Source organism: Pristiophorus japonicus, chromosome 8, assembly GCF_044704955.1.
Source record: "Pristiophorus japonicus isolate sPriJap1 chromosome 8, sPriJap1.hap1, whole genome shotgun sequence".
Taxonomy (NCBI): domain Eukaryota; kingdom Metazoa; phylum Chordata; class Chondrichthyes; family Pristiophoridae; genus Pristiophorus; species Pristiophorus japonicus.
Window position 1 is genome coordinate 47,870,625 of NC_091984.1, and position 72,089 is coordinate 47,942,713.

The 72,089-nt window shown below is 45.5% G+C and overlaps 1 protein-coding gene across 1 annotated transcript; it reads left to right on the forward strand.

The window, feature by feature from the left end:
• The first annotated feature begins 41,272 nt into the window (after positions 1-41,272).
• LOC139269122 (putative nuclease HARBI1) lies at positions 41,273-48,617 on the forward strand. The gene is made up of 2 exons (XM_070888224.1): positions 41,273-42,148; positions 48,384-48,617. The coding sequence occupies exons 1-2, from the start codon at positions 41,273-41,275 to the stop codon at positions 48,615-48,617; spliced, it is 1,110 nt and encodes a 369-aa protein (XP_070744325.1).
• The last annotated feature ends 23,472 nt before the right edge of the window (positions 48,618-72,089 follow it).

Consider the following 72,089-nt stretch of genomic DNA (forward strand, 5'->3'; position numbering starts at 1 on the left):
ATTTTGGTTCTGTCTTCACTAAGGAAGACAGGAATAACCTCCCGAAAATAATAGGGGACCGAGGGTAGGTGAGAAGGAAGAACTGAAGGAAATCCTTATTAGTCAGGAAATTGTGTTTGGGAAATTGATGGGATTGAAGGCCGATAAATCCCCAGGGCCTGCTAGTCTGCATCCCAGAGTACTTAAGGAAGTGGCCCTAGACATAGTGGATGCATTGATAGTCATTTTCCAACATTCTATAGACTCTGGATCAGTTCCTATGGATTGGAGGGTAGCTAAACTTTTTTAAAAAAGGAGGGAGAGAGAAAAAAGGGAATTATAAACTGGTTAGCCTGACATCGGTACTGGGGAAAATGTTGGAATCAATTATTAAAAATGCAATAGCAGCGCATTTGGAAAGCAGTGACAGGATCGGTCCAAATCAGCATGGATTTATGAAAGGGAAATCATGCTTGACAAATCTTCTAGAATTTTTTGAGGATGTAACTGGTAGAGTGGACAAGGGAGAACCAGTGGACATAGTGTATTTGCACTTTCAAAAGGCTTTTGACAAGGTCCCACGCAAGAGATTAATGTGCAAAATTAAAGCACATGGTATTGGAGGTAATGTATTGACGTGGATAGAGAACTGGTTGGCAGACAGGAAGCAAAGAGTAGGAATAAATGGTTCCTTTTTAGAATGGCAGGCAGTGACTAGTGGGGCGCCGCAGGGTTCAGTGTTGGGACCCGAGCTATTCACAATATACATTAATGATTTAGACGAAGGAATTGAATGTAATATCTGCAAGTTTGCAGATGACACTAAGCTCGGTGGCAGTGTGAGCTGTGAGGAGATCGCTAAGAGGCTGCAGGGTGATTTGGACAGGTTAGGTGAGTGGGCAAATGCATGGCAGATGCAGTATAATGTGGATAAATGTGAGGTTATCCACTTTGGTGGCAAAAACAGGAAGGCAGAATATTATCTGAATGGTGACAGATTCGGAAAAGGGGAGGTGCAATGAGACCTGGGTGTCATGGTACATCAGTCATTGAAAGTTGGCATGCAGGTACAGCAGGCGATGAAGAAGGCAAATGGCATTTTGGCCTTCATAGCGAGAGGATTTGAGTATAGGAGCAGGGAGGTCTTACTGCAGTTATACAGGGCCTTGGTGAGGTCACACCTTGAATATTGTGTACAGTTTTGGTCTCCTAATCTGAGGAAGGACATGCTTGCTATTGAGGGAGTGCAGCGAAGGTTCACCAGACTGATTCCCGGGATGGCAGGGCTGACATATGAAGAAAGACTGGATCGACTAGACTTATATTCACTGGAATTTAGAAGAATGAGAGGGGATTTCATAGAAACATATAAAATTCTGTATGGATTGGACAGGTTAGATGCAGGAAGAATGTTCCCGATGTTGGGGAAGTCCAGAACCAGGGGTCACAGTAAGCATAAGAGGTAAGCCATGTAGGACCGAGATGAGGAGAAACTTCTTCACTCAGAGAATTATGAACCTGTGGAATTCTCTACCACAGAAAGTTGTTGAGGCCAGTTCATTAGATACATTCAAAAGGGAGTTAGATGTGACCCTTACGGCTAAAGCGATCAAGGGATATGGAGAGAAAGCAGGAATGGGGTACTGAAGTTGCATGATCAGCCATGATCATATTGAATGGTGGTGCAGGCTCGAAGGGCCGAATGGCCTACTCCTGCACCTATTTTCTATGTTTCTATGTTTCTATGTTTCTATATCATACCTGCCACAAAGGATGATGGTTGTGGTTGTTGGGCCAATTATCTCTACCGCAGGCCATCGTTGCAGGAGTTCATCAGGGCAGCGTCCTAGGTCAAACTATCTTCACCTGGTTCATCAATGACCTGTCCTTCTTTAAAAGATCAGAAGTGGGTCTGTCACTGATGATCCTACATGAATGTGACCATGGTACATGATCCCTCCTCATTCTTCTCGACCTGTCTGCAGCCTTCGATACAGTTGACCACACCATTCACCTCCGGCACCTCCTCTGTTGTCCAACTGAGTAGGAATGCCCCTAGCTGGTTCCACTCTTACCTCTTCAGTCATAACCAGAGAATTGCCTGCATTGACTTCTCTTCCTGCTCCCGCACCATTACCTGTGGAGTCCCCCAAGGTTCTATCTTTTGCCCCATCCACAACGTCAAGTTTAACATGTATTCTGATGATACCCTGTTCTACCTCACTACCACTTCACCCAACCCTCTACTACCTCTGTGTTACCAGACTATTTGTCTGACATCCAGTCCTGAATGAGCCAAAATTTCCAAAAGATTAAACACTGGGAAGACCAAGCCATTGTCTTCAGTTTCCACCACAAACTCCATTCCTTAGCCGCTGATTCCACCCCCCTCCCTGGCCACTGTTTCAGGCTGAACCAGACAGTTCGCAACCTCAGCATCCTATTTGACCCTGAGCTGAGCTACCGACCCCATAACCTCTCCTTCACAACGACCGCCTACTTCCACCTCCATACCATCCCTGTCTCAGCCCATTGCTGCTGCAACCCTCATTCATGCTTTTGTTACCTCTAGACGTGGTTATTCCAATGCTCCTAGCCGGCCTGCCTTCTTTCTTGACCGGCCTCCCATTTTGCACCCTTCGTAAACTTGAGCTCATCCAAAGCTATCCTAACTTGCACCAAGTACCATTCACCCAACATCCCTGTGCTCGCTGAACTACTTTGGCTCCCGGTCCACCAACCCCTTGATATTAAAACTTGAATCCTCATGTTCAAATCCCTCCCTATCTCTGTAAGCTCCTCCAGCCGCACAACCCTGTATGAACTCTACGCTCCTCCAATTCCTCGCCACTTGCGTATCCCCCACTTGCTTCGCCCCACCACTGGCAGCTGCATTTTCAGCCGTCATTCCTTAAACTCTAGAATTTCCTCTCCTCTCAGCCCCTCTACCTCTCTCCTCTACTTTAAGACTGCTTAAAACCTAGCTCTCTGAATAAATGTTTGGTCATCAGTCTTAATGTCGCCTTCTTTGGCTCAGTCTCGATCTTTGTCTGATTACGCTCCTTTGATGTGCCGTGGGGCGTTTTATTACGTTAAAGGTGCTTTTTAAATGCAAGTTGTTATTGTAGTGTGGAGGGAAATAGGTGTTGAGGATGCATTTTTTTGCCCAGATACAGGATAAAAGCAAGGAGCTTTATCTCCTGGAATCAACAATAATTCCAACTGTATAAAATTATTTTCAAAATGAGGAGGAAAGTCAAAAGAACGAAGAAGAAATGGAACAGTGTTGAAATAAGCAAAATTTACAGGGCAAGTGTATAGATGGTGCGATTTGATGGATCAAACTGAGATGGAGTATTGCCATCTGGTGGTTAGAAAGTAATAGCAATTTATAATCATGGCTGATCTGATCATGGACTCATTTCCACTTCCCTGCCCACTCCCCATAAACCTTTGCTCCCTTATCGCTCAAAAATCTTAAATATATTCAATCTCCACCTCCACAGCTCTCTTGGGCATAGAATTCCATAGATTTACAATCCTCTGAGAGTAGAAATTCCTCCTCATCTCAGTTTTTAATGCGCAGCCCCTTATTCTGAGACTATGTCCCCTAGTTTTAGTTTCCCCTATGAATGGAAATATCCTCTCTGCATCCACCTTGTCGAGGCCCCTCGTTATCTTATATGTTTCGATAAGATCACCTCTCGTTCTTAACATCAATGTGTATAGTCCCAACCTACTCAACCTATCTTCATAAGTCAACCCCCTCAGCTCCGGAATCAACCTAGTGAACCTTCTTTGAACAGCCGCCAATGCAAGTATATCCTTCCTTAAACACGGAGACCAAAACTGTACGCAGTACTCCAGGTGTGGCCTCACCAATAGCCTGTACAGTTGTAACAGGACTTCTCTGCTTTAATACTCTATCCCCCTTGCAATAAAGGCAAACAGTCCATTTGCCTTCCTGACTACTTGCTGTACTTGAATACTAACTTTATGTGTTTCATGCACAAGGACCCCCAGGTCCCTCTGTACTGCAGCACTTTACAATTTTTCTCCATTTAAATTATAATTTGCTTTTCTATTTTTTCTGCCAAAGTGGACAACCTCACATTTTTCCACATTATACTCCATCTGCCAAATTTTTACCCACCCACTTAGCCTGTCTATATCCCTTTGCAGATTTTTTGTGTCCTCCTCACAATTTGCTTTCCCACCCATCTTTGTATCATCAGCAAACTTGGCTACATTACACTCGGTCCCTTCATCCAAGTCATTAATATAGATTGTAAATAGTTGAGGACCCAGCACCAATCCCTGCGGCACCCCACTAGTCACTGTTTGCCAACCGGAAAGTTACCCATTTATCCCGACTCTCTGTTTTCTGTTCTTTAGCCAATCCTTTATCCATACTAATATATTACCCCCAACCCCGTGAACTTTTATCTTGTGCAGTAACCTTTTATGTGTCATTTTATCGAATGTCTTCTGAAATTCCAAATACACCACATCCACTGGTTCCCCCTTACCACCCTGCTCGTTACATCCTCAAAGAACTCCAGCAAATTTGTCAAACACGATTTCCCTTTCATAAAACCATGCTGACTCTACTTGCTTGTATTATGCTTTTCCAAATATCCTGCTACTGCTTCCTTAATAATGGACTCCAGTATTTTCCCAACGACAGATGTTAGGCTAATTGGTCTATACTTTCCTGCTTCTTGTCTGCCTCCATTTTTAAATAGGAGCATTACATTTGCGGTTTTCCAATCCGCTGGGACCGCCCCAGAATCCACTATCTCTGCAGCCACTTCTTTTAAGACCCTAGGATGTAAGCCATCAGGTCCAGGGGACCTGTCTGCCTTTAGTCCCATTATTTTACCAATACTACTTCATTAGTGATAGTGATTGTATTAAGTTCCTCCCTCTCTATAGTCCTTTGATTATCCACTATTAGAATGTTTTTAGTGTCTTCTACCGTGAAGACCGATACAAAATATTTATTCAATGTCTCTGCCATTTCCCTGTTCTCCATTATTAATTCCCCCAGTCCCATCCTCTAGGGGATCAGCATTTACTTTAGCCACTCTTTTCCTTTTTATGTACCTGTAGATACTCTTACTTTCTGTTTTTATATTTCGTACTAATTTACTTTCATAATCTATCTTCCCTCTCTATCACTTTTTTAGTCATTCTTTGCTGGCTTTTAAAAGTTTCCCAATCCTCTGGCCTCCCACTCGTCTTGGCCACATTGTATGCCCTTGCTCTCAATTTGATGCCATCCCTTATTTCCTTAGTTAGCCACGGATGGTTATCCCTTCTCTTATAGTCTTTCCTTCTCATTGGGATATATTTTTGTTGCGAGTTATGAAATATCTCCTTAAATATCTGCCACTGCTCCTCAACCATCCCACAACTTAATCGATTTCCCCAGTCCACTTTCGCCAACTTTGCCCTCATACCTTTGTAGTCTCTTTTATTTAAGCTTAGGACCCTGGTTTGAGAACCAACTTTCTCACCCTCCAACTGAATTTGAAATTCAACCATATTATGGTCACTCATTTTACTAGGAGATTGTTTATTAATCCTGTCTCATTACACAGTACCAGATCTAAGATAGCCTGCCCCCTGGTTGGTTCCACAACGTATTGTTCAAGGAAACTATCCCGGATACACTCTATGAACTCTTCCTCAAGGCTACCCTGGCAAATTTGCTTCATCCCATTAATATGAAGGTTAAAATCACCCATGATTATTGCCATTCCTTTATTACAAGCCTCCTTTATTATGACTGAGCCATTACAGCAAAGATAGCAGTGAGAAAGACATTGGAGAGTCCAAGACGTGACTCAGTCCAAAAGCTCTTTGTTGAGGTGATAAAGCAACTTTGAGGGGCAGTATAGTGTTGGAACTCCCGCCCTCACCCCTTTTAATCAGATAATAATGTTCTTATGTGTTGCCTCTTGAGCCAATCAGACATTTATACCTGCACTACTGACTCTCTCCCAGTAGATGGCAGTGTCATACTTTATAAACTGCTTTATATGACTTGTTAAATGCAAAGATTTGTGTGCTTACAGAAATAACTTTTGAAATATTTTTGTATTTCACTTTCAAAGCCCTTTCCATTTATTTCCCTCCCATTAATGCCTTTTTCTGTTTTGTGATTCCTTCCCTCCTCCCCCCAATAACTTCTTTGCTTACTTCCAAACATGCTCTGTTCACCTGTTAAGCAGATAGTCTGGCAATCTGCATCAGGATCTCTTCCAGTTCTGCTCTGTAACTGGTGTCTAGGACACATGCAACTGCACCCCCCCCCCCCCCGCATCTCTCTCAGGTGATTCTGCTGTTGGTTCCCCCCCACTTCAGTCTGTGGGGGGGGGGGAGAAAGGCCAGACCTGACCCTGCAGTCCCTGACAACCTGCCTGAATTGCAGAAATGACTCTCAGGCCTACATCCTGTCACTCCAGCAGCACATGCAATCAGAATACCTTTACCTCCAGCTTTAAATAACAACAACATACATTTGGATACTGCCTTTACCTTAAAAGAACATCACGAGGTGTTTGAGAGAGGAGCAAAGGAGCAGATTCTGAACCTTTGTGGAAGGATTATTAAAGGTGACCAAAAACGTGGTCAAAGAGCTAGGTTTTGAGGAGGCTTTTGAAGCTGGGGAGGTGGAGAGGTCCAACTGTCAGATGGAGAACACATTTAATATAAATTGTATCTCAGTTGATAGAAACATTAAATATTAGAAGAATGACAATGGACCTGCTCAGATTCCGATTGGCAGTATGTCAATGAGGACCAAGGGTGGATCGTTGGGGAACTGGAAGGGTACCAGTTAAATAGATAAACCTTGAGAGTTGCTTCCTTGCCCCCTCTCCCCATTTTATTTTTTTAAGCAAATTCCTTCCCTCTCTTGCTTTTAGGTGGTCTTGTAACCAGTGCATCAGTCTATTACGCATGCTCTACCAATCTCATTCTGTAACTGTCCACTCTAATGGCTGAACCGAGGAAGTAAATTCAGCTTGTGGGTCTCGGCCTCAGCGGACTTTGTCACATTCATGTGCTGAGCGACTGGATTGGATTTGACCTTTGCAGAGAGTGCATGTTACACCATCTTGTGGTGAGATTGAGCTATTACATTTAAAACATTCTAGTCATTCTGGGCGGTAACTTCAATTGCATCATCAATGCGGCTGGATGATCCAGCAGAGCCGAAAGCAAACTGGGCGCCACGTCCAGACTCCTGATGGACGCAGTAAAAGATGCCAAGCTGTGCAACGTCTTCAGCAACCCTGCAGACGGAGCACCGCGCAGATACACCTGGTCGAGACCAGACGGGTCCGTCCGTTCCAGAATAGACTTTCTGTTTGTGTCCCACACGCTCAAGGTCAGATCCACCGACGTCATGTCGGTGTTCTTCTCTGACCACTGCCTCCTACTGGCCGACTGTTGCCCACAGGAAAACCAGAAAGTTGGCAGAGGGATATGGAAGCTGAACGTGAAACTGTTGACTCTGGAAAATGTTGAAGAACTCAAGAGGGATTACAAAGGTTGGAGAACCATAAAACCCCTCTGCGATTCCCCGATGCACTGGTGGGAAACAATCAAGACAAACATCAAGAGGTTCTTCATCCTCAAAGGTCTTCAGGAGGCGAGAGGGAGACAGAGGGAATTGGCCCAACTCCAGAAGAGTATGCAAAACCTGGTCCTGCTGCAGTCGATGGGGGTCGATGTCGCGGAGGAACTCGAAGAGGTGAAGGGCCAGCAAGCCTCACTCTTTGCCTCAGAGTCCTCAAATCATTTTCCGCTCCAGAGTCCGCTCCGTCGAGCAGGATGAGATGTGTTCGCGTTTCTTCTTCCAAAAGGTACACAGAGGGAGTTCTGTGATCACCAGCCTAAAGGAAGAAGATGGTTCTGTGACGTCTTCACAGTCTGACATGCTGAGGATCAGCAAATCCTTCAATGCCGGGCTGTATGACGTCAAGCCCACAGACCGCGCGGCCTCCCAGTCGTTCCTGTCGTCTATCTCGGAGGTCTTAGACGACAGCAAGCGGGAGAGTCTGGACCACCCGTTAACTCTGGATGAGATGACAAAGGCTGTCCGGTCCTTCAATTCGAATAAAACTCCCGGAAGCGACGGCTTACCGGTGGAGTTGTATTCGGCTCTGTGGGACTGGATGGGCTCAGACATGCTGGAAGTGTACGAGGGTATGCTTCTGGCCGGCAGCATGTCAGAATCGATGAGGAAAGGCATCATCATCCTCATGTACAAGCAAAAGGGGGAGAGGGAGGAAATCAAAAACTGGCAGCCCATTTCGCTGCTCAATGTGGACTACAAGATCCTGTCAAAGGTCATTGCCAACAGGGTCAAGTCTGCTCTTGAGCTGGTGATTCACCCGGACCAGACCTGCGCTATCCCCGGCAGGAAAATCTCTGATAGCCTCGCGCTACTCAGGGATACGATCGCCTGGGGGGGGGGGGGGGGGGTGGGGGTGGTGGACACCTGCTTAATCAGCTTGGACCAGGAGAAGGCCTTTGACAGGATATCGCACACGTACCTGATGGACGTGCTCTCCAAAATGGGGTTTGGGGAGGGTATCCGCAATTGGATCCAACTGCTCTACACAGACATCAGTAGCGCAGTTCTAATCAACGGGTGGGAAACTGAAAGCTTTCCGATCAGACCTGGAGTCAGGCAAGGCTGTCCTCTCTCCTCTGTCTTGTTTATGTGCTGTATCGAGCCCTTTGCCGAGTCCATCAGGAAGGATGCAGGCATTAGAGGGGTGATGATCCCAGGCAGCAGAGGCGCTCAGGTCAAGACCTCCCTGTACATGGACGACGTCGCCATCTTTTGCTCGGATCCGCAGTTGGTTTGAACTGGCCTCGGGAGCGAAGGTCAATCGCAGCAAAAGCGAGGCCATGTTCTTTGGCAACTTGGCCGACCGATCCTTTATTCCCTTCACCGTTAAGCCAGATTACCTGAAGGTGTTGGGAATATGGTTCGGAGCGGACGGGGCGTGTGCCAAAAACTTGGAAGAGCTGATCGCCAAAGTGAAGCAAAAACTGGGATGGTGGAAGCTGCGCTCCCTCTCCATTGCAGGAAAGAACCTGGTCATCAGGAGTGAGGTGCTCTCGGTGTTGTTGTACGTGGCGCAGGTCTGGCCCATCTCTCGCTCCTGTGCCGTGGTAGTCACCCGGGCCGTCTTCCACTTTGTCTGGAGGTCCAAAATGGACCGTGTCTGCAGAGACACGATGTACAAATCTCTGGACAGTGGAGGAAAGGATGTTCTATACGTGGCCCTGATCCTGATGGCCACCTTTGTGTGCGGCTGCATCAAGCTGGGCACCGACTCCCGGTACGCAAACACCAAGTGTCACTACCGCGAAACGGCCCCACCAGTTGGACCACGCCTGTCCACCTGTCCTTCGTGGAAAAGTTTTTCAGAAAAAACCCCTTTGACCACAAGGCCATAAAGCAGTGGTCGGCACATAAGGTCCTGGACGCCCTACGAAAGGAGAGGGTGGACCCTGTCGGGTGGTTCCCCGAGCAGACTGTCGAACTCATTTGGCAGAACGTCTCATCGCCAGAACTTTCACACAAGCACCAAGACGTAGCTTGGTTGGCGGTGAGGAGGGCCCTACCCGTCAGATCCTTCATGCACAGCCGGCGTCTCAACAGCACGGCACGGTGCCCCCCGAGTTGGCTGTTGTGCGGACGAGACTGTCACTCATCTCCTTCAGGATTGCGCCTTTGCAAGGCAGGTCTGGAAAGTGATGCAGTGGTTGCTGTCGAGGTTCATCCCGAGCAGCTCCGTAACACAGGACTCTGTGCTCTACGGGCTGTTCCCAGAGACACACACCGAGACAGACATCACCTGTTGCTGGAGGGCCATCAACTCGGTGAAAGACGCACTTTGGTCTTGCCAAAAGTTGCTGGTCTTCCAGAGCAAGGAGATATCCACGTCTGTGTGTTGCAGACTGGAGCAATCCAAGATCCAGGACTACGTGCTGAGGGATGCACTAAAAATTGGTGCAGTTGCCGGAAAGGCACGGTGGGGAAGAGCTGCAGTTTAAAGCCCTTCCGCCATGATAAACCCAGGGGCTGGAATCAGTATAAAACTCCCCTCGGGCTGTACTTGTAAACTTTCTGTATACATAGAGCACCGTGATCTGAAAAAACCTATGTACTGCCATGTATAATGCAAGTTCTGTTTAGTAATGTATGTTGCAAAGAAATGTAACTGTACTCTCACCCATTCCGTGTACTGTGCAGTGCCACATTTAACGTAATTTGATGACTGTATTACAATGTATCTTGGATTGTACTGAATTGTACCTTGAAATGTAAAGCAAGCAAATGTATTGAACGGAACTGCCGTCAGCATCCAAATGTATTGCATGGAATTGCTGACCGCATCCAAATGTACTGAACTGCTTTCCAATGTATTGTGCAAATTTTTATATGAATAAAGTATATTTTGAAATTTTTAAAAATTTAAAACTCAGATTATGGCCTCGTGCTGGAACTTGCAAGGGTGGATTTTCTGATTGGTTATGCTCGATTAATGAGTGTAAAGTGAGTGGAACTGATTGAAAAAATGTGTGGGGATTCATTGTGTCAGGTTTCTGCCAATTTAGTGTCCTGTCTCATTTTCTGTTTGGCTTGATATGAGAAATGCTTTGCCAGTTTGCAGTTAATTGTTTTTAAATTAGTCCCTGACAATGTCAATTAAGTGTCCACACAATTCCCTAGTGTAGCATAAATGGGTGTCCAGAGCCGCTGTTTGCAGAGGTGCATTTAAAGAGCCTTGTAGTACGATTTTTAAGCACCATTTTGAGGCTGTTACTGAATGTATTTTCTTACTTTTTTGTGTCTTTTCCGTTTCCATTTAGTAGCTCAGGTGGCTCTGTGCCAAGTGTTCTGGCACTGCCATTTTTCAGATTGCCATTTTTCACGGTATTGGAATAATGTGTCTCCCAACTGGAATTCTTTTGAAACAAGGAGAGGAGGAGCAATGGAGAGAAGCCAGGCAGGTCTGGCTGTACCTTGGGCAGACTAAGCGGACCCGCTGGTCCCCGCCCACCACATTAACAGGCAGTGTCTCTACAAAACTGGTTAGTCAGTCTCCGGGTCAGCAAACAACCAGATGCAGATCTGTGCCATCTGCTGGAAGGGTACCTGTAGCTAACATATATCATACGACTGGTACTGCCAGTGCAGTGCTGGTCAGCTGTGCCCTCAAGACCTCTTCTTGTGACTCCTTCCAGACATGCTGCAATACCTACTGATCAGCAGTGTTGCCTGGATTGGCAATCAGGACCACACTCCTTGCTGCCATCGCAATCTGCATCGACTCCTCTTAACCAACCATTTATGGCCACAGACTCAGTTTCCTGCCGCAGTTAAAGAGTGATGAGGAATATGTTCAGGATTGAATTTGACCCTTGTGTGGAGCTTTCAAAGGTGGGGAAGGTAGTCGAGAGGCTTAAAGTAGATATTTCAAAAAGCTAGGTCGAGCTTTTGCAGCCGAAGGCACAGAAGGCAAGAATCAAAGGATTGGAGGGGGCGTTAGGCTGGAGGAAGTTGCAGAGTTGGATAGAGCGAGGCCAGGGAGAGATTTGTAGATGATGCCGAGGATTTTAAATTCAATCTGCTGGGGCACATGGAGCCAATGAAGGTCAGCAAGGGGGGTTGGGATGGAGTGTGGGGGAGGGGGCGGCAGAACTTCATGCAGGTGGAATTTATGGAAGGTAGGGAATGGGAAGTTGACAAGAAGGATTTTGGAAAAATTGAGTCGACAGACGATGAAGATTTTGGCGGCAGTAAGGATATGGTAATGCAGTTGTGGGAGTAAGCAGTTCTAGTGGTGAATAAGATAAGGGTTTGAAGCTCAATTCTGGGTTGACTAGACGCTGCGGTTGCATGCAGCATGCAGCCTGGTTTAGCCTGAGCAAGAAGACAGGGAGAGGTATGAAAAGTTGATGGCAAGGATGTGCTCAAGATGATGGCATCAGTCCCCGATGTTCAATTGTAGGAAGTTTAGATTCACCCACGGGCAACCAGTGTGGGTGAACCCGAATGTCCCACATGGCTGGTTGTGTGGCCGAGGTAGATCGGATGCCATCTGCATATGTGTGGAGGTTGGCCTTGTGTCTACGAATGAGGTTACGAGTAGCAGTATGTCGAGGAAGGCCAAGGGTGGATTGTTGGGGAACTGGAAGTGTACCGGAGAGATAGATAAATCTTAAGGGTTGCTTCCTTCCCCCTTTCTACACTTTATTTTTTTAAGCAGATTTTTTCCCTCTCTGGCTTTTAGGTGGTCCTGTGACCAGTGCACCAGTCTATAATGGATGATCTATCTCGTCCTCTACCAATCTCATTCTGTAACTGTCCACTCTAATGGCTGAACTGAGAAAGTAAATTCAGCTTGTGGGTCTCTGCCTCTGCAGAATTTGTCACATTAATATGCTGAGCAACTGGACCGCCAAAGACCTGGAAACACATATTTTTAGGCCAAAACTACACAATTCATTAACCCGTTCCCTCCACTTACGCCAAGTTCAGTGTCAGCGTGGCTCATTGGTAGAACTCTTGCCTTGGGTCAGAAGTTGTGGTTTCTGTGATATATTCTTTATGATGTTACAAACACACAGACTACAAGATGGCTCGACAGGAACTTGTCATGTGACCTTGTCGCATGATTCTTTTATTATACTTACTTACATCAGCAGTTGCATTGCCACAGTAATCCACTAGGTGGAGCAGCACGGGAACTCTACACCACAGTTTCAAGCCCGACTGCAGTGCTTGAGCATGTAATACTGAGGGAGTGCTGCAATGTCAGAAGTGCCGTTTTTGGATGCAACATTGAACCTAGGATCTATATGCCTGCTCAGATCAATGAAAAAAAAGTCCCATGGCGCTATTCAAAAAAGGGGAGGGAATTGTTCAAGTGTCCTGGCCAATATTTATCCTATAACATCATCAAAACATTTTATTTGGTCCTTTACCTCATTGCTGTTTGTGGACTATGCTTGAACAAACTGGCTGCTTTGTTTGATTAAAAAACAACTTCAAAAGTACTTAATTGGCTGTGAAGCACTTTGGGACGTCCTGAGGATGTGAAAAGTGCTATATAAATGCAAGTTATTAATGTTTCTTAACCGTTGACCCATAGAAGCCAGACTGTAAAATTGTGTAACCGAGGTGTCCATAGGGCAGGACACCACCGAGGGTAACAGTGCAAAGAGAACACGAGGTGGCTCAGGAAGTTTAGTGATACTATTCTTGTATTTTAAATTCCTGAACATTGTCAGGGGAAGGAAAACATGAGGGGCAACAGCAAGGAGTTCTACAGTTTAGAGAATGAGTTCATGGATTTCAATTTTAATGCACGTGAAGATGAAGGTAAAAGGCAGAGTGTGCAGGATGGCAAGAGAAAGATTATAAGAATGGGACAAGGCGATAGATGGGAAGAGAAGATAAGTAAGAGTAAGATAAGGTCTGGCCAGCACTCTAGAATATTGAGCCATCCTGTCCTTGGCGAGGGGTGGGCAGTTGACTATGGTACTACCTTTTGTGAATGGCTTTAATTCTATGATGTCATCAACTGCTCTACGTGACTAAACAATTACAGTTGCTATGGTAATGGAATGTTAAGACATCAATTGATGCATTTAAGGGAAAGCTAGATAAACACATGCAGGAGAAATAAATAGAAGGTTATGTTGATGGGGTGAGATGAAATAGGGTGGGAGCAAGCTCGTGTGGAGCATAAACACCGGCACGGACTAGCTGGGCTGAGTGGTCTGTTTCTGTACTGTAAATTCTACATAATTGCCCTACAATTGAACAATCAGAATATTTCTTCATTCAGTTGCACAGCTGACAAAAGAGCCTGCAAGTTCCTGAGAGTGTGGTTTAATACAGCAATCATCTGAGTTGAAGGTAGCAATTTTTTTTCACTTTTTCAATAATGACATTTTTCAAAATCTCTCCTCCTTGTTGGATATCAAGAGATACCCTTCTACATACACTAGACAAAGTACTCCTACACCTTCTATCACAAAGACTACATGAACGACAAAAAGAACTAGAACTAAACTAAGGACTGAAAGCTCAGAACTGATCTTTCTCAAAGGGTCAATTTTAACCCATCGGGAACTGTGCAGGAGGGGAGCGGGAGAAGATTGTACCCCATTACCAATGTGTTTCTGCCTCCCCCCCCCCACCCCCTGCACCTCCCGCCGCCACCATCTTAACTCATCTTAGATCGGGCACGGGAGGACTGCATAGCACAAGCAGGTGGGGGAGTACTGTACGTGGAAAAGTCACAGCCTGATAATGCTACGACCTCACTTTAACTAAAACACCTCGAGAGGCCTGCACACCAACAAACCCGACAAGACCTGGCGGGAGACAGCAGCGTGGCTGGAAGAGGCCAAGGTAAGTATAAAAAAATGTTTACTGTTCCAAGGAACCTTTGTGGGTCAAGAAGAGCAGGAGTGGTCCCCACAAGAAGTCCCTGAGCACAGAAATTGAGGCTGACATTGCAGTGAAGTACTGAGGGAGTACTATAATGGCAGAGGTGCTGTCTTTCGAATGAGACATTAAACCAAGAGGACGTAAAAGATCCTATGGCACTATTTTGAAGAAGAGCAGGGGAGTTATCCCTGGTGTTCTGGCCAATATTTATCCCTCAATCAACATCACTAAAAACGGATCCTCTGGTCATTGTCACATTGCTGTTTGTGGGAGCTTGCTGTGCAAATTTGCTGCTGCATTTCCCACATTACAACAGTGGCTCCACTCCAAAAGTACTTCATTGGCTGTAAAGCGCTTTGAGACATCTGGAAGTCATGAAAGGCGCTATATAAATGCAAGTCTTTTTATTTGTAATTTAGTCTGACTACTGGCTTTATTTTGCGGACACATTTAAGGCTATTTTTAGGGCGTTTCTTCTATGCTACATTATAAGGGCCATGTGGCTGGCATCTCTGTGCTATTAGAGCTGTGAGGCTAGTGTCTCCACGTTATCTGGTTCAGAGGTTAGCACCTCTGCATTATCAGGGCTGTATGGCTAGGTTCACCATTTTTTCAGGGTCAGGAGACTAGTGTCTCTGTATTATCAGGGTCATGAAGCTGGAGTCTCTATTATCAAATTGGCTTTGCAGCATCTCTTGCAAAATGCTAACCAGGTCAAAAACAACACATTCTTCAAAAATACTTTGTATGTTGCTCAAGAATGATCCAGTTCTTTTTGAATAAATGTATCTATTGGGTCAATTGATCTACCAACAGGTACGGAACTTTAAAATGTGCCTGAAAGCAAAATGCACTTTAAAAAAAAATCAATGCAGTAAACCTTTATTCGCTTTGATAATGAGGTCCGAGGTCCAGAATCCTGGGCTTCTCGGATCTTCCCATTTGAGCTGGCTGTTAGGACCCTGCGGATAAGGCGCCCAAAAATCCTGTGTTATCAGGGTTGAGGGTAGTGTCTCTGGGGGAGAAATTCACTGGGGTAGAAATTGTAATTTCCCGCCCGATAGGGGGCGCTCCCACCCCATTTCGATGGTTTTTACCGCAGCTGTGGTTCAGGTCGCCTCTTGAGCGACATTCGGCTCTGTATTTTTTTCCTTGGCTCCGGGAGGTGGGTGACAACACTTGAGGGGAAGATACGTGGTGATGGCGACACCTGAGGGGCGGAAGTTGGGGGCGGTGAGGAGTGACGCTGCAATGACACGGCACCCCATCACCACAGCTCTCCACTCCACATAAAAGGGACAGCCTCCGTGATTTTGAAACTTCGGCCCACTGGGCCACCAAGGGGGGTTTCAGCCAGACCAGCGACCTGGCAAACAAGAGTGGGTGCCAGGCTGCCTGCTGAAGGCCCGGCCACACCCGGGGACCTAACTGTCGGGCCGACATGGCAGTCAGCTGACCCAATAAAACATGGCAGCAGCGGCAATGTGTCCTCTCCCTTAAGGGAAGCCACAGCCTCACTGCACCACCGGGAGAAAAACAGGTTTTGCCACCGCCGGGCGGGCTGCAAAATTTTCAGAGCGGAATTTTGTCGTCGTTGGCGGGGAAGGTAGACCGACGGTGTGCACGGTGATGATGCACTTAAGACGGATCGGCAGCAGCGGAACGGTCGGTGGGGGATCAGGGGCAATTGGGCTAGCAGCGGAAATTCCACAAAAAGTCAGCAGCCACTCCACTCCACAGCATGGCCACCGATTTGCAGTGGTAAAGGGCCTTAAGGAAAGGGACACTTTAGGCTCCACTATCTCCCCGTATGGGGTGATAATTTTTAAAAGTTTGAAAATTAGTGGCAGGCGCTAACGATTTCAAGCTGTTAAAAAAATTTGCCGCTTGTTGGAGCGCTAACGGCAGCAGGCAGGGTGGAGCCTTCAGCAGCGCTCACACTGGGCCATGCAGCACTGCCGCGCTCAATAGCTCCTTCCCTCCCTTAAAGGGAAGGGCCATCGCTGCAGGCCCTGCTATATAAAAGGCACCTACCTGGACCACCAAGGCTGTGGCTATGCCGTGCGATCAGTCAGGCTCTCCAGCAGAGTGCCAGGCTGAACGATCGCGGGCAGGAACCCGTGAAAAATACGGCAACGAGATAAGTAAGGGTGTTTTTTTTTACTTACCGTGGCCACCTCGCCTTTAATCATCACCCCGGTAGCGGCCGGCCACCCCGTTCCACGCCTTCAGCAACTGCCGGTGTTTTCACCCGGTGCTGCTCCAAGGGGCGGACGTCAATTTCAGGTCCGGGGCGCTAACTGGGCGTTGCGCATGTCAATGACATCACGATCTCTGGGTGTAGGAGATTGGGGCGCATCGCCATAGCATCGCCGCAAAACTCCCACCGAGTATGGCGGGGTCAATGTCAGTGCCGCACCCGATCGCAAAGCCATTTGCGTCCCGTTAGCATCCCTGGGGGCTAACGCAAGGCCCAATTTCTCCCCCTTTGTAGTAATAGCAGCTCTGTGTTAACTTTAGCACAAACCTGAACGGGTAAGTGACAAATAAATTCTCTGAGATTTGAAGCCGGAATATCTAACAATTGATGTCTGATGTTTAGTTGAATAACTGGTTTCCAAGATTTCCCACACCATGTCAACTGTTGTTTTTGTTCTGTTGGCAACTAATATCTTAACAATTATTTCGTAGAACTTAGTAAATCCGCAAATCACAGGGACTAAATAAAGCTCTGATTTTCATTATATAATCAAATTATTCAAACAACAAAGCCAGTTAACAAACAAATCAATAGCAAATTTATCGCTGTCCTCCTGCAGGTAGATAAGGTCAATGTGACCGAGACCTGAAGTGCTGGGAATTTCTACTGACAGTTTTACACGGGGAGATGTCTTATATATGTTGTGTAGAAGATATAAAAATAGGGAGCGTGCTGCAAGATATCAAAGGGTTTAAATTACATGATAAATCACAACAGCAGATTTTGGGCTTCTTAACAGCCGCATTCGGAATCCTCATATGCTATCTAGAATCTCTAAGTATGAGACCAAAGGTAGAAAATCAGATGGACAATATTCCACTACATGAATTAAACTGGTGATTTTACACCACATAACATACTGTAACAATATGAACTTTTTGATTGAAGTAACATAAGAAAGACTTGCACTTATATATCATCATCATCATAGGCAGTCCCTTGGAATCGAGGAAGACTTGCTTCCACTCCCAAAATAAGTTCTTTGATGGCTGAATAGTCCAATACGAGAGCCACAGACTCTGTCACAGTTGGGACCGATAGTCGTTGAGGGAAGGGGTGGGTGGGACTGGTTCGCCGCACACTCTATCGCCACACACCTTTCATGGCCACCGGATGTCTCAAAGCGCTTTACAGCCAATTAAGTACCTTTAGGAGTGTAATCACTGTTATAATGTGGGAAACATGTTTATTATTAATGAAAAATCACTACCATCTTGTATGTTTACCTAAGTTCAGAAAGAAGCTGGTTCCAGACCTTTGTTTGCTGAGCTTGACAGCTGAGCGAATATCCTTAGGACATTGTGTTGACATTTTATTTTAACTCTTTAAATACCTTCCTCAGGTTTGCATCCACGGGAAAGATTTCTCATGTTAGTAGTGCTCCGTGGGATAGAGACCTCACCTGGCAATTGGACAGTGACAAACTTCAACAACAAACTTGAAGATTCAAAATGTGAAACAGAGAAACAGATTCTTCCAGCTCTGTAGTGTGAAGGAATCTGGCCGAGTGTTTGTATCTGACCTGGAACAGTAATCACACCATGAGGATTACAACACAGGTGAGTTGAGGCTAAACATTTATTTCCAATGTCCTGCTCGGTTCAGTAAAAAGATTTATGAGCCAGAATGAGAGCTGGCTGCAATGAAGTTAGGTTTGAAATTGACATTTCTTAAATGCCTTTTTATTTAAATAATCTTGATTTAAAAAAAAAGGAAACTTGTGTGTTTCTCTGCATTGTCTTATTTTCCTAAATGTTACATATCAATACATTTCCTGAGCTCACTCGATCCTTCCTTTGTTTCAATCTTTTTTAAGCTTTAATTTGTTTTGGGCGATGTCGCAGAACGAGCTTTATCAGATGGCCCGCCCGTTACAAGCAGTGCCTGATATTCAGCACCATTGACTGCAGTCACCGCCCAAGACAAATCTCTAGGCCCCACACTCTAGTGTAGAGCTGAGTGAGTGGCCTGAGTGCAGACACTTTCTGTAGAATTTCTTCAGTCAGTGACATCAAGATATTGGGCCCGAGTTCGGTGAAACCTAAGTTCCGCCCAAGGATTGTCCAAATTGTGAATTCTGAACAAAATATCCATCTCGTAAGCTGTTGAGCAACAGTCAACCTTGGCTCAGTGGTAGCATGCTCATCTCTGATAAGAAGTTCAAGCTCCACCCCTTGAGCACATATTATTGACTGACCGTGTAACGGGCGGGCCATCTGATAAAGCTCGTTCTGCGACACCGCCGAAAACAAAATACTGAGCGAGTGCTACATTGTTAGAGGTGCCGTGTTTCAGATCAAACATTAAATCAAGGCTTCATCTGCTCTCTCAAATGGCTGTAAAAGTTCCCATGACAGAATTAAAAGAAAGGCAGGATAGTTCTCCCACTGTCCTGACCAACATTTCTCCCTCGATTAACGTCCCCAAAATCAGGTCAATTGGTCATTTATCTCATTGCTGTTTGTGAGACCTGACTACGCACCAATTGGCTGTCGTGCTTGCCTACAAAATGACAGAGACTGCACTAATTGGCTGTCGCGCTTGCCTACAAAACGACAGAGACTGCACCAATTGGTTGTCGCGCTTGCCTACAAAACGACAGAGACTGCACTAATTGGTGGTAAAACTGCTTTGGGACATCTTGAGAGCGTGAATGGCACCATACAAATGCAAGATCTCCTTTCTTCGTCTTAAAGCAGAGAACACAAGTAGTAAGCAGCACAGGTGATTGTACAAGCATCTAGCAGTGTGACCTAAGGCAAATCATAACTCTAAGTGCCTTGAATTATAAGTACATAAGAACATAAGAAATAGGAACAGGAGTAGGCCATTTGGCCCCTCAAGCCTGCTCTGTCATTTAATAAGATCATGACTGATCTGATCACGGACTCAGCTCCACTTCCCTGCCCGCTCCCCACAACCCCTTATTCCCTTATCGCTCAAAAATCTGTCTGTCTCCGCCTTAAATATATTCAATGACCCAGCCTCCACTGCTCTCTGGGGCAGAGAATTCCATAGATTTACAACCCTCTGAGAAAGAAATTCCTCCTCATCTCAGTTTTAAATGGGCAGCCCCTTATTGTGAGACTATGTCCCCTAGTTTTAGTTTCCCCTATGAGTGGAAATATCCTCTACATCCACCTTGTCGAGCCCTCTCATTATCTTATATGTTTCGATAAGATCACCTCTCATTCTTCTGAACTCCAATGTGTCTAGCCCAATCGACTCAACCTATCTTCATAAGTCAACCCCCTCATCTCCGTAATCAACCTAGTTAACCTTCTCTGAATAGCCTCCAATGCAAGTATATCCTTCCTTAAATACGGGGACCAAAACTGCACGCAGTACTCCAGGTGTGGCCTCACCAATACCCTGTACAGTTGTGTAATGTCTGTAAGCTTGTAATGTTTGTAGCTCCACACTGTGAATGTGGACGTATTGTGTACTGCAATTGCAGAGTTAATGATTAAACAGAACCAGGCAGGTTCCGGTGGTTTCCGGACAGAGCTGCCTGCCATGTTAGGAGCTGTGTCTCTGTGCTCTGTGAATATATCACTTTGGCGGCGAGATGGGATTGTTCGAATGATTTAAAGCTTAAATTTTGTTGGTGAAGGATTCAGCCAGCCAACAGAGAGACTTTGGAAGTTTCTGTCTTTGGAAAAAGCTACAAAAATCTGAGGTAAAATACAGCACACGGTGTGAACAGCTAGAGATTAAAATGGCAGGTGTAATTGGACATTTGGAGGAATATAGACACGACCGGGAACATTTTAAAGCTTATGTGGATCGGCTAGAAATGTATTTTACTGCAAATAACATAATCGAAGTTCCAGACAATGCAGTCCAGAACAGGGCTGTGTTGGAACGTAAGAGAGGGATTTTCTTATCGGAGGTGGGTCCGGCATTGTACGAAACCCTTGTAAATCTGCTTGTGCCTGACGAGCCAAAGGACACAACATTTAAAGAGATTTTAATGAAGCTGGAGCAGCACTATAACCCCAAACCATTAGAAATTACTGAAAGCTATCGTTTCGGGATTCGGAATCAAAAGGCTGATGGAAGTATCAGGGATTACTTCGTAGCATTAAAAAAGCTATCGATGCACTGTAATTTTGGAAACTTTCAAAACTGAGCATTATGGAATCGTTTTGTTTGTGGGCTGAAAAATGATGCGATCAGAAGGAAGTTATTGACGACGGATGACTTGACTTTTGAGATTGCTTGTCAGACAGCGAGGTCGATGGGCATGGCCGATCAATATTCCCGAGAATTAAATAATAATTACGGTCGTCAGTCAACCGAGGTAAATCACCTGCAGGTTCAAAGTAAAAGATGGTGGGGGCCCAAAGTCTCAGAAACTGGAAATTCTAACAGAGCGTCGAAGTCGTGCTATAGGTGCCTGAGACAACACATTGCTCAAAGTTGTCCATACGTGAAGGCAGAGTGTTTCTTCTGCAGAAAGCCTGGGCATCTTGCAAAGGCATGCCGACTGAAGGGTAAACCAGTTGTTAAAGCTATGAGTCCAGTGTTCAAAGCTATGAGTAGAAATCCCAAGAGACTACATAGCATGGAAGAACAACAACAGGACGAGGAGATTTTAGAGTTACACGTCATAAGGAGCACGAGATTAACGGACAGCGATTCGGAAGGGATCAAAATCCACATAGATGTTGCGGAATTCAAGATACCAATGGAAATTGACACGGGTGCATCCGTGAGTGTAGTACTGGAGTCACTGTACCTCCACAAATTGCGTGATTTCCCATTGTAGAAATCCAAGATGGAGCTGTGAGACTACTTGGGAGAGAAAATTCCTGTGATAGGTCGTATCACCGTACCGGTGAAATATAAAGATCAATTTCAGAACTTGCCTCTAATAGTAGTGAAAGGAGACAAGTCTGCCTCACTCGGAAGAAATTGGTTGAGCTCACTGAAGCTGGATTGGAGTGAGATTTTCTGTGTGGAAGTGAGATTTTCATCAACGGATGAGGTTATCAAGAAGTATCCAAAGGTGTTCTGTGAAACGGGCAGTCCGATCCAAGGCTTCAAGGCGAGTGTCAGGATACAGAAAGGACGCTAGATCGGTTTACTACAAGCCATGTTCCATACCATATGCTCTCAAGGAGAAAGTTGAGCAAGAACTCAAAAGACTAGAGACTGAGAACATTATTTGTAAGATAGGTCGATGTAATTGGGCTACACCCATTGTTGTTGTACCTAAGTCCGATAGTAAGGTAAGATTGTGTGGTGATTATAAAGTAACCGTAAACCAGATTCTAGAGGGTAATGTCCCCAATACCTTGCCGAATATAGAAGATTTGTTCACAACACTGACAGGTGGTCAGATCTCAAAACTGGATCTTACAAATGCCTACTTACAGCTTGAACTAGATGAGGAGTCCAAATCATGTTTGACTATAAATACTCATCTCGGCCTATATCAATTTAATAGGCTACCGTTTGGAGTGTCTTCTGCCCCTGCCATATTCCAAGGGGTGATGAACCAGATTTTGCAAGGTATTGAAGGGGTAGTATGTTATTTGGATGACATATTAATTTCAGCACCAAATAGGCAAATTCATAATAACATATTGAAAGAAGTCTTCAAACGACTAGAGAAGCACAGAGTACGAGTGTCTGCTTGCAAGTGTGAGTTATTTAAAAACTCAGTGGAGTACTTAGGGTACAGAGTAGACAAAGATGCTTTACATCCAACCAAGGAAAAACTGGATGCAATCAGAAATGCACCCACTCCCAGGAATGTCACTGAACTTCGTTCATTCTTGGGTCTTTTGAACTATTATGGGAAGTTCCTACCAAATTTGGCTACAGTATTACATCCACTGAATGAACTTTTGAAAAAACAGGCCCATTGGAAGTGGTCAAGAGAATGCGATACAGCATTCAAGGAGTGTAAAAGCAAATTGGTAGAGAGCACCATGTTAGTTCACGATGACATATCTAAGGAGGTTAAGCTAGCATGTGATGTCTCTCCGTATGGAGTTGGGGCAGTGATCTCTCATGCATCACGTAGTGGGGAGGAGAGACCAATTGCTTTTGCTTCACACACTCTCAGTGCCAGTGAGAGTAATTATGCGCAAATTGAAAGGGAAGCTTTGGCATTAATTTTTGGGGTCAAAAACTTTCACAAATACTTGTATGGTCGTAAGTTTACCATGGTTACGGACCATAAGCCCCTAATAGCAATCCTCTATCCAAAGTCCCCAGTTCCAACATTAGCTGCAGCCCGAATGCAGTGATGGGCTTTGATTTTGTCAGCATATACATATGATATTGAATACAGACGATCAGCTGATCACAGTAATGCTGATGCAATGTCTAGATTGCCTTCCCCATCACAAGTTACACCCGATAGGGAAGAAGTGTTTTATTTTTCATACATTGATGAACTGCCAGTCACAGCTGAAGAGATTGGTAGAGCAACCAAACGTGACCCAGTGATGTCAAAGGTGTATGACTATATTGCAAATGGATGGCCAAACCAGATAACAGACAAAGATACACATCCATTCTTCATTCGTAGGAACGAATTATCAGTCGATAAAGATTGTATCATGTGGAGTGCAAGAGTAGTTATACCAAAAAAATTCAGGTCCAAATTATTAGGAGACCTCCATGACCAGCACCTGGGAATGTGCTTGACCAAGAGTTTTGCACGCAGTTATTTATGGTGGCCAGGTCTTGATAAAGATATAGAGTACATTGTGGGTCAGTGTACGACATGTCAATCGATAAGCAAGCAACCACCACCAGTACCATTACAGCCATGGAAATGGCCTCCCAGGGTGTGGCAAAGGCTACATATTGATTTTGCTGAGTTAGACGGACAACAATTGTTCATTGTGATTGATAGCCATTCGAAGTGGGTTGAGGTGTTTCCAATGTGGAAAATAACAACAAGTAAAACATTGGACATTTTGCGAAAATTATTTTCTTCATTTGGCCTCCCTGAAGAGATTGTTTCGGATAATGGACCACAATTTCGTTCAGAAGAATTTGCACAATTCACGAGCAAAAATGGTGTGAAACCTTACCATCCTGCTTCAAATGGTGCAGCAGAGCACACTGTACAAATTGTAAAACGTGCCCTCAAAAAACAAATGTTAGATCCAAATCCAAGGAAATGACAGTTGTCATTGGATCACAAATTGGCTAATTTTTTGATTACATATCGAAATACTCCTCATACAACTACGGTAGAACACCAGCAGAGTTGTTTCTCAAACAACAGCCTCAAACCAGATTCTTGTTGTTAAAACCAAATTTGGCACAGTCCGTAGAAGAGACACAATTAAGACAGAAAGAGAATCATGATAGAGGTAGAGTAAAAGAGAGAAGTGTGAAATTAAACCAAGTGGTGAGAGTGAAGAACCATCACCATAAATGGATAAAGTGGTTACCAGGAAGAGTGGTGAAAATATGTGGTCCTCGCACATATTTGGTAAAGATGTTTGATAATGGACAGGGTAAATTTGTTCATATTGATCATATTTTACCTACAGACATGGAAGGAGTTGAAGGTTGGAATGATTCAATTATTTCTGACTCATCAGATAGTTTTGGTACACCAGTAGCAAATCCTAAATCCAATGTACTGGAAACAAATCCAGGAGAGAATCAGAATGAAAGTCTGAGTCCGAGTCAGGAAAACAAAGAGCTTGAAGTTAGAGTGAGTTCAAATGAAAATCAAGGAAATTCGGTGGAGGAAAACGTTCCTCAGGATGAGCATCGAATGAGTTTAGATTCGACACCATGTTTGGAAGGTTCTGTTCGAAAGCGAAGGTATCCTCTTCGAAACAGAAAACAAGTAGTAAAGTTAAATTTGTAAATATGGAAAAAAAACTAAGTTTATATCCTGTGTTATGTATCAACATGAAAGTTATGTATGATGTTTGTTATGATGGCTTCTTCATTAAAGAGGGAGAAGTGTAATGTCTGTAAGCTTCTAATGTTTGTAGCTCCACACTGTGGATGTGGACGTATTGTGTACTGCAATTGCAGAGTTAATGATTAAACAGAACCAAGCAGGTTCCGGTGGCTTCCGGACAGAGCTGCCTGCCATGTTAGGAGCTGTGTGTGCTGTGCTCTGTGAATATATCACAAGTTGTAGCAGGACTTCTCTGCTTTTATACTCTATCCCTCTTGCAATAAAGGCCAACATTACATTTGCCTTCCTGATTACTTGCTATACCTACACACTAACTTTTTGTGTTTCATGCACAAGGACCCCCAGGTACTTCTGTACTGCAGCACTGCAATTTTTCTCCATTTAAATTATAATTTGCTTTTCTATTTTTTTTTGCCAACATGGATAATCTCACATTTTTGCACATTATACTCCATCTGCCAAATTTTTGCCCACTCACTTAACCTGTCTATATCCCTTTGCAGATTTTTTGTGTCCTCCTCACAATTTTCTTTCCTAACCATCTTTGTATCATCAGCAAACTTGGCTACTTTACACTCGGTCCCTTCATCCAAGTCATTAATATAGATTGTAAATAGTTGTGGACCCAGCACCGATCCCTGCGGCACCCCATTAGTCACTGTTTGCCAACTGGAAAATGACCCATTTATCCCGACTGTTTGTTTTCTGTTCGTTAGCCAATCCTCTATCCATTATGTTTCTTCACTAACTATTTCAAAGTTTTAACTGTTCCCTAGTTCAGAAGTGGCCGCTTACTTTCAAGCTGGTCACCATACATATGCAGAGAAACAAAACGCTCTTCTGTTTATTCCCCATAAAGCTCCCAACTGTGCGCTCTCCTGATGAATGACTCCGGTCGGAAGCTGAGCCATACAGTAAAGGAAGACCCCAGGGGATCTAATTTTCAGTCTGTGTTCAGTGGTACTAAGTTTTGTTTGTCCTATTTTAGGTTTCACACATTTATAAAAAAGACCTCTCACCTGTTGAAGGAAATTTCTGTTAATTCATTCCACTGCTATGACTCCACCCGATGAATCACATTGGTTCAAAGGCCTGAAGTGCTCTGCTGACATCAGCCATGATCTCAGTAGGTGAGCAGCAAGTAGAACAGTGAATTTCTGATATGTACTGATTTACTGTGTAAAACACTTTACATTTTTTTTTACAGTTATTGAAATCATCATCACAAAAATCTTTGCAATCTATGCAGTATCTTGATTTATCCGGAAACCACATTAGTAAGTTTGACTCTTCTTTTCCGATGAGGTTTATTCTGCGTTATTGACATCTTACTCCACCAGGAAATGTGGGGATATTTGCAAAGTGTTAATATTTTTCTAGCCAGATTTTTCACGGACTGATTTTGGCGACTAAATTTGGCTGTGGCTTTCATCCTGATCTTTTCTTAGTTTTGCCAGGTCAACACAGCAAAACAGTTATCATCATCATAGGCAGTCCCTCGGAATCAAGGAAGACTTGCTTCCACTCTTAGCATGAGTTCTTAGGTGGCTGAACAGTCCAATACGAGAACCACAGTCTCTGTCACAGGTGGGACAGACAGTGGTTGAAGGAAGGGGTGAGTGGGGAGTGTGGTTTGCCGCACGCTCCTTCCACTACCTGCGCTTGATTTCTGCATGCTCTCGGCGACGAGACTCGAGGTGCTCAGCGCCCTCCCGGATGCACTTCTTCCACTTAGGGTGATCTTTGGCAGGGACTCCCAGGTGTTGGTGGGGATGTTGCACTTTATCGGGGAAGCTTTGGGGGTGTCCTTGTAACGTTTCCGCTGCCCACCTTTGGCTCATTTGCCGTGGACGAGTTTTGAGTAGAGTGCTTGCTTTGTGTCTGGCATACGAACTATGTGGCCTGCCCAGCGGAGCTGATCAAGTGTGATCAGTGCTTCAATGCTGGGGATGTTGGCCAAACTGTACATCATTACTGATCAGTGGATCGTCAGCACCAGAAATATAGTTTCGCTTTGAAATGCAGTTAATTGGCCAAATAAGTTTATGACTAAGTGCTCTTCTACCCAAAAGTTACATGAAAACATTATAAAAATTAGGATGGATGACAGGGTAAATCAAAAAGTAATGATCAATGATGTTACACTTGGAACTTATCCTGAAGGTTATGGAATAAGCAGAAGACTGAAGGCAGTAAGATATTCCACAGTTTTGAGGTCGTGGGAAAGAATGGGTTGGTGTAGGAGATGATGTGTTGAGTATTAATTTCCACACAGTGAGCAACTTAGTACAACCTATAGCAGAGGTATGCAATGTAAATCTGTGGGTTGATCTCGGCCTATAAGGTCATCTGTTCTAGCCGACTACGCACTTATACATTGAAAATTAGAACATTTAATAAGTTAACAATATTGTACAGGAGGTTTGCAATTGCACAGAAGCCCTCTCTATGAGTGAAAGTGGTCCATAAAGTTAAGAAATGGAGAGCTATTTACAGAGACATGGAAAATGAAAATACAGAGAAAGAAATGAGACCAAAAAAAAATCTGAAAAAAGCAGAGAAATAGAGATATTGAAAAGAAACCGTAAAGGAAATTGAGAGGGAAAAGAAGGCAGATGATGTGCACTTTGTGGCTGCTCTCGTGATAAAGGCTCAAAGTGCTACTATATGAAGTTCTACCTATAGTTTTCATTGTGGCAACTTTACAATCTCTGTTATGGTGAATGGTGAGAAAGTAATGAGTGGAATCCAGGCACTTGTGGAGGGAGGGGAAATTGGCAGGATGTCACGTGGACAAGATAACAAGATGGATACAATGCAGCCTGCAAGGCTTAACTAGTTGTGGTCTTCATTTCCCTTTATATCAAGTGGCCTCGCAACATAGAGTAGTTGGAGAAAACTATAACAAAGACAGATTTAACCATCTGTAAACTTGACGTCATCCAAAACTCTGCTGCTCGTATCCTCATCACACCAAGTCCTATTTACCATCACCCCTGAGCTTGCTGACCTACATTGGCTACCGGTCCGGCATTGCCTTAATTTTAAAATTCTCATCCTTGTTTTCAAATCCCACCATGGCCTCACCTCTCACTATCTCTGTAACCTCCTCCAGTCCCACAACCCTCCGAGATGTCTGTACTCTTTCAATTCTGGCCTCTTCAGTATCCCTGATTTCAATCACTCCACCACTGGCAGCTGTGCTGCCTCCACCTAGGCCCTAATCTCTGGGATTTCCTCCCTAAAATGCTCCACCTCTCTACCTCTCTCTCCTCCTTTAAGACACTCTTTATAAGCCACCTCCTCATTTCTCCTTATGCGTTTGATAACACTCCTGTGAAGTACCTTGGGACATTTTCTATGTTAGAGGCACTATATAAATGCAAGTTATTGTTGTATAATTTGATCATGGTTGCTGCAGGGAGCGCAGGAAGACTTGGCTAAAACTGTCATCATCATCATAGGCAGTCCCTTGAAATTGAGGAAGACTTGCTTCCACTCTAAAAGTGAGTTCTCAGGTGGCTGTAACAGTCCAATGCGGGAATTTACAGTCTCTGTAACAGATTGGGCAGACAATGGTTGAAGAAAAGGGTGGATGGGGAGCCTAATTTGTCGCACGCTCCTTCCGCTGTCTGCGCTTGTTTTCTGCATGCTCTCGGCAACGAGACTCGAGGAGCTCAGTGCCCTCCCAGATGCTCTTCTTCCACTTTGGGTGGTCTTGGGCCAGGGATTCCCAGGTATTGGTGGAGATGTTACACTTTATCAAGGAAGCTTTGAGGGTGTCCTTGAAATGTTTCCTTTGCCCACCTGGGGCTCGCTTGCCATGTAGGAGTTCCGAGTAGAGCACCCAAGATCCTACTAAAACTGTATAGTATAAAACTGTACAAGCAAGCCAGAGACTTTCTATGCCAAATGCATATTGTAACAACTTTAATTTGGCAGCTGGATTTTTTTGGATTACTGCAGAATGCCAAAATGTAGCACCTAGAGTTGCCAACCCTCCAGGATTGCCCGGGAGTCTCTAGGAATTGAAGGACGCAGCTGCAAACAACCCAGGAGAAAAATATACGGGCAATAAAAAATTGTGTTTTAAAAATATTCTGTGAACACTTTTGTTATAAAAATATCGCACATGGGCGAAAAAAGGCTGTTTGACCGACAGTCAAGACTCATCCAATTGGGCAATGAAGAGTCTATTGGCTTTCCAGTTGGTGTGGGAGGGCAGTTCACTACGAGTATGGGCATGTTGGGGGACCAATGGCAGGAGTATGGGTGTGGCGCGATTGGAGGCATGACACCTCCAGGAATCTGTCCAACCAGAGTTGGCAACCCTATTGCACCTCTTGTGTTCTTGATTTAGCTCTTAACTTTATAAAGGTTAGATTGCAGGGCCTAATGGTTTATTTCTGTTCCGAGGTATCCTGTGCTCTTATGTTACTGCTGCAGTTGTTGTACAAGATGTTTTCTGTCATGGATTAGATCACTCTTACTGAATACACTGACATACATGGCTTTACACTCTCACTACCTCGCTGAACAAGTCTCCACTGTTCCACGCTTTGTCGCACACCAAAGCTCCCAATTGAGATGGGTAAGGCTGAGCCTTCTATTTATTTTTTCTCCTTTCCGCTCCTCAAAGTGCGGACTCTTGGGTTGGCACAGTTTCACAGGCACTCAACATAGGCAGTCCCTTGGAATCGAGGAGGACTTACTTCCACTCTTAAAATGAGTCCTTAGGTGGCTGAACAGTCTAATATGAGAGCCACAGTCCCTGTCACAGGTGGGACAGATAGTCGTTGGGGGAAAGGTTTGCCGTACGCTCTTTCCACTGCCTGCGCTTGATTTCTGCTTGCTCTCGCGATGAGACTCGAGGTGCTCAGCGCCCTCCCGGATATACTTCCTCTACTTAGGGCGATCTTTGGCCAGGGACACCAGGTGTCAGTGAGGATGTTACGCTTTATCAGGGAGGCTTTGAGGGTACCCTTGAAACATCTCTTCTGTCCACCTTTGGCTCGTTTGCTATGAAGGAGTTCCGAGTAGAGCGCTTGCTTCGGGAATCTTGTGTCTGGCATGCGAACAATGTAGCCTGCCCAGTGGAGCTGATCAAGTGTGGTCAGTGCTTCAATGCTGGGGATGTTGACCTGGTCGAGGATGCTAATGTTGGTGCATCTGTCCTCCCAGAGGATTTGTAGGATTTTGTGGAGACATCGCTGGTGGTATTTCTCCAGTGACTTGAGGTGTCTACTGTACATGGTCCATGTCTCTGAGCCATACAGGAGGGCGGGTATTACTACAGCCCTGTCGACCATGAGCTTGGTGGCAGTTTTGAGGGCCTGGTCTTCAAACACTCTTTTTCTCAGGTGGCCGAAGGCTGCACTGGCGCTCTGAAGGCGGTGTTGAATCCCGTCGTCAATGTCTGCTCTTGTTGATAAGAGGCTCCCGATAAATGGTCCATGTTGTTCAGGGCCCGCCGTGGATCTTGATGACTGGGGGGCAGTGCTGTGTGGCGAGGACAGGCTGGTGGAGGACGTTTGTCTTACGGATGTTTCGCGTAACGCCCATGTTTTTGTGTGCCTCAGTAAATATGTTGACTATGTCCTAGAGTTCAGTCTCTGTGTGTGTGCAGACGCAGGCGTCGTCCGTGTACTGTAGCTTGACGACAGAGGTTGGGGTGGTCTTGGACCTGGCCTGGAGATGGCGAAGGTTGAACAGCTTCCCACTGGTTCTGTAGTTTAGTTCCACTCCAGCGGGGAACTTGTTGACTGTGAGGTGGAGCATGGCAGCGAGGAAGATTGAGAAGAGGGTTGGGGCGATGACGCAGCCCTGTTTCATCCCGGTCCGGATGTGGATTGAGTCTGTAATGGATCCGTTGGTCAGGATCACGGCCTGCATTTTGTCGTGGAGCAGGTGGAGGATGGTGATGAACTTTTGGGGACATCCGAAACAGAGGAGGACGCTCCATAGACCCTCGCGGTTGACAGTGTCAAAGGCCTTTGTAAGGTCGAAGAAGGCCATGTATAAGGGCTGGTGCTGTTGCCTGCATTTTTCCTGCAGCTGTCACGCTGCAAAAATCATGTCTGTTTTGCCCCATATTGTACGAAATTCACACTGTGACTCCGGGAGGAGCTCCTCGTCCAAAGGGGAAGACGGTTGAGGAGGACTCTAGCGACGACTTTCCCAGTGACTGATAGTAGGGAGATTCCTCTGTAGTTGCCGCAGTCGGACTTGTCCCCTTTTTTAAAGGTGGTTACGATCACTGCATCTCAGATCTCTCAGCATGCTCTCCTCCCTCCAGATGAGAGAGATGAGGTCATGTATTCGCACCAACAGTGCCTCTCCGCCATAATTCAGTGCCTCAACAGGGATTCCATCTACTCCCGGAGCCTTGTTGTTCTTAAGCTGTCTTATGGCTTTTTCTACCTTGTGCAGTGTTGGGATGTTACTGAAATGGTAACGGATAGCATGCTACAGGATGGAGTCGAGAACACTCGAGTCAAAGGCAGAGTCTCAATTGAGGAGATCTTCGAAGTGCTCCTTCCAGCGGGTCCTGACTGCCTCGGTGTCCTTGATGAGTGGTTCCCCGTTCTTGGCTAGCAGTGGGGTGGGGCCTTGAGTGTTTGGACCGTAGGTGGCCTTGACTGCGATGAAGAAACCTCGCACATCATGGCTGTCGGCCAGCTGCTGTATCTCCTATGCTTTCTCCATCCACCACCTGTTTTTTCGGTCCCAGGTTTTTTGTTGGACCTTAGCCTTGAGCCATCTGTAATGCTGCTTTGCTGCTCCAGAGTTATGTTGTTGTTTAAGGTTCAGAAAAGCCCTGCGCTTGCGATCTATTAGCTCTTGGATCTCCTGATCATTCTCATCGAATCAGTCCTGGTTTTTCCTGGTTGAGTGACCGAGCGTCTCTTTGCAGGCACTGGTTATGGAGGCCTGGAGGGCAGACCAAGCACTGTGGGCATTCTGCGTCTTGGGGTCATCAAGGCACGCCAGGTTAGCTGTGAGGCGCTGACTGTATAGGATTCTCTTAGCTGGGTCTTTGTGCCCCGGCATTGACTTTTTTGCGACATTGCTTCTGCTGCCCCTTTCCGCTTTGGGGCTATGTTGATGTCAATGATGGTCTGTCCAGCAGTCGTCAGCTCCTGTCATGGCGCGGGTGATGCGCATATCCATGCGGTCCCTGGCTCGGACGATGACATCGTTGAGCAGGTGCCAGTGCTTAGAAACATAGAAACATAGAAAACAGGTGCAGGAGTAGGCCATTCAGCCCTTCGAGCCTGCACCACCATTCGACAAGATCATGGCTGATCATTCCCTTGGAGCGAGGGTGTTGCCACAATGCCTTGTATTTGTCCCTCTGGCGGAACCAAGTGTTGGTGATGACAAGCTCATGTTCTAGACATTTTGTCAGGAGTAGGGTACCGCTGAAGTTGGCTTTCCCTACCCCCTCTCTGCTAATCATGCCTCCACAGAGGGCTTTGTCCTTGCTGACCCTGGCGTTGAAGTCACTGAGGAGGATCAGTTTGTCGTTTGCGGGGACGCAGGACAGGGATTCTTCGAGGTTGGAGTAAAAACCCTCTTTGGTCTCATCTGTTGAATTGTGCAGTAAGGTAGGGTGTTCCAGGTTAACCTGCATTGAAGCAGACTGACAGGGGTGATATCTGCAGCTGTTAAAGGGACTCACACATCAATCAGGTAAATGGAAGGGTTTGGATTTTATTGAAGGGGTGGCTTGCTGCAATATATGTGGAAAGTTTTTCAAGTGTGTAGGGAGTGCTGCTAGACGCTTGCAAGGGCTCGGATGGTAAGTGAATGCCTTTGAGAAGACAGAACATGCTGTGAATACTCAGCAAGTCAGGCTATATCTGTGGAGTTCACGTCTCAGGTCGACAGGCTGCCTGACCAACTGCGTATTTGCTGTCATTTTACATTTACAGCGTCTGCTTGCAGAGGGAAGGGAAAGATGCAGAAGAGGAGGAAGCCGAAGAGGAGGAATCAAAAGGAAGGATGCATCCCAGATAGCCCCTTTGTGGCTGGGATATCCGGGATGGATTCATCTGCCTGCGGTCCCACTGGCTGGGCAGGTGGTATTTCTTGGGTATGTGAAATGAGGAAGGCACAAGGATGGAGTTGTGCTGGGAAATCTAGAGGTGCATGCAGATTGTTGATAGGTGAGTGATTGGGGGTCGTGCATTGAGCAGTGTGTGAGGCTAGTGGTGCAGTTGGTAGGAGATGGCTTTTGAAGATGCATTCACTGACCTTGACTAGTGGTCTGAGGTCATGAAGCTTCTTTGGGCGCTGGAGCCACATGGTGGGAGCAACACTGCTGGCAGTGACATCCTTAGTGATGTACTCCCACATTGTTCTTTCTGGAGGACCTCCTGGCCCCTGTGGGCAGAGGACCTCTCTTGCAGTGTTGACCCCCTGCACAAAGCTGGAGTGCTGCATGCGAGACTCTGGGTGTCCCTTCCCTGGCTTGCTGAGCCATTTGTGTTAGTGCTGAGGCAAGTTTCCCATTTGTTCAGTTTAGGAAGGTAATTCAGCTTTACGAGCTGAATAATCACATTTGGAATTTCTTTTAAATATTGAATATTTATAAAAAGACAAAGGGCTGAAAAGCATATTGAATCAGTGCATTTTATTTTGTCTTGCTTCAATGTGCATGGCCCCTTTAAAGTTCAGAGCCCCTCACTGCCCACAATGCATTGCGAGGTTCGTGGCCTCACACTGACTCTCGGGAAGCAGCACCGCCGCTCCAGGACTACAAATCGGTCCCGGATCCCTCGTGCAATGCCGTCAGGACGGCATTAGACCTAAGGTTAGTACTGCGCCACCTACCGCCATGACCCCCACATCAGATTAGGTTGGTTAGCGCTGCAGCCATTTCGTGTGGAAGACACCGACTGCTTTGCTGCAGTTCACCAATTTTTCCCCCTAGATATTTAAGATGGTGGGTGAGTTGCCGATCAAGAGGACTGCATTGTGTTGGATTGTGTCATGCTTCTTGAGTATTATTGCAGCTACACCCATCTTACCTGTATCCTATCTGACGTGAGAATGCCTCAAATTAAAACTGCGTTTAAAATATGGAAATCTTCTCCATTCCTCAGTATGTATACAAAGGGGGCAAATAACATCTGTTCCCAATGATTGAAAATTTTCTTTCCTCACAAATATTACTCTTCTTAAATGGATTTAACTAAACTGCAACACTGTACTGAAGATTGTTCTTTTTCAGATGTCATTGATGGCTTGAGCTGCTGTACCTGTCTCCAGATACTGATCCTAGCAGACAATGGAATTGTTGAGGTAGAAAACTTGGATTGTTGCCTGCAACTTTGGAAAGTTGATCTCAGCAACAATAAGGTTAGAGGCAAGAGAGCATTTTACAGAAATGGTTCAAGCAGTCTGACCTTCATTAGGAACAATTAGCGTTCCAAAATGGCTAGTGGCGATAAATTAGTGAAACCTTTAATGGTGTGCAGTGACAGGTGAATTTCCATCATCCTTGCAGTTACGTTCGCCCTCACCCCGCCCATCCCCCTACCATGCCCCAGTTGGTAGACATGAGTGCTCATAGGCCTCTGCCACTGCTGATTTCTAACTGGCTGCAGGAGAACAGTGATCAAACGGTGACTACATCCCTTTGGAGAAGTGTCTGGCCTGGCCTTAATTACACATCTATCAGGAACTCATTTGTGAACCCGTCATCCAACTGCTCTATGGCAGTCATATACACTTTGGGATATGTTATCATAAATGCCAACTGTCAGTGTTGCATGCTGATGGTCAGTATTTGAGTTAACATTTGCTGAGAAAATTCATGCTCACAGCGTGAGTGCAGTCAATGGCACCATGGGGAAGCCTGCTATCCTGGCAAAGCCACACGCAAGCTCCAGATGCTTCTTTCTGGTCATGAGGAAGGAAATGTATTCCCTTCTCCTTCTGTACAGAGAATTTGTCACTTTGCGGATAGAGCAATGGACGGCAAACTGAGAGATGTTAGAGATGTCTCCTGCACACTGGAAGGATGCGCTGGCATAGAAATTGAGTGCGATGGTAACCCTTACTGCCACTGCACCGTCTTCAACCTAGTCTGAGGCTCGAGGTCTGGTTGCAGGAGATGGCAGAGCTCTGTTTTCATGTTCTTGCTGATGCGCAGCCTTCGAACACGCTGTTCCTCAGAGAAGTGCTGCCGGAATGCAAGGGAGGGTAAGGTCCCCTGTTGACAACCCTATTGGGCCTCCTCTTTCTGGCCACATTTTGCTGAAGTTCTCTCTGCCAAAGTGCCTCCGATAATGACATCGGAGCAGGAGGTCGAGTGTCAGTACAGCCCCCGTGAAACTATATAAATGCTGTTTCAAATCTGCCCTCTCAAGACAGGAATGTTTAACAACCAGAACACTCCTTCAACTGAAAGTCACTGAAATCTGTCCAAAAGCCTGTCTGCCTATATGGAAGTAAGCTGCAAACTGTAATGGCCAACTAAAATTTTTTCCAAAGATGGCACCTTTCAGTAGCGCTCTCCTAGCCGACACCTGACTGAAACTCGACAGCTGAAGCTGTCGTTGAGCGCCAGGCAGGAAGACTAGACGTGACCGAATTTGGCTTCCGGTGCGCTGCGCACAGCGATGACATCCTAGCCGAGCAGGGCGCTATCTGTTAGCGCCGCTGCAAAGTCCCCGCCTAATTTAGCGGGGGGCACTGTTTTTGCCGCACTCTTGAGAAAACTCATTAGCGCCCCCACGGGCGCTGACGGGAGGTGCAAAGTACCCAAATTCTACACCCCCCCCACCCCCGTGTCTTGTTTTCAACTGCAACAAGCAGATTATGTCCAGACACGTTAATTTCCTGTGCATGTTATGCTACAACTCAAACCCATAGATAAGAATGTTATCCTGGAACAAGTTTTTCTTGTTTGACTTCTATAGTATCAAAGCTCTTGCTGACCATCTGTGTTGTCTGTGCCACTGGGAAAATCTTCACGATAAATACACATTAGTACTGAATGTCTACTGTTGCTGTGGCAAAGTGAAGCTCCTTTCTTCAGGATTTTATGTACTTCATCTCATCAATAGGTTGTCTTTTTGTGTTGTGTTCCTGTTACAGATAGCCCTTGGTCCCAGCATAGAAATTGTTAATTAACAATAATGTGTCACAATGTCAATTGTACTGCATTCCACACCCCAGAAGGAAATGAATAATATAGTAAATGAGTTTGAACCTAGTAATCTCTGCCACTGTCACCACCACCACCACCACCACCACCACAGACTCTCTATTTAAAAACAAAATGGGCAGAGTACTTGCAGGTATTTTAGAAATGTTTTGCATGAGGGTTAGGGCATGTAGAACATTCTCTAGTATCAAACAGTAGTAATGAGGATGGAAACAACATCAAACAAGAAATTAGGGATGCATGCAATAAAGGTACAGCAGTTATCATGGGTGACTTTAATCTACATATTGATTGGGCTAACCAAACTGGAAGCAATGCGGTGGAGGAGGATTTCCTGGAGTGTATTAGGGATGGTTTTCCAGACCAATATGTCGAGGAACCAACTAGAGGGCTGGCCATCCTAGACTGGGTGATGTGTAATGAGAAAGGACTAATTAACAATCTTGTTGTGCGAGGCCCCTTGGGGAAGAGTGACCATAATATGGCAGAATTCTTTATTAAGATGGAGACTGATTAAGATTCAGAAACTAGGGTCCTGAACTTGGGGAAAGGTAACTTCGATAGTATGAGACGTGACTTGGCTAGAATAGACTGGCGAGTGATATTTAAAGGGTTGACGGTGGATAGGCAATGGCAAACATTTAAAGATCACATGGATGAACTTCAACAGTTGTACATCCCTGTCTGGAGTAAAACTAAAATGGGGAAAGTGGCTCAACCGTGGCGAACAAGGGAAATTAAGGATAGTGTTAAATCCAAGGAAGAGGCATATAAATTGGCCAGAAAAAGCAGCAAACCTGAGGACTGGGAGAATTTTGTAATACAGCAGAGGAGGACAAAATGTTTAATTAGGAGGGGGAAAATAGAGTATGAGAGGAAGCTTGCTGGGAACATAAAAACTGACTGCAAAAACTTCTATAGATATGTGAAGAGAAAAAGATTAGTGAAAACAAACGTAGGTCGCTTGCAGTCAGAATCAAGTGAATTTATAATGGGGAACAAAGAAATGACGGACCAGTTAAACAAATACTTTGGTTCTGTTTTCACAAAGGAAGACACAAATAACCTTCCGGAAATACTAGGGGACAGAGGGTCTAGTGAGAAGGAGGAACTGAAGGATATCCTTATAAAGCGGGAAATTGTGTTCGGGAAATTGATGGAATTGAAGACCAATAAATCCCCGGGGCCTGATAGTCTGCATCCCAGAGTACTTAAGGAAGTGGCTCTAGAAATAGTGGATGCATTGGTGGTCATTTTCCAACAGTTTGTCGACTGTGGATCAGTTCCTATGGACTGGAGGGTAGCTAATGTAACACCACTTTGTAAGAAAGGAGGGAGAGAGAAAACGGGTAATTATAGACTGGATAGCCTGACATCAGTAGTGGGGAAAATGTTGGAATCAATTATTAAAGATGAAATAACAGCGCATTTGGAAAGCAGTGAAAGGATCGGTCCAAGTCAGCATGGATTTATGAAAGGGAAATCATGCTTGACAAATCTTCTGGAATTTTTTGAGGATGTAACTAGTAGAGTGGACAAGGGAGAACCTGTGGATGTGGTGTATTTGGACTTTCAAAAGGCTTTTGACAAGGTCACACACAAGAGATTGGTGTGCAAAATCAAAGCACATGGTAGTGGGGATAATGTACTGACGTGGATAGAGAACTGGTTGGCAGACAGGAAGCAGAGAGTCGGGATAAACAAATCCTTTTCAGAATGGCAGGCAGTGACTAGTGGAGTGCTGCAGGGCTCAGTACTGGGACCCCAGCTCTTTACAATATACATCAATAATTTAGATGAAGGAATTGAGAGTAATATCTCCAAATTTGCAGATGACACTAAACTGGGTGGCGGTGTGAGCTGTGAGGGGGACGCTAAGAGGCTGCAGGGTGACTTGGACAGGTTAGGTGAGTGGGAAAATGCATGGCAGATGCAGTATAATGTGGATAAATGTGAGGTTATCCACTTTGGCGGCAAAAACGCGAAGAAAGAATATTATCTGAATGGCGGCAGATTAGGAAAAGGGGAGGCGCAACGAGACCTGGGTGTCATGGTTCATCAGTCATTTAAAGTTGGCATACAGGTACAGCAGACGGTGAAGAAGGCAAATGGTATGTTGGCCTTCAAAGCTAGGGATTTGAGTATCGGAGCAGGGAGGTCTTACTGCTGTTGTACAGGGCCTTGGTGAGGCCTCACTTGGAATATTATGTTCAGTTTTGGTCACCTAATCTGAGGAAGGACGTTCTTGCTATTGAGGGAGTGCAGCGAAGGTTCACCAGACTGATTCCCGGGATGGCTGGACTGACATATGAGGAGAGACTGGATCGACTGGGCCTTTATACACTGGAGTTTAGAAGGATAAGAGGAGATCTCATAGAAACATATAAAATTCTGACGGGACAGGACAGGTTAGATGCGGGTAGAATGTTCCCGATGTTGGGGAAGTTCAGAACCAGGGGACACAGTCTTAGGATAAGGGGTAGGCCATTTAGGACTGAGATGAGGAGAAACTTCTTCACTCAGAGAGTTGTTAACCTGTGGAATTCTCTGCCGCAAAGAGTTGTTGATGCCAGTTCATTGGATATATTCAAGAGGGAGTTGCTATGGCCCTTACGGCTAAGGGGATCAAGGGGTATGGAGAGAAAGCAGGAAAGGGGTACTGAAGGAATGATCAGCCATGATCTTATTGAATGGTGGTGCAGGCTCGAAGAGCCGAATGGCCTACTCCTGCACCTATTTTCTATGTTTCTATGTTATCGACACCAGCACCTCTAGAGAATATAACTGCTACACCAGCAAAGACATGCCAATCCAGGTCGACTTGACCAACCTACCACCAACCCGTCTCAAATGTAGAAGGCTATTTTGGACTGTCGCCGAGTCCCTTCAGCGATCTCTCCTCAGCCTTGATGACCGATGGCAAAATGTTTGGAAGAACTGTGACATACGAAATGGATTGCTTATAGAGGACAACCTGAAGGTTCAAACCTCCCTCGCAAACATCAACTGCCTCAGAGCTGGTCATGGTAGATACTGCCACCTTCTCCATAGGTGGAAGATTAAAGCATCGCCCTCATGTAATCAGACCCGGGAGCACATCAGTGAGCATTGCCCTCAGAGGAAATTTGCAGGCAGCCTACAAAATATCCACGTTATTACACTAGAAGCTTTGGCCTGGATATCCAATTCAGATATTAACAATTGATTTGCTTTGCTACGACCATACGGAAGAAGAAGAAGTGGGCTAGTGAGTGCAAGACAGTGAGTGACTGACGCTATGTTTGAGGATGTGGTGGTCTGAGGGAAAGGGGCCTGCCAAATTTTCTTCCTCCTCCTTGAATGTATTTGCTTCATGAATTCTTAAGCAAAAAACCCATGAAGCAAACACATTACACCTCCTCCACTGATTCTTGCTGTGGTTTATCTAGAGGAAAAGCCGAGGAAGAGAGGTTCAAATGAAACGTGGACAAACTGAGATGTGGTTCATTGTAGTCGATGGAAAAGAAGAGTTTTCTTGAAAAATGGGTGTCTGAGCCCCTAACCATCAGATGGAGAAACAACAGATGTTTAAAGCAATGCTAAACCTGCCACAGGCCCTCATATTTCTCTGTCCCAACACCATCTACTCAGTACTGGAGTTACAGGACTTGGAGCATTTTTCATAGGGAGTGAGAAACTGAAAGTCAGGGGTGGTTTCAGAGGTGGTTGTGGGGTGGGGCACCACCTGTGCCTTGAAACTTCCAGGCATTATGGGTCAGCTTCTGCTGCAAGAATAATGCAAGCAGATTGACATGCCTATGAGTTGCAGGTAAAGGTAGGGATCACGAGAGCAAATTCAGCCCTTTAGGTTAGTGCAGTGTGAGGGTAAGGAGTGAGGGACTGTTACACATACTAGCACAGTGCATTCATGGGACATGGGTAAGATTTGTCTAATGTTGGTCTGGTCAGGTCAACAAACCTCTTGCACTGCAGTGCCATTAGAGAAATAGCACCTACAGCCACTGCTACTTTTCCAGCACGGTCTTTGGGGACCACTTGCCACCCATCCCAAAAAGGTCATTTCTCCTCTGCTGCGCCTTCAGGTAAGCCTTGGAAAAATTGGCTGCCCAACACTTGCCCACTGCCATGGTTGCAATCCCACCCAAATGCTGCTGCAGCATTAGTTCTCTGTCCCCAAAAATGTTCCTCCCCTTCTGCCACCAGCGTAAATATCCAATGGCAGGTGGACTCCCTGCTAACCTCCCCATGAGCATCCTTCTCCAGTAGTGCACGGCCCACCTGACAGGATATAAATTGGCTGAGCACAGGATTTGAGTCAGGGTCAACATCAGAGCTGTTAGCCGGAGGAAGTCCCACCCCAGCACACTCCAAGGGCCAGTCAGAAATTTTGGGGGTTCATCTTTAATACAGAAATTTAACCGAGCGTGCATTGTAAGTATTGATAAATTCAATGAAACAAACTGTTTCCGTGACATCTGTGGGCCGAAATTCAGGGTCCCGATAAAGGCCCGTTAGTGCCAGAATGCAGCGGCCAGGCGGCAGAATCCAATGGCCGCCGTTTTGCAGTTGAATGGTTGCCACGACCCATATTTAGCGTGGGAGTTTTGGGGCAGAGTCCACTTCCGCCCCGATCTCCCGACTTCCGCGGCGGTATGGGGCTTGCGGCAGTGATGACACAATCAGGGTGCACACCGTTGCCGCTCCACCCCGACCCCTATTTTCACTACAAAAAAGGCTGCAGGTTTTGTGACGGTGCCCCCGCCAGCCTTTTGAGTCAGTGCACTTTGCCGGGATCCTCGAGACCGCCAGCGAAGGAGAAAGGGAGGTGTGTTGGGATCAGGGTTTATTTGCCGAAAATTTAGCGGAATTCTTTGTAGGGATTTGCACAAACGGCATCGGACTTCTGAGAACTTTTGCAGAGTTGGGAAAAGTTTTTCACTCTCCGTGATTAGCTGTGGCCTGTGGGCTTCATTCTCTGCTCCACAGAGGCCTCTGAGTGAGGGTCCAGCCTGCAGACTTGATGAGCTCAGTGTTGGCAGGGAAACGCCTTGTGAGAAGCAGGGCAGCACGCAGGAGAAGGTGGCGCCATCAGCAACGTGCAGAGAGGCAGCGGGCAAGGGAGCCAGCAGCCACGGCTACACAACAGGGCCTGCAGATGGCTGCAAACCTCAACGTCGAGAGGCTGGCCAGGAGGGAGATGGCATGACAAGGAAGGTCAACTATGCTGACCCCCCACACCAGATAGTGGGAGAGGAGCCATGCCAGCAGCAGCCTGCAGAGGCTCAGGAACATCAGCAGGAAGATGGAGAAGGTGCTCAGCCAGCTGCCATCGGAAGGGCCCAGCACAGACCTGGGGGAAGAAGGCCCTACCGTCAAAGGGTGTACTGACGTCAGTTTTCCTTTCTGGAGCTCAGTGATCAGCAATGTGTGCGAAGGCTGCGATTGAGGAAGGACATGCTGAGGGAGCTGTGCAATGTCCTGCGGCCAGATCTGGAGCCTCACACAAGGCTGAGGACAGCTCTCAGCATTGAGACAAAAGTGACCATAGCTCGCAACTTCTACACTACTGGCTCTTTCCAGTCTGCAACTGCAGACATTTCTAATATATCGCAATTCTCCGCCCATCGCTCGATCTGGCAGGTGACCGATGCTCTCTATAAGAGAAGCCTCTCCTTTCTGATGACCAGGGAGAAGCAGGTGGAGTGGCAGGCCGGATTTGTACAGATTTCAGGGTTCCCCAGGGTGCAGGGGGCAATCGACTGCACACACTTCGGACTGAGGGCGCCACAAAACCATCCAGAGATATTCGTGAACAGAAAGGGATTCCACTCCCTGAATGTCCAGCTGGTGTGTGACCACCAGCATAGGATCCGAGCAGACAATGCCAGGTATCCAGGCAGCAGCCATGATTCATTCATCTTGCGCCAGAGCAGTGTGCCCACTGTGTTCTCAGGCCCAAACCAGGATTGTGGATGGTTGCTTGGGGACAAAGGATATCCCCTGTCCACTTGGCTGCTGACTCCCCTTCAGAACCCCAGGACTGCAGGCGAGCATGCCTATAACAACGCTCATTCTGCCACCAGGTGCATCATTGAGCACTGCATTGGGATCCTCAAACAAAGGTTCCGTTGCCTGGACCAGTCTGGTGGTGCTTTGCAGTACTCGCCTGAATGGGTCTCCATCTTCATGGTTGTCTGCTGCATGCTGCATGACCCAGCTGTCATGAGGGAACAGCCGCTGGAGGTCAATCCAGCAGTACCACCTCAGGAGGAGGAGGAGGAGAAGGAGGAGGTGCAGGAGGAGGAGGAGGAGGAGGTGAAGAACCAGGATGTGAGTTGCCAGCCACCCAGGAGGCATCGTTGCCATCCTAACCCTGCAAGGGAAGTGCAGACCTGGCTGATTGCTGTTCGATTTAGATAATCCCATCCCCACATGATCCTTGGGTATCTATTTTCCATGGCTATCACAATGAGTGCCTTCATAGATAAGTACCCGCCCTCACGTTATACACCTGCTCAGATATTGGTGCAAAAAATAAAGATTTAATTCAACATCAAAATCATTGCAAAAAACTCAACAAAAAATAGTGCAAAACAATAACAGACCAACATCATTTGTGACCCTTGTGCATTTCCTTATAACCCCTCTTACGCATGTCTATCCTACTACTGCGCCCCTGTGGGTCTGGGAAGGCTGCTGTGTTCCCTGTGTGGAAGCTGCAGATGTCCTTCTAGGATGCCCTTGAGCAGCTTTAGCCCTGGAAGGGCCGGCTACAGACTGGGCACCACCTTCCCTGGGAGTGTTCAGTCTGGCTTGGCTCAGGCGACTCCATGCTTCGAGGCACTGGCGGAGTGATAGGTCTGCGGCCAGGAATGCTGCGATCCTGAGAGCACGCATCATCTGTATCCTAGTCCGAGGAGCCTGAGTCACTCACCAGGGGTGGCACATTACCACCACCACCAATCTGAGGGAGGTCAGGTTGGTGCTGTGGCGCTACACCGGAAGGTCCCCCATGGCCCATGTTGGACCCAGCCCGGAACTTTAGGTGTCGGATGGCAGCGATCTGAGACTGCATGAGAGCAGCCAGAGTGTCAAAGCCACCAGATATGACAGCACTTAGACGCTCCGTCGACTCTTGCAGAGCCGCGGCCATCCTCTCCAAAGCAACACCGATACACTTGTTCCCTCATGCCTGTGCTGTAATGGCAGCTGCCACATCACCTGCGAGTTGCGGCCTCACATCTGGATCCACACGGTCTCTCTGAGAGACCTGCATCACCCGCACGCTGGCAATGATGGGCTCCATGGAGTGTGCAGAGCTGGCGACAATGCAGGAGGCAGACTCCTCCATGTTCCTCACTACTTCCGACAGCCTCTCAGGCACCATTGCTAGTGCCCCCAACATCTGGGAATGCACGGCCTGCTCCCTTCATTCAGAAGCCCCAACATCATTGGGCTCGGTTGAGTCCTCCTCAGCAGAACTCCGGTGCGGACTCGCCCCCCGAAGAGATGACACCCGAGGTTGCCGAGCCCCATCACCATGCTGCAGCCCTCTAGGCCCCGGTGCAACACACAGTATAGACCCCTATACTATCTGAACTAGTTCGGACTGCGTACTCCCAATATCTGAGCTGGCATGTGAGTGGAAGCAGTGCTGCCAGCCATGTCTTCCTCTTCCTCTTCCTCATCAAACATGTCACCAAAAGATGGAGTGCAATTCAGGGTGTCAGCAAGGCTGGAGCCCTCAATGTCTTCAATGAGATCAGGATGTATCTGTCTCTCATTATCCTCAAGGGTCTCCTCCAGGCCTTGCGACGGTGTTTCAGGAGGAGCCTCTCCCTCGCCTCAGCTGTCACTCGGTGTTATGTCTTTAGATGTTCTGATAATGACTCCATGAGACAATGTGTTGTACTTGAACTGTAGTGACCTTTATTGATAACTCCAGAGTGAGGATCACACCTGGTGGCCTGCCTTTTATACTAGGCCAGGCACACCTGTACAGGTAACCTACAAGTCTCCCACTGCTGTGCCCTCTGGTGGCACACCCTTGTAATAGTGCAAGCAGTAACCATGTAGGATGCATGACATCACTCTCCCCCAAGCCTTTAGTGCAAATCGCTTCTGCATTGACTGTGCTCTGGGCTTAGCTCTACCTGGTTGACCCTTAGCGGGTCATTTCTATCTTGGGTGAGTGGTTGGTGTTTCGTTGGCAGTAGAGCGCTGGTAGTTTCTGTTTGTGTGTGTTCATGACCACTCCATTCTCTCCCCCCCACATATAGATTATGCCAGAGGCTCATTACATTCATATATATTCAAGTCCAGAAAAAAAATTTGCATTTCATTTGTGGTTCAGTTGTGAGGCAAGTACATTTCGACTGGTGAGTTACATTATCAATAAATACAGGGGATCGGTAACCAGTGCATAAGGACAAGCTAGTTCCAGAACTGTTGGATGATGTCCAAGTAGTCTGGTGGTGGCGCGGTGCCCAGTGCTGGCAGTGGGAACCTGGTTGGCTCAAGTTGCCTGCTCTCGGGGCCATTGCTCCTAGCGTTGGGCAGGTTCACAGATGCCGGTGACCTCTCTGTCCTTTCTTTGCACCCTGGATCGCTGCTGCTCCCTGAGGAGCAGTCGTCTAGCAATGCACAGGGAACTGTTGACTCATTTGCCTGGGCGTTGTTTGTTTGGGATCCTGGCTGGTCCCGGTCCCCTTTGAGAGAACTGTTACAGGTGACCCTTCATTCCCGGGTATGGCCTTGGTGGCGATGGGGTCTGGGGGCTGCACCTTAGCACAGTTTGCTCTTTCAGGCTCGTGGCGCTTGGTGCCATCGGGTGCCTGAGAGGTGGAGCCGATCAGGGGCAGGGTATCGATACCGGTGCCGTTGTCCTCCTGAGATCGCTTGCTCTGCAGCCCGTATGTATTGGTTGCTTATGGCCACACTCCATGGTGCATAACTCTGGTCCCAGGGACGCAGGCTACTACATTGGGTAGCTCGCTGGACCTGTGTGCTCCCGATGGGTGTCTGCCCGCTGCATTGACTGAGTGCAGTTGAAATCCTACATCGCACAGCGTTTCATTATTCATTGTAAATAACCTGTAGTTCCGATCGCGATCGCGTGCCTTTTCTTTGCTTATTGCATGCACACAATTCTGATCATCAATTGCACATTTTACATCTAACTCACAGTTGCTCTTACATTGTTTGAAAATGTGGAACTGTCCCTTTAAATGTGGTGGGTTGCAGGCCTCCTTTAAGAGAGCCTTGCTATCTTTACCCCAATCCTCTTCTCCGTTTGATGCCACCTGTTGCTCTATCATGCTACACCTCGTGGTCTGTCCGCCGCCATCTTTTTCTTCAGCGCATCACCTCGTGGTTTGGGTGCCATCTTTCCTCCATCCACGATGTTGACTGCGGTGATCCTCTTCTCCCCGGGTTCTGCCACCGAAGCTGGGAAGTCGCCTTTGGATCCAATTTCCTTCCTCCGGAGTCCTGCTGCTGGAGCCTGGAAGGTGCGTTCGGGTCGTCTCAGCTGGATCATCTCCGCGCAGTCGTGCCGAGCGGTCTGTGCCTCGGGTGCTGTGCTGGTCTGCTCTCTGGTGCCGGGTCCACCCTCAAGTGAGGGCTCGCTTTGCCTCCGAGTGCGGAGGATGTCGATCACTGAATGGATGAAGTCTTCCCAACTCCAATGGATCTTCTCCATTCACCTTCTTCCGAGTAGCGTTGGTCCATCACCTGCAACAATCCACAGGGGTAACTTTTGCACCGCGCCATCATGGAGTACCTTTACATCTGCACTACCAACGACTGGGATAAGTTCATCGGTGTAGGTGCACAGCTTTGCCTGAACCAGGACCAACTCGGGTCGTTCAGCTTGATTGTCCCAAAGCCTCTCAAAGGCTTCTTGATTCATTACTGACTGGCTCGCTCCCGTGTCCACTTCCATGAAGACTGGAACGCTATCTATCTCGACTTCGATCCTCAACGGGGAACACTCGGTGGTGCAGATAAACATGCTATATACCTCATCGTGGGGCTGTGCTGCCTCTCTATCGCTTCATAATCCGCACTGGATTCATGGCCATCTGCAGATTCTTCATCGACACAGTGAGTCATATTTCTCTTACACATTTGCTGGAGGTGGCCCTTTGTGCTGCAGCCTTTACACACATAGTCTTTAAAATGGCACTGGTGAGCCCTGTGATTCCTTCCGCAACGCCAGCATGGAGCTACTCGATTAGCCCTGCTCAGCGGACTCTGAGTTAAAGGACTCAGGGGCCTGTTCTCTCTTCCCTGAGAAGGTTCGTGTTCCACGGTCCAGCCTCTAAAAGGTGCCACTCTGTGCACAGTACTTGCTGGGTTTGAGTTCTGAGGATGAGTCATCTGCCTAGAGCCACAGGTCGAGGTCATGAATGCCTGGCTCACAGAGCTGGCTTTCTGCAGTGTGACTGTGGATCCGCAGATAGTAGCTTATGAAGAAGGCCCTCATGGCCGATTCCAATGCCAAAAATGTCCCGCAGCGCTTCGGTGAGGTGATTGCCGAAATCACACGGTGCCGCCAGCCTCCTGAGGTCTGCAGCATATTTCGCGATTTTCTGGCCTTCGGGCCGTCGGTGGGTGTAGAACCGGTGTCTGGCTGTGAGGATGCTCTTCTTGGGCTTGAGCTGCGCTTGGATCAGCGTTATGAGCTCCTCATACGTCTTGGTCGTTGTTTTCGCTTGTGTCAGCAAGTCCCTGGCTAGGCCATAGATGGTGAGCCCACAACTGGTTAGCAGGATAGCTTTGCGCTTATCAGCCTGTGTGGCCGGGTTGTTGCCTGCCAGATCGTTTGCTGTGAAGAAATGGTCGAGCCTCTCCACAAAGGTGTCCCAATCATCACCATCGGCGAACTGCTGCAACGTACCAAGGGCAGCCATTTTCGCGTGAAGGTCCGTAATCTCGTCGCCAATTGTTATGTCTTTAAATGCTCTGATAGTGACTCCACGAGGCAATGTGTTGTACTTGAACTGCAGTGACCTTAGCCCTTTATTGATGACTCCAGAGTGAGGATCACACATGGTGGCCTGCCTTTTATACTAGGCCTGGCACACCTGTACAGATAACCTACAAGTCTCCCACTGCTGTGCCCTCTGGTGGCACACCTTGTAATAGTACAAGCAGTAATCATGTAGGATACATGACACTCGGCCTCTCATCTGCAAGCATCAATGGCACATCTGAGGGCTGCCATGAAGGGGAGGTAGGGGATTGATGCATGGAGGCTGCAACTTTCTAAAGGAAAGCCGCAGTAGGTGCTGACGCTTTCAGGGAGAGATAACATTAAAGGAAGGTCTCACTTACACATGCTGCACAAATCGCCAGTACCGAAGGCCACAGGGGGCATCTCATCTGCAAGCATAAATGGGAGAAGGGCTGCCATGAGGGGGAGGTGGGGAATTGACGCGTGGAGGCTGCAACTAGCACACTTTTAAAGGGAAAGGCACAGTAGGCGCTTGAGCATTCAGTGAGAGATAACATTAAAGGAGGGCCTTCATTTACCCACATCAGCATCAGCAGTACCGCATGCCACAGGGAAGGCAGCATGTCTGCCCACAACCGCCTCGAACCTCTCCTCCAAGGGTGTGTGGTTTTGGAGCTGGGGCTCGCCACCACCAGTCCTTCTTTGCTCCATTCTATTATGAGCAACTTTGGCCTGCAAAACAAAGAATGGTTGGTGAGTACCACTGTGATGACACATCAGAAATGAGTGCACAAGTGTTTGTCCCTGACATACAGCTGTAACTGTGAGATGAAAGGGAACCTCCATTGCGAGAACACACACACAGATATATATAGAGGCCTCAACAATGAAATGCTGCTTCAGTGACTGTACCGTGAAGGTGGGAAATAAGAGAAGGATGAAGGAGATGCTCGCAGATGGAAGGTCAGCAATTGGTGGAGCAGTTACTCACTTTCATCAAATAGATGATGCCGTTCATCCTTTTTCAAAATTGGGTGGCCATCCGATCATGGATGGAGGTCCCTGAGACCTCCACGGCTATCTCCCTCCAAGCATTGATAAATACTTCAGGACTCGCCCCCTTCCCTCGACAGCCTGCATTAGGGTCCCCAGCTCTGCGTCCAAGAATCAAGTTGACCTCCTTGGTACAGCATCACCAGCCATGGCTTTCACTGCAAGGCCTCCCCTCCTCAGAGCCTAGTTGCAAAATGTGGCCTTTAAGGCCAGGGAGCAGCTGACTCGTTAGCTGAAAATCACCAGAAGGGTGAATTTCCCCGTGGTAATTGCACTCCAATAGACCCATCCACACCGCTGCAAAGTCCCGATTCCCACCGCTCATTACTGCTAGCCGCCATTTTAAAAAAAAATCGGTGAAAATCGATCCAATGTCCACCGCTGTAATGGCGGCAAAAAGACGGTAAGTGCGGCAGGTTTCTGGCAGGCCTAAATTTCGGTCCCCTGAAGCGTTAACTTATCTTTTCCGTTTGCAAATGCTGCCTGATTTGTGTATTTCTAGCATTTTCTGTTATGGAACAATTTATAAGCCCCCTTTTTTAATCCTATTTTCAGATTAAGGGTTTGGATGGATTGAAACGATTTATTGCACTGGGAACACTCGACCTATCCAAAAACCTTTTAACATGGAAGGAACTTCAGAAAATCCGACACATTAATATACTGGACCTGCGGCTGCATGGGAACCCTGAGCTGCAAAATGATGCACACTGTACGGAGAGTATTGAATGGTATCATGTAGTGGCATCTGTGGGTTACACATTGTTTATGTTTGTGAAAGAAAAATAATAATCTAACCTCAGAAGATGAGATCTTTCCATGATCAGTACTTGTGTATGGGCATGACATTTTGGCCTTTTCAACCAATATAACAAGTGGTCTAAATTCATGGTGGAGGGAGGGGGTGTGTGTGATTGGGGATAGAAGTAGACAAAATAAGGCGGCTTTGGGGGAATGTCTAGGGAATTCCTGGGCTACCTCAGGAATTCCACCAGTGTGCCCTCCCTAGACCAGCTGAGTTCTGCTGTGGGCCTAGTAAAGGCCCCAAGGGTGAAAGCTAATCAAACCAAACCAAACAATGTCATCTCAATTTTTACCTTCTCCATTCTGCTCATTTAATCCCTGTGAGCAAACCCAAATGTGGGGCACTGAAAGCTTCCATCCTTTATTTAAATGATCTGGAAAGGGGTCAACATTGGTGGCCATCTGCAACAACAACAACTTTTATTTATATAGTGCCTTTAACGTGGTAAAATGGTCCCAAGGCGTTTCACAGCAGTGTTATAAGAGAAAGCAGATAAATTTGACAACGAGCCACATAAGAAGAAATTATGGCAGATAACCAAAAGATTGGTTAAAGAGGTAGGTTTTAAGGAGCGTCTTAAAGGAGAAAAGAGAGGTAGAGAGGCGGAGAGGCTTAGGAAGGGAGTTCCAGAGCTTGGGGCCTAGGCAGCTGAAGGCGCGGTTGAGCAGTTATAATCTGCAGCTTGGAATCCCACCATGCTCCTCTTCTAGTACATACTGGAAACATTGTTATAACAGAGAATGCCTTACCCTTTGTGTTTGAAGTGAAATTTCTGCATCCCTGAGGATTTCTCTCTAATGATTTGGGGTTCTGTCATGTTTGCTTGGGTTTACTAGCCACCAGGTGGCACCACTGTTGGAGGTCATTGGGCTGTACACACCTGTGTGCAGCCCAGGTATAAAAGGCCAGTCATCTTGTAATGTAATTACTTTGGGCCCTCATAAAGTAGAGCCTGGTTTGTACCTGTTCGGAGTTTACAGTATTCAGTCAATTGAGTTATTGCATACACAACAGGTTCCATCTTATTTTTTGTTATTAGTGCTATATGAAACCATCTTTACTCATCCATCCAGGATGATCCTAATGGCCCCCTATTGTAGTATCCAGTTGCTTCTTAAATGATTCCAGGATTTTGTCCCCCATTATTCTATCTGGAAATTTATTCCATACATTGATCCTTCCGTCTTAAAATTACCTTTCATAAATTTGAACCGACCCCTTGTTTTACACAAGTAACTTTCCAGGTTTACCTTTTTCATTCACTTAACAATTTTGTATGCCTCCCTTTATAAAATCACCCCTCAGATACCTCCTTTCAAGGTTGAAAAGCTCAACTTTCTCCAGTCTTTCCTGACTTGTGTGCTTTGGGACATCCTGAGGTCATGAAAGGCACTACTTTCTTTCCTGACACAATTGATAAGCCTCATGGCTCTTCTCTGCACTGCCCCAGAGCTTGAATAACCAGTTTAATGTTGATTTGACTAAGACTCCTTGATCTCTTTAAGCTTCACCCGTAGCTATTCCAACACCATCCTTGCAGTTCGTGTGTCACCTATTTTTCCTTCTGATGTGTAATTCTTTACACTTGTCTGCATTAAGTGTAATTTGCCATTGGTCTGCTCACTTACGTACTTTGTCCAACTCATTCTGTAATTTCTGAGTCGGCTCCTCCGATTCCATTGTCCCTGTTGGGTTGGAATCTTCTGCAAGTTTGACCACTTTATATTGCAGTCAGCGAGGATTCAGCAGAGTATTCTGGCCAACCTCCAAGCTCTTCATTTTAGTCAACGAAGTGACAACCCAAGTGGGCTGTGGGAAGCCCTACTACATGGTGTACCTAAATTTCCAAAAGGCTTTTGACTGAGTTCCACAGAAAGGCTGTTAGTTAAACTCAATGTTAGGAATCCAGGGCAAACTCTGGGAATGGAAAAGAAATTGTCGGAAGGGTAGAAAATAACGAGTACTCATTAGAGGACTTGTGTTCAGATGGGGCAAGTACAATGTGGCTTGCTGTTAAAACTACTGCTTTTTCTAATTTACATAAATGACCAGAAATTAATCAGAAACTCAACATAAAATGGTCAGATTTACAGATTATAAACTAGTAGGGACAGTGGAATCGGTAGCTTAGAAATTGCTGAATGAGTTGGATTGAATATGTTTGTGAACAGAAACATGTAATTTAATATAGGCAAATGTAAAGTATTACATACAGAAACAAATAAGCAACTCGTACTCCATGAAAGGTATTGAAATAGCCAAGGATGAAGGATTCCTGGTAGGTTTAACAATCAACATCTCCAACCAACACAGAGCAGCAATCAACAAAGTCAATAGATTGTTAAACTATATCATCAAAACAGTTGAATAGAAGTCAGAGAAAGTCACGACCAATCTGTACAGCCCTCATCTTGAGTACTGCAGTGAATTCTGGTCATCGGAATGCAAAGAAGACATTCAAGCACTACAGGCAGTGCAGAGAGGAACCACGAGGCTGATCCCTAGTGTCAAAGGTCTGGGATAGGATGAAAGATTGGAGAAACCTGGAAAAGAGGTGTGTGGGAGAAAGAAAGAAAGATAGAGCTTGAATTGTGATCTTGTAAAGGTTTATAAGATAGTTAAGGGAATGAAAAAGATAAACCTGGAATATATAAGTTAAATACTGATAGTAGGAATGGGGAACATTGATTTAAATTGGTATAAGATAAATTTAGGCATAATGTCAGGAAATTCTTTATGCAAAGTGTGATCATCCCATATGGAATAGACCTGCAAGGATGAGTAGTAGAGGCAAAGACCCTGGAATCTTTTAAGAAACAATTGGATGCTGAAATGGGAGAGCTTTCGTGCCTTTCTTTGTGGATGAGCTAAGATGGGCTGAATATTCTTCCTCATCCCTATCTTGTGAAAGAAACTGATTATTTTATCTGTCTGCAGCTCTCAACACCAATTTCATTTTCATTCACTCATATTTAAACTTCACTGCAAGTAGAGACATTTAATGTGATGGTAAAAAGGTATATTTTGCTCACACTGTTTAAATAATATCTGTATGAGCTGCAATTTTTGAAAATTAAGAACTGCCATTTTGAATGGTGTCTACCTAACCATTGATTAAAAAAAATCACCATTTCTGGGACACTGGTAATTGGTGCAGAATCTTGTAACATAGCCCCATAGGAAACCACAAATATGGAAAGTTGCCATTCTTATAATATCTTTCTTTTTAGATCGTGCCCATGTGATAGATTCTCTGTCCAATGCCTGGATGGTAGATGGACATTTTGTCACTTCCAAAGAAAGACACATGGTGACCCAATTCTTCCTGGACTCTGCGCTAACAGACCGTCCTATAGTATGTATTTTGTACGTGGTTCTAGCTACTCTTTGCAGCTACATTAACCTTTGAGTTTAAAAAAAATAGAATACAATATTTTAGACACTTGCTTTGCAGCATTTCGGTCTGAATGTTAATTAGCTCAATCACGTGGAGTACCAATGAGCCTCATAACTCCCACAAAGATCTGAAAATAGAAATCAGGAATAAGAGATTAATTAAAAGCCCCTTAAGGACTTTGTAGTTAAAAAAAATGATTTTGTATGCAGTATTTATAAATAAGGCAACATTCATGTGGGTCATTCAATACAATTTGAGTTTTAATTTGCATAATTTAATCAGCATTGAGAAATGACATTCCTTCACTCCACTCAGCTTGCAATTAAAGCTCTGAAAGCTATATTTGTCATGAGTTAAGTTAAATTGGGTTTTGGCAAGTATTCCAAAAATTTTAACATAAATAAGATATTAAAATATATGTACGGAGTTATACCTTTCCATAAATTCCAATTTAAATCCCTGCTAACTAGGTTTGCAAGACAACATAAAATCCTTTGGAGTGAGTTGAAGACTACTTTACTTGAGTGGGGTCAAAGTGCTTTCTCTCTTATCGTAACCCAGATGACAATCAAATACCTGCAGTACCAAAATCAAAGCAATTTTCTGGGAATTATTTACCTGCTTTGCTAAATGTATTAATGAGGAATCCATTTAATTCACAAAATACTACCTAGGCTTAGAAATTGCTGTTGCTGATATTTAGGGGTTAAATGTTGGTGACTGCAAGTTTCTGGAAGAATTTACTCCCAATTAACCTCTGATATTACTGTTTATAGTGCCAGGAATAAAATCATGGGTGATAATACCTACACAGTAAGCTGGCCAATGGCATGGCAGAAATCATAACACTGTTAAGCAGTTGTAAATACACTAAGTTGCCATTAAAACCCTTGCATATGTTTAAGGGAGAGCAGTCTAGGAGTGTACCCATTGATTTTGCTGTAAAATGAGGGTGTTCAAGGCTAGAAGTTTTGTTCAAGAATTAAGGACGGGCATGCAGTTATGCATGGAACATAGAAACATAGAAACATAGAAAATAGGTGCAGGAGTAGGCCATTCGGCCCTTCTAGCCTGCACCGCCATTCAATGAGTTCATGGCTGAACATTCAACTTCAGTACCCCATTCCTGCTTTCTCGCCATACCCCTTGATCCCCCTAGCAGTAAGGACCTCATCTAACTCCTTTTTGAATATATTTAGTGAATTGGCCTCAACAACTTTCTGTGGTAGAGAATTCCACAGGTTCACCACTCTCTGGGTGAAGAAGTTCCTCCGCATCTCGGTCCTAAATGGCTTACCCCTTATCCTTAGACTGTGACCCCTGGTTCTGGACTTCCCCAACATTGGGAACATTCTTCCTGCATCTAACCTGTCTAACCCCGTCAGAATTTTATATGTTTCTATGAGGTCCCCTCTCATTCTTCTGAACTCCAGTGAATACAAGCCCAGTTGATCCAGTCTTTCTTGATAGGTCAGTCTCGCCATCCCGGGAATCAGTCTGGTGAACCTTCGCTGCACTCCCTCAATAGCAAGAATGTCCTTCCTCAGGTTAGGAGACCAAAACTGTACACAATACTCCAGGTGTGGCCTCACCAATGCCCTGTACAACTGTAGCAACACCTCCCTGCCCCTGTACTCAAATCCCCTTGCTATGAAGGCCAACATGCCATTTGCTTTCTTAACCGCCTGCTGCACCTGCATGCCAACCTTCAATGACTGATGTACCATGACACCCAGGTCTCTTTGCACCTCCCCTTTTCCTAAACTGAAGGGCACCAAGAGGGTTTGGGTAGGTGTACAGAAGGTGTACATTCAGACCTATGGGTGTTCATAGCCAGGGCTAAAGTTGGTAGTCTTGGTTTCTCAGTCTTTCCAGTCTCCCTTAATTTTCAAATAAGATGATCTTAAGATCATCTGCCACAGAAAGGATTGTTGGTGCTACCAGGTTAGCAGGCGTCGGCTTGCATTATAGACATCACAGACAAACTGCACAGTGATGGAGTTCCTACATGCATTATGGATAGGGGAGCAAATTCACTGCAAGCCAGAAAATCAATGGAATTGGGCAGTTCTGTAATGCTGCTGTTGCTGGTCAGTAGGAAAGGGTACAACGGTGTTAGTTCTGCTGAATAAGGCATCAGTCACCTCTTCAATTTATTTATGAATGGCAACTTAGCTGATACTGGTGATGTCCCTGTGCTAACCTGGAAGGAGCCTAAGGCATAAAAATTACGACCTGTAGTGACCATGGCAACCACTGCCTATGTGTATAGTTATCTTCAGGTCTTCCAAAAGCAACTCGCCAAGGTTTCTTCGGCAGCACCTCCCAAACCCATGATCTTTACCACCTAGAAGGACAAGGGCAGGTGATGGAAGACCATCACCTCCAAGTTCCCCTCCAAGTCACACATCATCCTGGTTCCTTCATCGTGGCTGGGTCAAAATCCTGGAACTCCTACTGCAGCACTGTGGGACTACCTTCACCACATGGACTGCAGCGGTTGAAGAAGGTGGCTCACCACCATCTTCTCAAGGGCAATTAGGGATGGGCAATAAATGCTGGCCTTGTCAGCGACGTCCACATCCCAGGAACGAATACATTTTTTGTCCTCTTTCTAAGTCTCAGCTTCTGGAGGCAACACTCTTCAGTCATTGCTAAGCAGCTATGACTTGAGTGGTATATCAGTGGGCCCAAACACAATGCCTTCTAATATCTCCGGCAGCTCCTCCCTGCTGCTGCTCATCATCTGTGCTAAGTTAAGTGTGAGGAAACCATTGTAATGAACTTTCTCTCATCAGAAACTCAATGAAACAGAAATACCAAGCAGAACCTTGACAGATGAGAACCTTGCGTAGCTGCAACACCTGTTTCATACAGACAGTAAGAGGGTATTACATGGACGATGCATGAAGACTAATCATGCAGCAAACACCAAGCACAAGAAACCTAATCCATGGATTTAGCACAGTGGCACACAACAGCCTCAGCATTGCCACAGTGCCAAGTGCCAGTATGCATATGCTGCAACTCACTCCCCCCCATTGCTCACCACGATTGGACATTTGCCACTGCCATAAACCTAGGCTATCGGTGTGGTGTTTCCCAACTATGATTGTGAAAGGTTAGCATTTAAACAAGGAAAACTGAAGATGATCATCTGAAAATAGGGGCTGTCACTTGCCTGAAATTATTTTGTACACACACGCATGTGGAGGTTTGCCTTTTTAAAAGGGTTAAAGTTTGATGTACTATTTCCCATTTTAATTGTGTATGTGTTTTTATACATGTATGCAGCGTAACAAGATGAGAGCAAATCTGTTTACTCCAACCATCTGGAAGAATCTTTTCCAGACTTGTCCTTATGGTGAAAGGGTAAATGCTTTCTTACATATATAGTGAAATAAGTGTGTTGAGAAGGTAATAAAGGATGTTTAGAGAAGTGCCCAATGTGGAATGCACTGTGTACAATAAAGTCTCACTGTAACGTGTTGATGGACAAGCTTTTCTGCTGCTAATCGCTGTTATTTCGCCAGATATTTTTATCATTGTTTTAGCAGATTATTTTGCTCACTCTTAAGAATTGTTACAGAAAACTAACACCATCAAAAAAAGTAATTGGTATTTTATCACATTGTTCTTTGTGAGCTCTTGCTATGCAAAAATAGGTGGTTAATTTTGCCTACATAATAATCACTGTGCTCTCTAGGCACTGACTTTATGCTGCGTGAGTGGGTTACCAAGCTCACTGTTTGGTGACGGGTGGGGGGTAGGAGTGGAAGGGGACGGCGGGGGGTGTGGGAGGAAGAAGTATTGCTGTACAAAATCATATTCACAGTATATGACTTTACTGTGGGGAGGGGGAGTTGCTGCTCTGAGGGCTGTAAATTTCTAGCAAATGCTAGATAGGGTTTCCATTCACCTTCTCGCTGGGTGAGGAGCGAAGCGTTCTGCATAGCGGGTGGTGCTGCAAACGCTTTTGCTGCAGTAGATTCATACAAGTGGAAAAGCCTCAAAATGTTCATTGCTTTCCTTCAGTGCAAGCAGGAGAGATCCACGCTATATATGATTGATTATGATAATGTTTACAATAATGGCAATGCTTTAAGAGATTGTTTTTTCACAAAATGATTGTGCTGGTTTCTGTTCTGGCAGCTTCGGGTGAGGATAATTTTTAATACTGTCACCATTGTTGAAAGAGACAGATAACAGTAAGGCTGCAACAGCACAGCATTCTCTAAAAAACAGTGAGGGTGAAATTGGTCTTGAGCCGTAATAGCGATTGGGCATATTTTACAATCCGTCCAATTTTCTTTTCCATTGAAACTGATTCGCTATTGCCCATTTTGCCCAACCACCCAATGCCAATTTCACCGGCACTGTCTGTGTACTGGAGCTAGATGGGGAGTCTCTGTCAAAACATTGTGCCAGTGGAGGGCTTAACATTACAAGATGGGCATTTAATGCTGAAAATGTCCATCACAGCACCAACTGCAGGCATAATCGGTACTGCAGTTAAAAGTTGACATTTTTATAATGCATTTTTCCATTGCAATAGCACGCATAATGCATTTGAAATGGAATGATGTGACTCACTCAGCAATTTAAAGCATATTAGATATAGAATGGAAGAAAATAGATTAGGAAGGCTGAGAGGGAATATAAAAGAAGGATGGTGGCCAACATAACAGGAAATAGCAAGGGCTTTTATAAGTGTATAAAGAGTACAAGAATGGTCAAAGAGGACATGAGGTTCCTCAGACACGAAGGGACCATCTTGTACTTGAGAGTGAGGGAATTTCCATCTCCTTTAAGATCCAAGAGATCCCTCTTTTCCATTGAAAAAGCAGAATAGTTCACTGGTAGAACTGAGTGTCTTCTTTCACTAGCCTCCTTTTACTTGTAGGAAGACCTTCATATACCTTAGCTGATTATGGCTCTTTGAGCACTGGTAATAATTAATCCTGTTGTTGTCCATATCTCAGTCACAATGTGCAAATCCCTATTGTAACTTAGAAAGACATTTTCTGATATGTAAGCCTCTTTTTGACAGACTCTCCACTTCATGAAACGATTTCCTCTGAATGAACAGTTAAATTCAGGTAGGATATACTTTTTAAACTCGGACTTCTATCTTTAAAAGTTTCTAAACTTTCCTTAATTTATTTTCCCCTGTTCTCCAAAGAATCCCTTGTGTCCAGCCAAATATTTCAGCACAGAGACACTCTGAAAAATTTGTTTCTGCCAATTCTTTCAGTCCAGAGGGAGCAGCTTTGCTCCCAAATGCTCTCTAAACCATCTCAATCAGAGCAGAAGACTGCACTTGCCAAATACTGATACTTACAGTTTCCCTTTTCTTTTAAGATCCCAGAGATGTTGATCTCTGCAACATCTCTGTCAGTTTAGATGGTCCAATCTCTCACAATATTTCCCTGCCTGTTCTTTCAGTTTAAAAGTGACCCATCCCCTATATCGGCACTTTTCTTTTCACAACCTCTCAATCTAGAAGACCACAAACTAATTTCTCTGCAAATGCTTCCATTATTGACTGACAGGAGTTTGTACTTGCCATATCAGTTTTCAAAATGTGATCATTTACATAGTTGATGGCCCACAGCCACATATCTGTTGCTTGAACGACAAGTGTCACAGTGAAAAACATTTAATAATGGTTTGTACCAGAGAATGAGTTCTGCAAAAATTGTTTGGTTCACAACCTGTCTTCCTTTTACAATGTTTGGAATGTTGTGACTGTAGACTAGAAAATCATTCTAGTAACATCATTCAAGCTTCTAAAGCTTTCCGCACGTTGAATTAACTGTATGTCCCACTGTTGCTCAGTATGTGCCTCCAAGCTGGTTTACAAAGTATCAATAAAGCGTACTTTCGATTGTCAGGCAACTTGTCAACAGTTGCAAAAGTGTTTGTTGTTATAAAAAAATGTTTGCTTCGAGAAAGTATGTGTAAATGAATTATGCACGGAAATAAATATTTGTGTTGCGTTAGCTCTTGCAATTTTTTTCTGTTTACGACAGAATCCAAATTAGGCTCCACCGTTGTAATTTGTACTAAGTGTCAGTTATGGAGCTGGAGCTAATATTAGGTAACAAGGCAGTGCAAAAAAGAGTTCAGGAAATATTTCTCTTGCAAGGACCTTCCATTTAGGGCTTCAATATTTGTGAGCTCATTCAGCTGATACCAGCTATCACAAAAATCTACCACAAAAGCAAAATACTGCGGAAGCTGGAATCTGAAACAAAAACAGAAAATGCTGGAAATTTCAGTGGGTCAGGCAGCATCTGTGGAGGGAAAAGCAGGATTAACATTTCGGGTTGGTGACCCTTCGTCAGAACTATCAGCTTTCAAATCTATCAGCTAGTCAGAAACAAGAAATCAGAAGATCCCTTCATGTTCTCTTTCCTGTAACTTCTCTGCTTTTCTGAGGCAGTCCCCCGGAGTCGAGGCTGACTTGCTTCCACATTAAAATGAGTTCGAAGGTGATTGATGAGATCAATGTGGGATCTACAGTCTCTGTCACAGGTGGTTGGAGGGACGGGTGGGTGGGGTGCTTGATTTATCGTTATGTTCCTTCCGTTGTTTGTACTTGGCTTCTGCGTGCTCCCGCGAAGAGACTCGAAGTGTTCGGTGCCTTCTCAGATGTTTCTCCTCCACTTTGGGCGGTCTTGGGCCAGGGATTCCCAAGAGTCGGAGGGGATGTTATATCTTTTTCAAGGAGGCTTTCAGGGTGTCCTTGAAGTGTTTTCTCTGCCCTCCTGGGGCTCGACTGCCGTGACGTAGCTTGTTTCGATAGTCTAGCATCATGCATGCAGACAATGTGGCCCGCCCATCGAAGCGGATCGAGCGTGGTCAATGCCTCAATGCTGGGAATGTTCGCCTGACAGAGAATGCCTATCCTGCCAATGATTTTGCAGGATTTTGCGGAGGCAACAATGCTGGTACTTCTCCAGTGCTTTGAGGTGTCTACAGTACATAATCCATGTCTCTGAAGCATATAGGAAGGTGAGTATCACTACTGTTCACCATGAGCTTGGTGCCGGGTTTGAGATCCTGGTCTTATACGAACATAAGAACATAAGAAATAGGAACAGGAGTAGGCCATACGGCCCCTCGAGCCTGCTCCGCCATTCAATAAGATCATGGCTGATCTGATCATGAACTCAGCTCCACCTCCCTGCCCGCTCTCCATAACTCCTTATCCCCTTATCATTTAAGAAACAATCTGTTTCTGCCTTAAATTTATTCAATGCCACAGCTTCCACAGCTCTCTGAGGCAGCGAATTCTACAGATTTACAACCCTCTGAGAAAATAACTTTCTCCTCATCTCAGTTTTAAATGGGCAGCCCCTTATTCTAAGATCACGTCCTCTAGTTCTGGTCTCCCCCATCAGTGGAAACATCCTCTCTGCATCCACCTTGTCAAGACCCCTCGTAATCTTATACGTTCGATAAGATCACCTATCATTCTTCTGAATTCCAATGAGTAGAGGCCCAACCTACTCAACCTTTCCTCATAAGTCAACCTCCTCATCTCAAGAATCAACCTAGTGAACCTTCTCTGAACTGCCTCCAAAGCAAGTATATCCTTTCGTAAATATGCAAACCAAAACTGCATGCAGTATTCCAGGTGTGGCCTCACCAATACCCTGTATAGCTGTGGCAAGACTTCCCTGCTTTTATACTCCATCCCCTTTGCAATAAAGGCCAAGATTCCATTGGCCTTCCTGATCACCTGCATTCTATCCTTTTGTGTTTCATAAGAACATAAGAACATAAGAATTAGGAACAGGAGTAGGCCATCTAGCCCCTCGAGCCTGCTCCACCATTCAATAAGATCATGGCTGATCTGGCCGTGGACTCAGCTCCACTTACCTGCCCGCTCCCCGTAACCCTTAATTCCCTTATTGGTTAAAAATCTATCTATCTGTGACTTGAATACATTCAATGAGCTAGCCTCAACTGCTTCCTTGGGCAGAGAATTCCACAGATTTACAACCCTCTGGGAGAAGAAATTCCTTCTCAATTCGGTTTTAAATTGGCTCCCCCATATTTTGAGGCTGTGCCCCCTAGTTCTAGTCTCCCCGACCAGTGGAAACAACCTCTCCGCCTCTATCTTGTCTATCCCTTTCATTATTTTAAATGTTTCTAAAAGATCACCCCTCATCCTTCTGAACTCCAACGAGTAAAGACCCAGTCTACTCAATCTATCATTATAAGGTAACCCCCTCATCTCCGGAATCAGCCTAATGAATCGTCTCTGTACCCCCTACAAAGCCAGTATATCCTTCCTTAAGTAAGGTGACCAAAACTGCACGCGGTACTCCAGGTGCAGCCTTACCAATACCCTAAACAGTTGCAGCAGGACCTCCCTGCTTTTGTACTCCATCCCTCTCGCAATGAAAACCAACATTCCATTCACCTTCCTGATTACCTGCTGCATCTGCAAACTAACTTTTTGGGATTCATGCACAAGGACCCCCAGGTCCCTCTGCACCTCAGCATGTTGTAATTTCTCCCCATTCAAATAATATTCCCTTTTACTGTTTTTTTTCCGTAAGGTGGATGACCTCACACTTTCCGACATTGTATTCCATCTGCCAAACCTTAGCCCATTCGCTTAACCTATCTAAATCTCTTTGCAGCCTCTCTGTGTCCTCTACACAACCCGCTTTCCCACTAATCTTTGTGTCATCTGCAAATTTTGTTACACTGCACTCTGTCCCCTCTTCCAGGTCATCGATGTATATTGTAAACAGTTGTGGTCCCAGCACCGATCCCCTGTGGCACACCACTAACCACCGATTTCCAACCCGAAAAGGACCCATTTATCCCGACGCTCTGCTTTCTGTTCGCCAGCCAATTCTCTATCCATGCTAATACATTTCCTCTGACTCCGCGTACCTCTATCTTCTGCAGTAACCTTTTGTATGGCACCTTATCGAATGCCTTTTGGAAATCTAAATACACCACATCCATCGGTACCACCTCTATCCATCATGCTCGTTATATCCTCAAAGAATTCCAGTAAATTAGTTAAACATGATTTCTCCTTCATAAATCCATGCAGCGTCTGCTTGATTGCACTATTCCTATCTAGATGTCCCGCTATTTCTTCCTTAATGATAGTTTCAAGCATTTTCCCCACTACAGATGTTAAACTAACCGGCCTATAGTTACCTGCCTTTTGTCTGCCCCCTTTTTTAAACAGAGGTGTTACATTAGCTGCTTTCCAATCTGCTGGTACCTCCCCAGAGTCCAGAGAATTTTGGTAGATTATAACGAATGCATCTGCTATAACTTCCGCCATCTCTTTTAATACCCTGGGATGCATTTCATCAGGACCAGGGGACTTGTCTACCTTGAGTCCCATTAGCCTGTCCAGCACTACCCCCCTAGTGATAGTGATTGTCTCAAGGTACTCCCTTCCCACATTCCTATGACCAGCAATTTTTGGCATGATTTTTGTGTCTTCCACTGTGAAGACCGAAGCAAAATAATTGTTTAAAGTCTCAGCCATTTCCACATTTCCCATTATTAAATCCCCTTTCTCATCTTCTAAGGGACCAACATTTACTTTAGTCACTCTTTTCCATTTTATATATCTGTAAAAGCTTTTACTATCTGTTTTTATGTTTTGCGCAAGTTTACCTTCGTAATCTATCTTTCCTTTCTTTATTGCTTTTTTAGTCATTCTTTGCTGTTGTTTAAAATTTTCCCAATCTTCTAGTTTCCCACTAACCTTGGCCACCTTATACGCATTGGTTTTTAATTTGATACTCTCCTTTATTTCCTTGGTTATCCACGGCTGGTTATCCCTTCTCTTACCACCCTTCTTTTTCACTGGAATATATTTTTGTTGCGCACTATGAAAGAGCTCGTTAAAAGTCCTCCACTGTTCTTCAATTGTGCCACCGTTTAGTCTGTGTTTCCAGTCTACTTTAGCCAACTCTGCCCTCATCCCACTGTAGTCCCCTTTATTTAAGCATAGTACGCTCGTTTGAGACACTACTTCCTCACCCTCAATCTGTATTACAAATTCAACCATACTGTGATCACTCATTCCGAGAGGATCTTTTACTAGGAGATCGTTTATTTTTCCTGTCTCATTACACAGGACCAGATCTAAGATAGCTTGCTCCCTTGTAGGTTCTGTAACATACTGTTCTATGCACATGCACCCCCATGCACATGCACAAGTATCCCCCGATCCTACTGTACTGCAGCACTTTGCAATCTTTCTCTATTTAAATAATAACTTGCTCTTTGATTTTCTCTGCCATAGTGCATGACCTCGCACTTTCCAACATTATACTCCATCTGCCAAATGTTTGCCCACTCACTTAGCCTGTCTATGTCCTTTTGCAGATTTTTTGTGTCCTCCTCACACATTGCTTTTCCTCCCATCTTTGTATCATCAGCAAACTTGGCTACGTTACACTCAATCCCTTCTTCAAAGTCATTAATATAGATTGTAAATAGTTGGGGTCCCAGCACTGATCCCTACGGCACCCCACTGGTTACTGATTTCCAACCCGAGAATGAACCATTTATCCCGACTCTCTGTTTTCTGTTCGTTAGCCAATCCTCTATCCATGCTAATATATTACCCCCAACCCCGTGAACTTTTATTTTGTGCAGTAACCTTTTATGTGGTACCTTGTCAAATGCCTTCTGGAATTCCAAATACACCACATCCCTGGTTCCCCTTTATCCACCTGTTCATTACATCCTCAAAGAATTCCAGCAAATTTGTCAAACACAACTTCCCCTTCATAAATCCATGCTGACTCTGCCTGACCGAATTTTGCTTTTCTAAATGTCCTGCTACTGCTTCTTTAATAATGGACTGCAACATTTTCCCAAACACAGATGTTAAGCTAACTGGTCTGTAGTTTCATGCTTTTTGTCTGCCTCCTTTTTTAAATAGGGGCATCACTTTTGCAGTTTTCCAATCTGCTGGGACCTCCTCAGAATCCAGGGAATTTTGGTAAATTACAACCAGTGCATCCACAATCCCTGCCGCTACTTCTCTTAAGACCCTAAGATGCAAGCCATCAGGTCCAGTGGATCTATCTGCCTTTAGTCCCATTAGCTCACTGAGTACCACCTCCTTAGTGATTGTGATTGTGTTAGGTTCCTCCCCCGCTATAGCCCCTTGACTATCCACTGTTGGAATATTGTTAGTGTCCTCTACCATAAAGACTGATACAAAATATCTGTTCAGAGTTTCTGCCGTCTCCATGTTCCCCATTACTAATTCCCTGGTCTCGTCCTCGAAGGGACCAACATTTACTTTAACCGCTCTTTTCCTTTTTATATATCTACAGAAACCCTTGCTATCTGTTTCATATTTTGTGCTAGTTTACTTTCATAGTCTACCTTCGAACATCCTTTTCCTCAGGCGACCGAAGGCTGCACTGGCACACTGAAGGCCGTGTTGGACTTTGTCATCAATGCCTGCCCTTGCTGATAGTAGGCTCACAAGGTATGAGAAGTGGTCCACATTGTCTAAGGTCTCATCGTGAATCTTGATAATCGGGGAGCAGTACTATATGGCGGGTGCAGGTTCGTATGGAACCTTTGTCTTACTGATGTTTAATGTAAGGCCCAGACACTATTACGCTTCAGTGAAGGTGTCAACGATGGTTTAAGAGCATAAGAAATAGGAGCAGGAGTAGGCCATTTGGCCCCTCGAGCCTGCTCCGCCATTCATAGCAACATAGAAACATAGAAAATAGGTGCAGGAGTAGGTCATTCGGCCCTTTGAGCCTGCACCACCATTCAATATGATCATGGCTGATCATGCAACTTCAGTACCCTATTCCTGCTTTCTCTCTATACCCCTTGAGCCCTTTAACCGTAAGGGTCACATCTAACTCGCTTTTGAATGTATTTAATGAACTGGCCTTAACAACATTCTGTGGTAGAGAATTCCACAGGTTCACAATTCTCTGAGTGAAGAAGTTTCTCCTCATCTCGGTCCTAAATGGCTTACCCCTTATCCTTAGACTGTGACCCCTGGTTCTGGACCTCCCCAACATCGGGAACATTCTAATCTGTCCAATCACGTCAGAATGTTATATGTTTCTATGAGATCCCCTCTCATTCTTTTAAATTCCAGTGAATATAAGCCTAGTCGATCCAGTCTTTCTTCATATGTCAGTCCTGCCATCCCGGGAATCAGTCTGGTGAACCTTCGCTGCACTCCCTCAATAGCAAGAATGTCCTTCCTCAGATTAGGAGACCAAAACTGTACACAATATTCAAGCTGTGGCCTCACCAAGACCCTGTACAACTGCAGTAAGACCTCCCTGCTCCTATACTCAAATCCCCTTGCTATGAAGACCAACATGCCATTTGCCTTTTTCACTGTCTGCTGTACCTGCATGCCAACTTTCAATGACTGATGTACCAATACACCCAGGTCTCGTTGCACCTCCCCTCTTCCTAATCTGTCACCATTCAGATAATATTCTGCCTTCCTGTTTTTGCCAACAAAGTGGATAACCTCACATTTATCTACATTATACTGCATCTGCCATGCATTTGCCCACTCACCTAACCTGTCCAAGTCACCCTGCAGCCTCTTAGCATCCTCCTCACAGCTAACACTGCCATCCAGTTTAGTGTCATCTGCAAACTTGGAGATATTACATTCAATTCCTTCGGCTAAATCATTAATGTATATTGTAAATAGCTGGGGTCCCAGCACTGAACCTTGCGGTACTCCACTAGTCACTGACGCCATTCTGAAAAGGACCCGTTTATTCCTACTCTTTGCTTCCTGTCTGCCAACCAGTTCTCTATCCACGTTAATACATTACCCCCAATACCATGTGCTTTAATTTTACACACTAATCTCTTGTGTGGGACCTTGTCAAAAGCCTTTTGAAAGTCCAAATACATCACAACCACTGGTTCTCCCTTATCCACTCTACCAGTTACATCCTCAAAAAAATTCTAGAAGATTTGTCTAGCATGATTTCCCTTTCATAAATCCATACTGACTTGGACTGATCGCTGCTATTACATCTTTAATAATTGATTCCAACATTTTCCCCACTACCGATGTCAGGCCAACCGATCTATAATTCCCTGTTTTCTCTCCCTCCTTTTTTTTAAAAAGTGGGGTTACATTAGCTACCCTCCAATCCATAGGAACTGATCCAGAGCCTATAGAATGTTGGAAAATGACCACCAATGCATCCACTATTTCTAGGGCCACTTCCTTAAGTACTCTGGGATGCAGACTAGCAGGCCCTGGGGATTTATCTGCCTTCATTCCCATCAATTTCTCCAACACAATTTCCTGACTAATAAGGATTTCCTTCCATTCCTCCTACTCGCTAGACCCTTGTTCCCCTCTTATTTTCGGGAGGTTATTCGTGTCTTCCTTAATGAAGACAGAACCAAAGTATTTGTTCAATTGGTCTGTCATTTCCTTGTTCCCCATTATGAATTCCCCTAATTCTGACTGGAAGAGATCTATATTAGTCTTCACTAATCTTTTTCTCTTCACATATTTATAGAAGCTTTTGCAGTCAGTTTTTATGTTCCGTGCAAGCTTACTCTTGTACTCTATTTCCCCCCTCCTAATTAAGCCCTTAGTCCTCCTCTGCTGGATTCTAAATTTCTCACAGTCCTCAGGTTTGCTGCTTTTTCTGGCCAATTTATATGCCTCTTCCTTGGATCTAACACTTTCCCTAATTTTCCTTGTTAGCCACGGTTGAGCCACCTTCCCCATTTTATTTTTATGCCAAACAGGGATGTAGAATTGTTGTCGTTCATCCATGTGATCTTTAAATGTCTGCCATTGTCTATCAACCGTCAGCCCTTTAAGTATCATTTGCCAGTCTATCCTAATCAAGTCACGTCTCACACCACCGAAGTTACCTTTCTTTAAGTTCCGGACTCGAATCTCTGAATTAACTGTCTCACTCTCCACCTTAATGAAGAATTTTACCATATTATGGTCACTCTTCCCCAAGGGGCGTCACACATCCAGATTGCGAATTAATCCTCTCTCATTACACAAGACCCAGTCTAGGATGGCTTGCTCTCCATTTGGTTCCTCGACACATTGGTTTCGAAAACCATCCCTTATACACTCCAGGAAATCCTCCTTCACAGTACTGCTACCAGTTTGGTTAGCTCAATCAATATGTAGATTAAAGTCACCTATGATAACTGCTGTACGCTTATTGCACGCGTCCCTAATTTCCTGTTTGATGCCAACCTCCCTACTACTGTTTGGTGGTCTGTACACAACTCCCACTAACGTTTTCTGCCCTTTGGTGTTTCACAGCTCTACCCATATAGATTCCACATCATCCAATGTTCTTCCTTACTATTGCGTTAATCTCTTCTTTAACCAGTAACGCTACCTCACCTCCTTTTCCTTCTTGTCTATTCTCCCTGAATGTTGAATATCCCTGGATGTTGAGTTCCCAGCCTTGGTTACCCTGGAGCCATGTCTCCGTAATCCCAGTTACATCATATCCGTTAACAGCTATCTGCGCAGTTAATTCATCCACCTTATTAAGAATGCTCCTCGCAATGAGACTCAGAGCCTTCAGGCTTGTTTTTTTAACATTCTTTGTCCTTTAAGAATTATGTTGTAATGTGGCCCTTTTTGATTTTTGCCCTTGATTTCTCTGCCCACCACTCTTGTTTTTCCCCTTCCTACCTTTTGTTTCTGCCCCCTTTTTACTTCCCTCTGTCTCCCTGCGTAGATTCCCATTCCCTGTCATATTAGTTTAAACCCTCCCCAACAGCACTAGCAAGCACTCTGCCTAGGACATCGGTTCTGGTCCTGCCCAGGTGCAGACCATCCGGTTTGTACTGGTCCCACCTCCCCCAGAACCGGTTCCAATGTCCCAGGAATTTGAATCCCTCCCCCTTGAACCATTCCTCAAGCCACGTATTCATCTGAACTATCCTGCTACTCCTACTCTGGCTAGCATGTGGCACTGGTAGCAATCCTGAGATTACTACCTTTGAGGTCCTACTTTTTAATTTAACTCCTAGCTCCCTAAATTCAGCTTGTAGGACCTCATCCCGTTTTTTACCTATATCATTGGTATCTATATGCACCATGACAACTGGCTATTTTCCCTCCCCCTCCAGAATGCCCAGCAGCAGTCCGAGACATCCTTGACCCTTGCACCAGGGAGGCAACATACTATGCTGGAGTCTTGTTTACGGCCGCAGAAACACCTATCTATTCCCCTTACAATAGAATCCCCTATCATGATAGCTCTCCCACTCTTTTTCCTGCCATCCTGTGCAGCAGAGCCACCATGGTGCCATGAACTTGGCTGCTGCTGCCTTCCCCTGATGAGCCATCTCCCCTAACAGTATATCTGATTTGGAGGGAGATGACCACAGGGGACCCCTGCACTGTCTTCCTTCCCCTGCTCTTCCTGCTAGTCACCCATTCTCTACCTGCCTGTGTAACCTATACCTGTGGTGTGACCAACTCACTAAACGTGCTATTCATGACATCTTCAACATCACGGATGCTCCAGAGTGACTCCATGCGCAGCTCCAGTGCCGCAATGCGGTCTGTCAGGAACTGCAGCTGGACACACTTCCTGCACACATTGTAATCAGGGACACTGGAAGCGTCCCTGATTTCCCACATAGCACAGGAGGAGCATGACATGGATCTGAGCTCTCCTGCAATGACTTAACCATAAAATTAACTTAATTTGGCAACCCTGTCAAAGGTTTCCTACTGTTAAGAAAAGAAAAAGAAAAAGATTAAATACTCACCAATCCACCAGCCAATCACTTACCCACTTGGCTGTGATGTCACGCTTCAATTTCTTTTTACTTCTTTGTTAGTGGGAGTTGTGTACCGACCTCCAAACAGTAGTAGTGATGTTGGGGAGGGCATCAAACAGGAAATTAGGGGTGCATGCAATAAAGGTGCAGCAGTTATAATGGGTGACTTTAATATGCACATAGATTGGGCTAACCAAACTGGAAACAACAGTGGAGGAGGAGTTCCTGGAGTGCATAAGGGATGATTTTCGAGACCAATATGTCGAGGAAGCAACTAGGGGGGAGGCCATCTTAGACTGGGTGTTGTGTAATGAGAGAGGATTAATGAGCAATCTCGTTGTGCGAAGCCCCTTGGGGAAGAGTGACCATAATATGGTGGGATTCTACATTAGGATGGATAAGAAAACAATTAATTCAGAGACCATGGTCCAGAACTTAAAGAAGGGTAACTTTGAAGGTACGAGGCGTGAATTGGCTAGGATAGATTGGCGAATGATACTTAAGGGGTTGACAGTGGATGGGCAATGGCACACATTTGGAGACCGCATGGATGAACTACAACAATTGTACATCCCTGACTGGCGTAAAAATAAAAAAGGGAAGGTGGCTATCAAGGGAAATCAGGGATAATATTAAAGCCCAAGGAAGTGGCATACAAATTGGCCAGAAATAGCAGCGAACCAGGGGACTGGGAGAAATTTAGAACTCAGCAGATGAGGACAAAGGGTTTGATTAGGGCAGGGAAAATAGAGTACGAGAGGAAGCTTGCAGGGAACATTAAAATGGACTGCAAAAGCTTCTATAGATATGTAAAGAGAAAAAGGTTAGTAAAGACAAATGTAGGTCACTTCAGTTAGAATTAGGGGAAGTCATAACGGGGAACAAAGAAATGGCAGACCAATTGAACAAGTACTTTGGTTCGGTATTCACTAAGGAGGACACAAACACCCTTCCGGATATAAAAGGGGTCAGAGGGTCTAGTAAGAAGGAGGAACTGAGGGAAATCCTTATTAGTCGGGAAATTGTGTTGGGGAAATTGATGGGATTGAAGGCCGATAAATCCCCAGGGCCTGATGGTCTGCATCCCACAGTACTTAAGGAGGTGGCCTTGGAAATAGCAGATGCATTGACAGTCATTTTTCAACATTCCATAGACTCTGGATCAGTTCCTATGGAGTGGAGGGTAGCCAATGTAACCCCACTTTTTAAAAAAGGAGGGAGAGAGAAAACAGGGAATTATAGACCGGTCAGCCTGACATCGGTAGTGGGTAAAATGATGGAATCAATTATTAAGGATGTCATAGCAGCGCATTTGGAAAGAGGTGACATGATAGGTCCAAGTCAGCATGGATCTGTGAAAGGGAAATCATGCTTATTAATCTTCTGGAATTTTTTGAGGATTTAACCAGTAGAGTGGACAAGGGAGAACCAGTTGATATGGTGTATTTGGACTTTCAGAAGGCTTTCGACAAGGTCCCACACAAGAGACTAATGTGCAAAGTTAAAGCACATGGGATTGGGGGTAGTGTGCTGACGTGGATTGAGAACTGGTTGGCAGACAGGAAGCAAAGAGTAGGAGTAAATGGGGACTTTTCAGAATGGCAGGCAGTGACTAGTGGGGTACCGCAAGGTTCTGTGCTGGGGCCCCAGCTGTTTACATTGTACATTAATGATTTAGACGAGGGAATTAAATGTAGTATCTCCAAATTTGCGGATGACACTAAGTTGGGTGGCAGTGTGAGCTGCGATGAGGATGCTATGAGGCTGTAGAGTGACTTGGATAGGTTAGGTGAGTGGGCAAATGCATGGCAGATGAAGTATAATGTGGATAAATGTGAGGTTATTCACTTTGGTTGTAAAAGCAGAGAGACAGACTATTATCTGAATGGTGACAGAATAGGAAAAGGGGAGGTGCAACGAGACCTGGGTGTCATGGTACATTGAAGGTTGGCATGCAGGTACAGCAGGCGGTTAAGAAGGCAAATGGCATGTTGGCCTTCATAGCAAGGGGATTTGAGTACAGGGGCAGGGAGGTGTTACTACCGTTGTGCAGGGCCTTGGTGAGGCCACACCTGGAGTATTGTGTACCGTTTTGGTCTCTTAACTTGAGGAAGAACATTCTTGCTATTGAGGGAGTGCAGCGAAGGTTCACCAGACTGATTCCCGGGATGGCGGGACTGACATATCAAGAAAGACTGGATCAACGGGGCTTGTATTCACTCGAGTTCAGAAGAATGAGAGGGGATCTCATGGAAACGTTTAAAATTCTGACGGGTTTAGACGGGTTAGATGCAGAAAGAATATTCCCAATGTTGGGGAAGTCCAGAACCAGGGATCACAGTCTAAGGATAAGGAGTAAGCCATTTAGGGCCGAGATGAGGAGAAACTTCTTTAACCAGAGAGTGGTGAACCACAGAAAGTTGTTGAGGCCAATTCACTAATATATTCAAAAAGGAGTTAGATGTAGTCCTTACTACTAGGGGGATCAAGGGGTATGGCGAGAAAGCAAGAATGGGGTACTGAAGTTGCATGTTCAGCCATGAACTCATTGAATGGCGGTGCAGGCTCGAAGGGCCGAATAGCCTACTCCTGCACCTATTTTCTATGTTTCTATGTTTCCCTTCTGCCCCTGCACCAGCTGGCTCCTCCGACTGCCCAAACTCCTGAACTCTCGGGACTTTTATAGGCCTCTCGATCTCCCGTTCCTCCGACTGCCCGAGCTCCCGAACTCTCGGGCCTTTTATAGGCGTCTCGATCTCCCACTCCTCTGACTGCCCGAACTCCAGAACTCTCGGGCCTTTTATAGATACGATCATGGCTGCTCTGACCATAGACTCAGCTCCACTTCCCTTCCCGCTCCCCATAACCCTTGACTCCCTTATCGCTCAAAAATCTGTCTATCTCTGCCTTAAATATATTCAATGACCCAGCCTCCACAGCTCTCTGGGGCGGAGAATTCCATAGATTTACAACCCTCAGAGAAGAAATTCCTCCTCATCTCAGTTTAAAATGGGCGGCCCCTTATTCTAAGACTATGTCCCCTCGTTTTAGTTTCCCCCATGAGTGGAAATATCTTCTCTGCATCCACCTTGTCGAACCCCCTCATTATCTTATAAGTTTCAATAAGATCACCTCCCATTCTTCTGAACTCCAATGTGTATAGGTCCCACCTACTCAACCTATCCTCATAAGTCAACCCCTCATCTCCGGAATCAACCTCGTGAACCTTCCCTGAACAGCCTCCAATGTAAGTATATCCTTCCTTAAATACGGAGATCAAAACTGTATGCTGTACTCCAGGTGTGGCCTCACCAATACCCTGTACAGTTGTAGCAAGACTTTTCTCCTTTTATACTCTATCCCCCTTGCAATAAAGGCCAACATTTGGAGTTCGGACTCTGAGTGTGCACAAACGCAAGCATCATCTGCATATTGTAATTCAATGATAGATGTTGGAATAATCTTGGATCTGGACCTGGAGGTGTTGGAGGTTGAACAATTTCCCGCTTGTCCTGTAGATTAACTCCACTCCAGTGGGGAGCTTGTTCAGGTGAGATGAAGCATTGCAGTGAGGAAGATTGAGAAGTGTGTTGGTGCGATGAACCCCAGTCTGCACATGTATTGGGTCTGTTGTGGGTCTGTTGCTCAGCATCACGGCTTGCATGTTGTCGTGAAGTAGGCTGAAGATGGTGACAATTTTTTGAGGATAGCCGAATTTGAGAAGGACATTCCATAATCCCTCACGGTTGATAGAGACGAAGACCTTTGTGAGGTCAAAGAAAATCATGTACAGGAGTTGATGCTGCTCCTTACACTTTATTTCTTGGATTTGTCGCACGGTGAAGATCATGTCCGTTGTGCCCCTTAGTGGGCAGAATCTGCATTGTGACTCTGGGAGGAGCTCTTCAGCCACTGGGAGGAGATGGTTGAGGAGGATTCTTGAGATAATTTTCCTTGCGGCAGGGAATCCGAGCTCCAACAAAAAACTCGGGACCTAAAGAACAGATGGTGGCTGGAAAAAATGCAGGAGATCCAGCAAGTAGCTGACAATCACGACGTGCATGGATTTTTCAGCGCAGTCAAGACCACCTATGGCCCAAGCACTCAAGGTCCTATTCCAATGAGAACCAAGAAAGGGGAGGTGCTCATCAAGGACAGAGAGGCAGCCAGTGCCTGCTGGAAGGAGCACTTCGAGGATCTCCTCAACCTGTACATGGCAGTGCTTGCATGGGATCAAATTTATTATTTTAGATAATAG

Excerpts from the sequence above, each read along its gene's own strand:
- LOC139269122 (XM_070888224.1), top strand. The coding sequence starts at position 41,273 with ATGCTGAGGGAGCTGTGCAATGTCCTGCGGCCAGATCTGGAGCCTCAC. Across the intron at positions 42,149-48,383 it reads AGGAGGTGAAGAACCAGGAT|ATTAAGGGTTTGGATGGATT; the intron begins GTGAGTTGCCAG and ends TCCTATTTTCAG.